Source organism: Triticum urartu, chromosome 1A, assembly GCF_056163025.1.
Source record: "Triticum urartu cultivar PI428250 chromosome 1A, HENAU_Tu73, whole genome shotgun sequence".
Lineage (NCBI taxonomy): Eukaryota > Viridiplantae > Streptophyta > Magnoliopsida > Poales > Poaceae > Triticum > Triticum urartu.
This window is the reverse complement of record NC_141873.1, coordinates 531,825,835-531,896,886: the sequence shown is the minus strand read 5'-3', so window position 1 is coordinate 531,896,886 and position 71,052 is coordinate 531,825,835. Positions and strand designations below refer to the sequence as shown.

At 45.5% G+C, this 71,052-nt stretch overlaps 4 protein-coding genes across 8 annotated transcripts; 2 read left to right on the top strand and 2 right to left on the bottom strand.

The window, feature by feature from the left end:
* Positions 1-26,664: 26,664 nt before the first annotated feature.
* Positions 26,665-27,880, bottom strand: LOC125537684 (xylanase inhibitor protein 1-like). Its single transcript, XM_048701013.2, has one exon. It carries the CDS (start codon positions 27,822-27,824, stop codon positions 26,922-26,924), a length of 903 nt encoding a protein of 300 aa, XP_048556970.1. The 5' UTR covers positions 27,825-27,880; the 3' UTR covers positions 26,665-26,921.
* A 6,238-nt stretch (positions 27,881-34,118) lies between these two features.
* On the top strand, positions 34,119-41,498 carry SS4 (starch synthase 4). 2 transcript variants are annotated; one of them, XM_048691048.2, is made up of 16 exons: positions 34,119-34,516; positions 34,641-34,755; positions 35,794-35,869; positions 35,972-36,899; positions 36,978-37,029; positions 37,759-37,881; positions 37,959-38,034; positions 38,114-38,298; positions 38,417-38,608; positions 38,701-38,769; positions 39,271-39,480; positions 39,824-39,949; positions 40,185-40,334; positions 40,592-40,653; positions 40,744-40,819; positions 40,918-41,498. In XM_048691048.2, the coding sequence occupies exons 1-16, from the start codon at positions 34,383-34,385 to the stop codon at positions 41,086-41,088; spliced, it is 2,745 nt and encodes a 914-aa protein (XP_048547005.2). In that variant the 5' UTR covers positions 34,119-34,382; the 3' UTR covers positions 41,089-41,498. The 2 variants fall into 2 exon arrangements, with proteins under 2 accessions (XP_048547005.2, XP_048547008.1); XM_048691051.2 differs by lacking the exons at positions 34,119-34,516; positions 34,641-34,755 and having other exon boundaries at positions 35,794-35,924; positions 36,004-36,899.
* Positions 41,499-48,844: 7,346 nt separating this feature from the next.
* On the bottom strand, positions 48,845-53,737 carry LOC125525987 (glycerophosphodiester phosphodiesterase GDPDL7-like). 4 transcript variants are annotated; one of them, XM_087528991.1, is made up of 11 exons: positions 53,392-53,736; positions 52,719-53,173; positions 52,428-52,550; positions 51,961-52,254; positions 51,545-51,672; positions 50,949-51,450; positions 50,729-50,794; positions 50,340-50,636; positions 50,110-50,249; positions 49,509-49,995; positions 48,845-49,388 (listed from the first exon to the last, which is right to left on the bottom strand). In XM_087528991.1, the coding sequence occupies exons 3-11, from the start codon at positions 52,525-52,527 to the stop codon at positions 49,117-49,119; spliced, it is 2,286 nt and encodes a 761-aa protein (XP_087385117.1). In that variant the 5' UTR covers positions 52,528-52,550; positions 52,719-53,173; positions 53,392-53,736; the 3' UTR covers positions 48,845-49,116. The 4 variants fall into 4 exon arrangements, with proteins under 4 accessions (XP_087385117.1, XP_048546973.2, XP_048546961.2 ...); XM_048691016.2 differs by having other exon boundaries at positions 52,724-53,737; XM_048691004.2 differs by having other exon boundaries at positions 52,719-53,736.
* Positions 53,738-60,048: 6,311 nt separating this feature from the next.
* Positions 60,049-60,981, top strand: LOC125537677 (protein RALF-like 22). Its single transcript, XM_087540134.1, has one exon. It carries the CDS (start codon positions 60,369-60,371, stop codon positions 60,726-60,728), a length of 360 nt encoding a protein of 119 aa, XP_087396260.1. The 5' UTR covers positions 60,049-60,368; the 3' UTR covers positions 60,729-60,981.
* The last annotated feature ends 10,071 nt before the right edge of the window (positions 60,982-71,052 follow it).

Below are 71,052 nucleotides of genomic sequence, written 5' to 3'. Positions count from 1 at the left end.
TCAGGCCATGTCGAATGGAACTGTACACGGTCGACTGCGGGCAGTCGATTTTTTTTGGTCGAACCAGTGGGGGCACGCTGAGTGCACCCACTGGGTGTAGTCCCCGAGACTACTATCGAATGTTTTTGATTCGGCTGTAGTCTTAGAAACGCCATCATTGTCTCTTGGTTACTCGGAAGCAACTTATCTTGGATGTCTGTCGACTGATTTTTTGCAGAAATCCTGCGAACTTGTGGCTCGCTACACTGAGTTGGAGAACAAACAGCTCCAGCTGAACCTTGACTTGAAGCTTGCTCAGGAGAACTTGCAGAAGGCGAGGGACGAAGCAAAAGGTATGGCTGGTGAGCTTTTGTCGACTGTCCTTTCTTTCTGGTCGTCCTCGATGTTGATCTCACTTGCTTTTTCGCAGACAAAATGGAGGAGGCTCTGAAGAAGAAGGATCAAGACCTTGCCGAAGAGCAGAAGGAGTCCCTAAACAAAACGAAGCTTGCTGAAGAAAAACTGGCTTCAGTCGGTACTCTTGAAAAGGAAAACTCCAGGCTGAAAACTGCTCTCGACGTGGCTAATCGAGAGGTCAGCCGTCTGAAGAATGGCAATATAGCTCTGAATGACAAGGCAAGTGAACTGGCGGGGAAGAGGAACGATCTGGAGGCTTATCTCGGTGGACTCGCCAAGAAGCTGTTCGTCATGCTCGAGGGTAATTACTCCGGCCCGACTGACTTGCAGTTACCAAACCTGCATAGAGCCACTGACTTATCCTTGAATAGTGTTTACAGAATTCTGCCAGAACTTCGAAGAGGAGACCAGTCGAGTGGAGACAGACTTGGACCCCATCAATTCTCCAGTGAAGGACGAGGCTGCTATGAACGTGCTCCGACTGGAATCTCGTGTTGCCGGCGTTGTTAACTATCTTGCTCGGTTGAAGGTTGTGATGTCGCGGATTGACACGTCGCTCTGGCCTAGGACGACGCTTCAGAATGACCTCGAGTCCCTGATGACTCGGCTGAATGAAGTCCCAGGTCGAGTGGCGGAATGGAAGAAATCTTCTGCTAGATGTGGCGCTGACGTCACTCTGTCTCTGGTCCGCGTCCACTGCAAGGAGGCACGAGAAGAAAAGTTGGCCGCCATCCAAGTTGCCAATAGCAGGAAGCACAACTTTCAAGACTTCATGGAGACTTTCATTGCTGCTGCCACTCGCATTGCAGACGGGATCGACTTGGATGAGTTCGTCGCCCCTTCCAGTCCTCCGCCTGAGGAATAAAAACTTTTATGCTTCACTTTAAATTTGCCTCGGAATGCCGAGTGGATTTTGTAACCATTAAACTCTGTCGAGCTGGAGGCTCGAGTACTTTGATCTGCGGTCTAGGACCTTTGGATCTTATCTGAACTTGATTTATCGTTGAATATCTTCATGAATTATCTGTCGAGTGGAACTTGTTCTTCACTCGAAATAACTTTGTATTTGTGGTGCAGCTCCAAAGGAGAAGGTAGCAGTCGATTTGCACCTCGTCATCCTTGCGTATTGGGATGTGTTCCGTACTTAGGCGAGCACTGGGCTGCAGCTAAGCCTCCGAGTGGAAGGTCTGCTCTCCACTCGGTAGGATTTTAAAAACTTAGGGGAGTACTGGACTGCAGCTAAGCCCCCGAGTGGGAGGTCTGCTCTCCACTCGGTAGGATTTTTTCAACTTAGGCGAGTACTGGACTGCAGCTAAGCCCCCGAGTGGGAGGTCTGCTCTCCACTCGGTAGGATTTTTTTCAAACTTAGGCGAGTACTGGACTGCAGCTAAGCCCCCGAGTGGGAGGTCTGCTCTCCCCTCGGTAGGATTTTTTCAAACTTAGGTGAGTACTAGACTGCAGCTAAGCCCCCGAGTGGGAGGTCTGCTCTCCACTCGGTAGGATTTTTTCAAACTTAGGCGAGTACTGGACTGCAGCTAAGCCCCCGAGTGGGAGGTCTGCTCACCACTCGGTAGGATTTTTTTCAAACTTAGGCGAGTACTGGACTGCAGCTAAGCCCCCGAGTGGGAGGTCTGCTCTCCACTCGGTAGGATTTTTTCAAACTTAGGCGAGTACTAGACTGCAGCTAAGCCCCTGAGTGGGAGGTCTGCTCTCCACTCGGTAGGATTTTTTCAAACTTAGGCGAGTACTGGACAGCAGCTAAGCCCCCGAGTGGGAGGTCTGCTCACCACTCAGTAGGATTTTTAAATACTTAGGCGAGCACTGGGCTACAGCTAAGCCTCCGAGTGGGAGGTCTGCTCTCCACTCGGTAGGATTTTTTCAAACTTAGGCGAGTACTGGACTACAGCTAAGCCCCCGAGTGGGAGGTCTGCTCACCACTCGGTAGGATTTTTAAACACTTAGGCGAGCACTGGGCTGCAGCTAAGCCTCCGAGTGGGAGGTTTGCTCTCCACTCGGTAGGATTTTTAAATACTTAGGCGAGCACTGGGCTGCAGCTAAGCCTCCGAGTGGGAGGTTTGCTCTCCACTCGGTAGGATTTTTAAACACTTAGGCGAGCACTGGGCTGCAGCTAAGCCTCCGAGTGGGAGTCTGGCTCACCACTCGGTAGGATTTTTGAACACTTAGGCGAGCACTGGGCTGCAGCTAAGCCTCCGAGTGGGAATCTGGCTCGGCACTCGGTAGGATTTTTAAACACTTAGGCGAGCACTCGGCTGCAGCTAAGCCTCCGAGTGGGAGTCTGGCTCACCACTCGGTAGGATTTTTAAACACTTAGGCGAGCACTGGGCTGCAGCTAAGCCTCCGAGTGGGAGTCTGGCTCACCACTCGGTAGGATTTTTTTTACAAACTTAGGCGAAACGGATTCGCAGCTAAGCCACCCACTGGGGGATTTCACACGCAAACAAAAGCGACAACAATTATAGGAAAATTTGTAACACTCTTGTCTTTGATAAATAGACTACAGAAGTTTTTCTTATTACATCTCATCCGAGTGAGAATTCAAGTGTAAAAGGGGCGGAGCAGTTCTGCATTCCAAGCTCGTGGCTCATCGATCTGGCGATCGACATTGTAAAGGTGATACGCTCCATTGTGGAGGACTCTGGTGACGATGAAGGGACCTTCCCAAGTAGGAGCGAGCTTGTGTGGTTTCTATTGATCCATTCGGAGGACCAAATCTCCTTCTTGGAAGGCTCGACTCTTCACATTTCTGGCATGGAATCAACGCAAGTCTTGCTGATAAATGGTCGATCGGATCATAGCCATTTCTCTTTCTTCTTCCAGGAGGTCGACTGCGTCTTGCCGGGCTTGTTCTGCTTCATCTTCGGTATAAAGCTCGACTCGGGGTGCATTGTGAAGTAGATCACTCGGCAGGACTGCTTCCGCTCCGTAAACCAGAAAGAACGGAGTTCTTCCAGTCGACCGATTCGGGGTGGTCCTCAATCCCCACAGAACTGACAGAAGCTCGTCGACCCAAGCGCCTGCTGCGTGCTTGAGATCACGCATCAGCCGAGGCTTTAGTCCTTTGAGAATCAGACCATTTGCCCTTTCTGCTTGTCCATTCGACTGGGGGTGGGCGACCGATGCGTAGTCAACTCGTGTGCCTTGAGAGGCGCAAAAAGCTCTGAACTTGTCTGAATCAAAGTTTGACCCATTGTCGGTGATGATGCTATGCGGGACTCCATATCTGAATGTTAACTCTCTGACGAAACTGGTAGCAGTGCAAGCATCAAGATTCTTGATAGGCTTAGCTTCAATCCATTTGGTAAACTTGTCGACTGCCACAAGCACATGTGTGAGACCACTCCTACCTGTTCTCAATGGGCCAACCATGTCCAGTCCCCAAACAGCGAAGGGCCAGACAAGTGGAATGGTCTTCAGGGCTGATGCAGGCTTGTGCGACATGTTGGAGTAGAACTGGCACCCTTCACACTTGTCGACTATCTCTTTTGCCATTTCATTCGCTCTTGGCCAGTAAAATCCCGCTCGGTATGCTTTAGCCACAATGGTCCAAGAGGACGCATGATGACCACAGGTCCCCGAGTGGATATCATCAAGGATTATCTGACCTTCTTCTGGTGTTATACACTTCTGACCGACTCCAGTCGCGCTTTCTCTATACAACTGTCCCTTTATGACTGTAAAGGCCTTGGATCGATGGACGATCTGTCGAGCCTCTTCTTCGTCCTCCGGGAGTTCCTTTCTCAGGATATACGTGATGTACGGTATCGTCCAGTCGGGGGTGATTGCCAAAACTTCCATGATTAGGTCGACCACTGACGGAATTTCAACTTCAGTCGGATCTGTGGCATTCTTTGGCTGAGGGCTTCATCTGTAAAAGGATCTTCTTGGACTGATGGCGAGTGGATGTGTTCCAAAAACACATTGTTGGGGATGGCTTCTCTCTTGGAGCCTATCTTTGCCAAATCATCAGCCGCTTGATTTTTCAGTCGGGGGATGTGATGAAGCTCTAACCCCTCGAATTTCTTCTCTAACTTTCTCACTGCATTGCAATAACCAGTCATAGCTGGACTTCTGACGTCCCACTCTTTCATCACCCGATTAACCACCAAATCTGAGTCGCCATAGACCATGAGGCGACGGATGCCGAGTGAAATGCCCATGCGCAACCCATACCAAAGTGCTTCATATTCTGCTTCGTTATTGGAGGAATCGAAGTGAATCTGGAGAACATATCTGAGCTTATCTCCTCGGGGGGAAACCAATACTACCCCAGCACCGGAACCATTCAGCATCTTAGATCCATCGAAGAACATGGTCCAGTGCTCCGAGTGAACTTGAGTCAGAAGTTGCTGTTCGATCCACTCGGCGACGAAATCTGCAATTGCTTGGGACTTGATAGCTTTCTTTGCCTCAAACTTGATATCTAGGGGAAGAAGTTCAATCGCCCATTTGGCCACTCGACCAGTTGCATCTCTGTTGTGCAAAATCTCTGATAGTGGAGCGTCGCTGACGACTGTAATGGAATGATCAAAGAAGTAATGTGCAACCTTCTTCGTGGTCATATAAATCCCATATACAAGCTTCTGGTAATGAGGATATCTTTGCTTTGAAGGAGTCAAAACTTCAGAAACATAATATACTGGGCGCTGAACTTTGAAGGCCTTTCCTTCTTCTTCCCGCTCGACCGTAAGTACTGTACTGACAACTTGTCCTATGGCTGCAATGTAAATCAGCAAAGGCTCCTTGCTGATTGGGGCAGCAAGCACCGCCTGGGTGGAGAGCAGAGCTTTGAGCTCTGTAAATGCTGCATCAACTTCTGGAGTCCACTCGAACTTGTCGGACTTCTTCATCAGTCGGTAAAGAGGCAATGCCTTTTCACCGAGGCGAGAGATGAATCGACTTAAAGCGGCCAAGCATCCTGTAAGCTTCTGGACGTCATGCACACGCACAGGACGTTTCATCCGGAGTATAGTACCAATTTTTTCAGGATTGACATCGATTCCCCGTTCGGAAACGAGAAAAACGAGTAACTTCCCACCTGGAACTCTGAATGTGCACTTTGATGGATTGAGCTTGATATCATACCTCCTGAGGTTGGCAAAGGTTTCAGCAAGGTCAGTCAGCAGGTCGGAACCCTTCCGTGACTTGACCACAATATCATCCATGTATGCCTCCACATTCCGACTGATTTGAGTGAGCAAACACTTCTGAATCATCCTCATGAACGTGGCTCCGGCATTCTTGAGGCCGAACGACATGGTGACATAACAGAAGCACCCGAATGGAGTGATGAAAGCTGTTTTGATCTCGTCGGGCCCGTATAGACGGATCTGATGGTACCTGGAATAGGCGTCTAGAAAAGACAAAAGCTCACATCCCGCAGTCGAGTCGACTATCTGGTCGATGCGGGGGAGAGGAAAATGATCTTTCGGGCAGGCCCGATTGATATGCTTGAAATCAATGCACATGCGAAGTGACTTGTCCTTCTTGGGGACCATGACAACATTGGCGAGCCACTCGGAGTGGTAAATTTCTCGGATGAACTCCGCTGCTAAGAGCCGAGCCACCTCCTCGCCAATGGCCTTCCTCTTCTGGACGGCGGACCGTCGAAGATGTTCTTTCACAGGTTTAAATTTTGGGCTGACTCGTAGACGGTGCTCAGCCAGCCCCCTGGGAACTCCAGGCATGTCAGCAGGCTTCCATGCGAAGATGTCCCAGTTCTCACGGAGGAACTGGATGAGCGCTTCTTCCTATTTGGAGTCGACCATCGTTGAGATGTGAGTCGGAGCAGCGTTTGGATCGGTCGGGTGAATGTGAACTGCCTTCGTTTCACCGGACGACTGAAAAGCTGATTCTGAAGCAGGCTTCTTAGCTCGTAGCAACTCACTCGGATCTGCAGTCTTCTGATACTCTTGCAGCTCGACCACTGCCATCTGAGCGTCAGCAATCTTTGAGCCTTTCTGAAAACACTCTTCTGCTTTCTTCCGATTGACTGTAACAGTGATCACACCTTTGGGACCAGGCATCTTCAATTTGAGATACACATAACATGGTCGAGGCATGAAGCATGCATAAGCTGGCCTGCCCAAAATAGCGTGATAAGCACTTTGGAAATCCACAACTTCGAATGTCAACTTTTCCTTGCGGTAATTCTTGGAATCACCGAAAACCACATCAAGAGCAATTTGGCCGAGTGACTCGGCTTTCTTCCTAGGAATGACTCCATGGAAACTCATGTTACTGGTACTGAGCCTGGACATCGGAATGCCCATCCCTTTCAATGTTTCTGCATACAGTATGTTCAAACCGCTGGCTCCATCCATCAGGACTTTGGTCAGTCGAGTGCCTTCGACAACTGGGTCGACCACCAGAGCTTGCCTCCCAGGGGTGGCAATGTGCGTAGGGTGATCAGACTGGTCGAATGTGATGGCAGTCTGGGACCACTTCAGATAATTGGGTGTTGCCAGAGGAACCATATTTACCTCACGGTTAATAACCTTCAGTCGACTTTTGCTCTCAACATCAGCAAAAATCATCAGGGTGGAATTGACCTGGGGGTACCCATCGTCACTATCTTCCTTGTCCTCAACTTTGTCCGACTCCTTTTCCTTATCTTTGGACTGCTTGCCCTGAAACTGCTGGATCAGAAGCCGACACTGTCGAGTGGTATGCTTTGGGTAAATGAGTTTACCCTCTTCATCTTTCTTGGTGTGGATGTGACACGGTAGATCCAAAACATCATTTCCATCTTGGTCTTTAACTTTCTTAGGGTTCCAAGGTCCTTTGGGTTTTCCCTTAAATTTTCCCTGGGTTACGGCCAGGGCCTCTCCAGGAGCGGCTGGCTCGGCTTTCTGCTTCTGTTTCCGACTGGAATTTCCTCCGGTTTCCTGGGCGACTGTTTTATGCTTGCCACTCCGGAGTCAATCCTCATATTCACCATTAGCGTATTTGGTGGCAATCTCCATCATCCGATTCAGAGACATCTCTCCGATTCGACCGAACTTCAGATTCAATTCTCTGTACTTAACGCCTTCTTTAAAGGCACAAACTGCTTGATCATCTGGTACGTTTTCAACTGTGTGATGCAATGTGATCCACCTCTGGATGTAATCCCTCAGAGTTTCATTCGGTTTCTGCATGCAAGACCGCAATTCCGTAAGGCCTGTAGGTCGCTTGCACGTTCCTTCAAATGTGGTGACAAACACTCGGGAGAGATCCTCCCAAGTGTAAATGCTGCTGGGTGCTAACTGATTCAGCCACGCTCTGGCCGAGCCTTCTAACATGAGAGGCAGGTGCTTCATGGCTACCTCATCATTCCCACCGCCAATCTGGACAGCCACTCGGTAATCTTCGAGCCAAGTATCGGGCTTGGACTCACCGGTGAACTTACTAACTCCAGTCGCCAACCTGAAGTTGGGAGGAATTACAGCGGCTCTGATGGCTCGACTGAAACACTCCGGCCCTGAAACATGTACTCTGCTACTGGTAGGCGCATCTCTGTCGTGGCCTTCTCGGTGAGCTCTATTCATGTCGACCAAACCTTGAACGAGAATGGATCTCGCATCAAAGCTTGGTTCCCTGGGGTCGACTGGAATTCTCCGCCCAACACTATGAGGGCGTCTGTTATCCTGCTGTAGAGGCACATATGATCCACTCCTCAGGGGAGGGGTTGGCACTCGACGTCGATCATCACGATCGAATCGGTGATCATACTGCTCATTCCTTCTGTACTGATCACGCCGGTCTCCACGTCCCTCATGCCTCGGAGGCGATCTTGGGCTGTGAGCCGACTGGACTGTATCCACTGCAACGGATCGACTGTGGATCCTGTTCCGCGACTGAGAAACAGCGGAATTTTGGTCTCCCGCTGCCCGGAGCAACGCTCTGATTTGCAACAAGCCTCTGCCAGCCTCTGACTGGGAGGGCTGCATCGACTCTGCTATACGGGCCGCAGCCGCCAAATTCTGAATCGGAGTACGATATACCTGTGGGGGCGGAAAGAGTTGACGTCGACTGGATTCTGGAGCCCGTTGACGCGCTCGCTCGTCGAGTATTTGCTGGAGATTCTCCAGTCGAGTGCGCTTGGCCAAGTTAGCCAAGCGCGCGTCCTCTAAGGCTCGGGCCTCGGGGGTTTCTCCAACGATAGGAGTGTGGAGTGCATCCATGTTCCGGCGGCGAGCTCCTCCCGCTGCAACGACGTGAGAGGCTCGGGGAGATACTCCTCGTGAGGACGCGACGGGTCGCCCCCATCCGCGCCTCCGTCAGCGCGGGGGAAACCGGGAGGACTGTGTGGCCCATCGATCACCAGAACCTCTGCAGCTGGGTCACTGTTGTCGCATTCGGATGCGGTCTCTGCGGAGCCAGTCGAACAGGCCGTAGAGGGATTCGTCAGGCTCGATTGTCGTGACTTGTGGGGTGGCCGACTGGCGGGCCACCGCATGCCTCACCCACCTCTGAAGCCTCGACCGACCAGAGCGCTTGCACCGGCGAGAAACAAGGCGGGGAGATGCCACAGGAGCCGGTCGATACTGGGTCGACGGCTGCCGCAGGAGGACACCACGGACGCATGCGCGAAAGTGCGTCGCCCCGCGGACGGGGAGCACGTCGACGTCGAGTGGAGCCTCCTGAAGCCAAGCGGAGTCGTCGGTGATGAACGTGAGCGCGCCGAGACGGATCTCGCGGCCCTCCACCAAAGCTCCGCCCGAAACCATGATCAAAGAGATCGGAAAAAATCGCAACTTCTCAAACTAGGCGCTAAGACTCCTAGCCCCACGGTGGGCGCCAACTGTCGTGGTTCTAACTCTGACAGTGATGTAGGGGGGTATGTATGGAGAGGCTAGATCTTAGCTATGGAGGAGTTGTAAGCACACGAGGATTACGAGTTCAGGCCCTTCTCGGAGGAAGTAACAGCCCTATGTCTCGGTGCCCGGAGGCGGTCGACTAAATTATGTGCGTACGAATAACAGGGGTGCGAACCCTTGATACTGAGGAGGGGGGTGGCTTATATAGAGTTCGCCAGGCCCCTCCAGCCCTCAGTAATGCAGGGTTTAAAGTACATTAAGACTGGGGGTTACTGGTAACGCCCCTAATAAAGTGCTATGATGACCATAAAAGCTACTTAATGACCGACCGTTTGCGTGCAGGGTGACTTTAGATCTCCTGGCAGTCGAGTGGTTGGATCTTGATCGAGTGATTGCTTCGTGGTCGAGTGTCTTGAATCCGTCAAGTGGGATACCTCCAAGTCGATTGAAAGGTGACTTCTTCTAGGGATGTCCTTGGGTAGGGTACTTAGGACAGGTCCATGCCCCTACCCTAGGTACATAGCTTCATCACCAGGTTCAGGGGCTACTGAGGGAGTCCTGGACTAAGGGGTCCTTGGGCGTCCGGCCTGTTGGCTATGGGCCGGACTGATGGGCTGTGAAGATACGAAGACCGAAGACTGTACCCATGTCTGGATAGGACTGTCCTTGGCGTGGAAGGCAAGCTTTGCGTCGAATATGTAGATTCCTTTCTTTGTAACCGACCTTATGTAACCCTATATCCTCCCGGTGTCTATATAAACTGGAGGACTTAGTCCGGATAGGGGTGATACATCTCCATCGTATCTATAATTTTCGATTGTTCCATGCCAATATTATTCAACTTTCATATACTTTTGGCAAGTTTTTATACTATTTTTGGGACTAATATATTGATCCAGTGCCCAGTGCCAGTTCCTGTTTGTTGCATGTTTTTTGTTTCGCAGAATATCCATATCAAACGGAGTCCAAATGGAATAAAAACTGACGGATATTTTTTTGGAATGTATATGATTTTTGGGAAGAAGAATCCACGGGAGACGATGCTCGAGGGGCCCACGAGGTAGGGGGCGCGTCCCAGGGTGTCAGGCGCGCCCCTGACCCTCGTGGCCACCCCGTAATGCGGTTGATGCCCTTCTTTCACCGCAATAAAGCTAATTGCCGGATAGAGATCGTGTCAAAATTTCAGCCCAATCGGAGTTACGGATCTTCGGGAATATAAGAAACGGTGAAAGGGAAGAATCTGAGAACGCAGAAACAGAGAGAGACAGAGAGACAGATCCAATCTCGGAGGGGATCTCGCCCCTCCCGTGCCATGGAGGCCATGGACCTGAGGGGAAACCCTTCTCCCATCTAGGGAGGAGGTCAAGGAAGAAGAAGAAGGAGGGGGCTCTCTCCCCCTCGCTTCCGGTGGCACCGGAGTGCCACCGGGGGCCATCATCATCACCGCGATCTACACCAACACCTCCGCCATCTTCACCAACATCTCCATTACCTTCCCCCCTCTATCTACAGCGGTCCACTCTCCCGCAACCCGCTGTACCCTCTACTTGAACATGGTGCTTTATGCTTCATATTATTATCCAATGATGTGTTGCCATCCTATGATGTCTGAGTAGATTTTCGTTGTCCTATCGGTGTTTGATGAATTGCTATGATTGCTTTAATTTGCTTGTGGTTATGTTGCTGTCCTTCGGTGCCCATCATATGATTACGCACGTGGATCACACCCTAGGGTTAGTTGTATGTTGATAGGACTATGTATTGGAGGGCAAGAGTGACAGAAGCTTCAACCTAGCATAGAAATTGATGCATACGGGATTGAAGGGGGACCAATATATCTTAATGCTATGGTTGGGTTTTACCTTAATGAACATTAGTTAGTTGCTGCGGATGCTTGCTAATAGTTCCAATCATAAGTGCATAGAATTCCAAGTCAGGGATGACATGCTAGCAGTGGCCTCTCCCACATAATACTTGCTATCGGTCTAGTAAAGTAGTTAATTGCTTAAGGGGCAATTTCGCAACTCCTACCACCACTTTTCCACACTCGCTATATTTACTTTATTGTTTCTTTACTTAAACAGCCCCTACTTTTTATTTATGTACTCTTTATTATCTTGCAAACCTATCCAACAACACCTACAAAGTACTTCTAGTTTCATACTTGTTCTAGGTAAAGCGAACGTCAAGCGTGCGTAGAGTTGTATCGGTGGTCGATAGAACTTGAGGGAATATTTGTTCTACCTTTAGCTCCTCGTTGGGTTCGACACTCTTACTTATCGAAAACTATTGTGATCCCCTACACTTGTGGGTTATCAAGACCTTTTTCTGGCGCCGTTGCCGGGGAGCAATAGCGTGGGGTGAACATTCTCATGTGTGCTTGTTTGCTTTATCACTAAGTAATTTTTATTTGCTATTCTTAGTTGTTTTCTATCTTCAGTTATGGGTAGGAAACACAAAATACCAAAAAAATTAGTTGTACCTACTGAACCAATGGTTGAAGAACCAATCAAAATCTATCACACTGCTGAAGCTTATTACTTGGATCATCTTCGATCCCTTTGTGCTCGTGCTGAAACCCCAACTAGCTTAGTTGAGGGCAAATCTTTAGATGAGCATGCTTGTTATGTGCGACACCGTATATCTGAAAAAGGGAAACTATTATGGAGTCAAATTCAATGTTTGCAATGCTATGCTTGGAATTTATGTGAAATATATGATTTTACTTGTTGTTCTGAAAACCCTAAGAAACACCTTCCCTATCAATGTGAGTTTAGTAATAATGGAATCGTATCTTCGTATGCTAAGGGTGTTTATAATTACTATGATGTTCAACAAATTGAAGAATTTGTTGCTTTTAAGGGTGCTTCTGAAATTGCTTCTTTGATTGAAAAGTATGATGATACTCTTCATAAATCTAAATTTTTTGCCATACTTGAATATTGTTATGAGAATTATGCTTCTAATGCTTATGTTAAACTATATAGTGAGGACTACTCCGCTGTCCAAGAAGAGAATAATATTTTGCAGGAGTCTATGGAAGAAGAAATTGATGAAACTGTGAGCTCATTGGATGAAAAAGATGAGGAGGAGAGCGAAGAACAAAAGGAGGAAGAGCGGATTGATCACCTGTGCCCACCTTCTAATGAGAGTAACTCTTCAACTCATACATTATTTAATTCCCCTTCGTGCTTACCGAAGGATGATTGCTAGGATGATTGTTATGATCCCATTGATTGTCTTGAAATATCCCTTTTTGATGATTTTTGCTATGCTTGTGGCCAAGATGCCAATATGAATGATGCTTATGGAGATGAACTTGCTATAGTTCCTTATGTTAAACATGAAATTGTTGCTATTGCACCCACGCATGATAGTCCTATTATCTTTTTGAATTCTCCCAATTATACTATATCAGAGAAGTTTGCACTTATTAAGGATTATATTGATGGGTTGCCTTTTACCGTTGCACATGATGATTTCGATAAATATAATATGCATGTGCTTTCTGCTCCTACTTGAAATTATTATGAGAGAGGAACTATATCTCCACCTCTCTATGTTTCCAACATGATAAAATTGCAAGAAACTGTTTATACTATGCATTGGCCTTTACTAGGTGTGCATGAATTGTTCTTTTATGACATGCCGATGCATAGGAAGAGAGTTAGACTTCATCATTGCTTGATATATGTTTCTTTGTGCTCAATACTAAATTACAAATCATTGTTAATTAAAATTGGCTTTGATATACCTTGGGATCCGGGTGTATTCACTACTTGAGCACTATATGCCTAGCTTAATGGCTTTAAAGAAAGCGCTGCTAGGGAGACAACCCAGAAGTTTTAGAGAGTCATTTATTTCTATTGAGTGCTTTCATATAGTTTAAAAACAACAAAAATAAAGAGGGGAACCCAAAACTTTTTCAAAGAGGAAAGCGAAAGTGAGAAAGACAAGCACTGTTGAAGTGGAGAGCTCCTTGAACTTTGTTCATGCTCACGGCAACTTTGTGAATCTTGATTACAGAACTCAACAAAAATAATTATCCCCTTGTACAATTCCATTGTATTATAAAAATAATGTGCCAAGGTTTGCCTTTAGGATGTTTACATTTGCTTGATGGTTTGTACGGTGCAGGACAGAAACTTTGGCTGTAGTGCGCGATTTTACATTTTTAGCTGGAATATCAAATAGTTATGATTCTTTCTGCACTGTCTTCCTATACAAATTTTTTATTTTGCCTAATTTTGGTAGAATTTTTAAAGTATCATAAGTATGGTGAATGTTCAAATTATTACAGACTGTTCTGTTTTAGACAGATTCTGTTTTTGATGCATAGTTTGCTTGTTTTGATGAAACTGTCAATTTATATCAGTGGATTAAGCCATGAAAAAGTTATACTACAGTAGACACAATGCAAAAACAAAATATGAATTGGTTTGCAACAGTACTTAGAGTAGTGATTTGCTTCATTATACTAACGGATCTTACCGAGTTTTCTGTTGAAGTTTTGTGTGGATGAAGTGTTCGATGATTGAGAAGGTTTCGATGTGAGAAGAAGGAAGAGAGGCAAGATCTCAAGCTTGGGGATGCCCGAGGCACCCCAAGTAAATATTCAAGGAGACTCAAGCGTCTAAGCTTGGGGATGCTGGGGAGGCATCCCCTCTTTCTTCAACAAGTATCGGTATGTTTTCGGATTTGTTTCGTTCATGCGATATGTGCAATCTTGGAGCGTCTTTGCTTTAGTTTTCATTTTTCTTTTTATGAACCATGTTGGTATGAGATAGTCCTTGGTTGATTTATAGAATTATCTTTGCACTTCACTTATATCTTTTGAGTATGGCTTTATAGAATGCTTCATGTGCTTCACTTATATCATTTGAAGCTTGGATTGCATGTTTCTCTTTACATAGACAACCGTCATTTGTAGAAAGATCTTTTGCTTCACTTATATTTGTTAGAGAGTGGGCATATCTTTTGTAGAAAGAATTAAACTCTCTTGCTTCACTTATATCTATTCAGAGAGATGACAGGAATTGGTCATTCACATGGTTAGTCATAAAATCCTACATAAAACTTGTAGATCACTGAATAGGATATGTTTGATTCCTTGCAATAGTTTTGCGATATAAAGATGGTGATATTAGAGTCATGATAGTGGGTAGTTGTGGATTGTAGAAATACTTGTGTTGAGGTTTGTGATTCCCGTAGCATGCACGTGTGGTGAACCGTTATGTAACGAAGTCGGAGCATGATTTATTTATTGATTGTCTTCCTTATGAGTGGCGGTCGGGGACGAGCGATGGTCTTTTCCTACCAATCTATCCCCCCTAGGAGCATAAGCGTAGTACTTTGTTTCGATGACTAATAGATTTTTGCAATAAGTATGTGAGTTCTTTATGACTAATGTTGAGTCCATGGATTATACGCACTCTCACCCTTCCACCATTGCTAGCCTCTCTAGTACCGTGCAACTTTCGTCGGTACCTTAAACCCACCATATACCTTCCTCAAAACAGCCACCATACCTACCTATCATGGCATTTCCATAGCCATTCTGAGATATATTGCCATGCAACTTTCATCATCATCATATACATGACTTGAGCATTCATTGTCATATTGCTTTGCATGATCGAAAGATAGCTAGCATGATGTTTTCATGGCTTGTCCGTTTTTTGATGTCATTGCTATGCTAGATCATTGCACATCCCGGTACACCGCCGGAGGCATTCATATAGAGTCATATCTTTGTTCTAGATATCGAGTTGTAAGTAAATAAAAGTGTGATGATCATCATTATTAGAGCATTGCCCCAGTGAGGAAAGGATGATGGAGACTATGATTCCCCCACAAGTCGGGATGAGACTCCGGACGAAAAAAAAGAGAAAGGCCAAAAAAAAGATAAGGCCCAAAAAAAGAAAACAAAAAAATGAGAGAAAAAGAGAGAAGGGGCAATGCTACTATCCTTTTTCCACACTTGTGCTTCAAAGTAGCACCATGTTCTTCATATAGAGAGTCTCTTGAGTTATCACTTTCATATACTAGTGGGAATTTTCATTATAGAACTTGGCTTGTATATTACGACGATGGGCTTCCTCAAACGCCCGAGGTCTTCATGAGCAAGCAAGTTGGATGCACACCCACTTAGTTTCCAGTTTGAGCTTTCATACACTTATAGCTCTAGTGCATCCGTTGCATGGCAATCCCTACTCACTCACATTGATATCTATTAATGGGCATCTCAATAGCCCGTTGATACGCCTAGTTGATGTGAGGCTATCTTCTCCTTTTTGTCTCCTCCACCATCATATTCTATTCCACCTATAGTGTTATGTCCATGGCTCACGCTGATGTATTGCGTGAAAGTTGAAAAGGTTTGAGAACGTCAAAAGTATGAAACAATTGCTTGGCTTGTCATCGGGGTTGTGCATGATGTGAATATTTTGTGTGGTGAAGATGGAGCATAGCCAGACTATATGATTTTGTAGGGATAACTTTCTTTGGCCTTGTTATTTTGAAAAGACATGATTGCTTTATTAGTGGGCTTGAAGTATTATTGTTTTTATGTCAAATGATAGACTATTGCTTTGAATCACTCGTGTCTTAATATTCATGCCATGATTAGACATATGATCAAGATTGTGCTAGGTAGCATTCCACATCAAAAATTATCTTTTTTATCATTTACCTACTCGAGGACGAGCAAGAATTAAGGGGAAACTCATTATCATAGCCATACACGCTAGACCTCTAGGGTTTAGCCATTACGATCTCAAGGTAGATCAACTCTTGTAACACTCATATTCATCAATATCAATCAAGCATGACGTAGGGTATTACCTCCATAGAGAGGGCCCGAACCTGGGTAAAACATCGTGTCACTTGTCTCATGTTACCACCGACCTTAGACGCACAGTTCGGGACCCCCTACCCGAGATCCGCCGGTTTTGACACCGACAACGATCACGCAAGATGTATCTAGGAGATGCATAACAACGAGAGGGGAGAGTGTGTCCATGTACCCTCGTAGACCGAAAGCGGAAGCGTTTAGTAACGCGGTTGATATAGTCGAACGTCTTTGCGATCCAACCGATCCAAGTACCGAACGTACAACACCTCCGTGTTTAGCACACGTTCAGCATGATGACGTCCCTCGAGCTCTTGATCCAGTTGAGTATGAGGGAGAGTTCCGTCAGCACGACGGCGTGGCGATGGTGATGATGATGTTACCGGTGCAGGGCTTCGCCTAAGCACTACGACAATATGATCGAGGTGTGTAACTATGGAGGGGGGCACCGCACATGGCTAAGAGATGGTGTGCCCCCTTCCCACGTATATAAAGGAGGGGGGAAGAGGAGGCCAGCCCAAGGGGGGGCGCACCATAGCCGGGAGTCCTACTTGGACTCCTGGTCCAAGTAGGATTCGGTCCCCCCTTTCCTATTCCAACTAGGAGAAGGAGGGAAGGAGGAAGAGGAGAGAAGGAAGGAGGGGGCGCCGCCCCCACCCCTTGTCCAATTCGGATTGGCAAGGGAGGCGCGCGCCACCTCCTGGCCGGCCCTCTCTCTTCTCCACTAAGGCCTATGGTGGCCCGTGGACCTCCGTGGGGGGGGGTCCGGTAACCCCCGGTACTCTGAAACTTATCCTGAACGACCCGAACCATTCCGGTGTCTGAATGTAACCTTCCAATAAATGAATCTTTACCTCTCGACCATTTCGAGACTCCTCTTCATCTCCTTGATCTCATCCGAGACTCCAAACAAACTTCGGTCATCAAATCACATAACTCATAACACAAATCGTCATCGAATGTTAAGCGTGCAGACCCTAAGGTTCGAAAATTATGTAGACATGACTGAGACACATCTCCAGTCAATAACCAATAGCGAAACATGGATGCTCATATTGTCTCTTACATATTCTACGAATATCTTTATCGGTCAAACCACACAACAACATAAATTGTTCCATTTGTCATCGTTATGTTACTTGCCCGAGATTCGATCGTCGGTATCATCATACCTAGTTCAATCTCGTTACCGGCAAGTCTCTTTACTCATTATGTAATGCATCATCCCATAACTAACTCATTAGTCACATTGCTTTCAAGGCTCATAGTGATGAGCATTACCGAGAGGGCCTAGAGATACCTCACCGATACATGGAGTAACAAATCCTAATCTCGACCTATGCCAACTCAACAAACACCATCGGAGACACCTGTAGAGCATCATTATAATCACCTAGTTACGTTGTGACGTTTGATACCACACAAGGTGTTCCTCTGGTATTCGGGAGTTGCATAATCTCATAGTCAGAGGAACATGTATAAGTCATGAAGAAAGGAATATCAATAAAACTAAATGACCATTATGCTAAGCTAACGAATGGGTCTTGTCCATCACATAATTCTCTAATGATGTGATCCCGTTCATCAAATGACAACACATGTCTATGGTCAGGAAACTTAACCATATTTGATTAACGAGCTAGTCAAGTAGAGGCATACTAGGGACACTCTGTTTGTCTATGTATTCACACATGTACTAAGTTTCCGGTTAATACAATTCTAGCATGAATAATAAAAATTTATCATGATATAAGGAAATATAAATAACAACTTTATTATTGCCTCTAGGGCATATTTCCCTCATAAAGTCTATCTGTCAATATTGTAGCAGCAGAACTCCAGCAATCCACAAAAACTGGGTGGAAACCACGTAGAAAGGCCGTGGATTTTATTTGCTCCAAATAATGTACCAGGTCATGTCATGATTTAACTTTTCACCTCTATTTTGTTCAGATACCTGAAAACATTGGCCTGTAACTTGAGATCCTGACATTGTGATGTAGTTTGGTCATGGTGGTCAGAGTACACAACTGTTTACATTATATTCCAAGAGTAGGCCTATAGTGTAGTTTGCACTTGCACCGACGAAGAAGCAACAACCAAATGATACGATGCTCAGTGTACTGAGATGGGTACTTTTCTCCTAACACTTTCGATGACCATAGAACTTTACTGAAACTGTGCATGCACTCCTACTAGAATGCTCCTACTAGAATCAAGCACAATTAAGAACGTAGTATACTGGAATCAAGCACAACCAATGTCTGTTTAAAAACAACAACAATCTCAATTGGAATTTCAATTTCAGTTCACTGTCTTCACTTTTCAATTTCCCTTCAGTACATGTTCATCCAATGTCCAATGTAATGTACGAGGAGGGTCAACAACAATTCAATTGTCTAGTGTAATGTAGGAGGAGGATCTACATCAAACTACTACATCTGATTTTTTTGCTCTAACGGAATTTGATCTGAGGCATAGCAATAGCTCTAACTGTCTTTTTTTTTGCAAGTTGTGGCTCTAAATGATCATTACTGAATTTTATGTATAATACCAATGGTTTAAACAACAAACTAATCACATCATTGAACATGATCAGGACCTTCTTCTTCCCGATGAACATGGAGCAGCAGAAGGAGCTTGAGCTTGAGGATGAGCTTGAGGTCCAGGCCCCCAGGAGCTCGAGGTGTTGGGGAATGCAGTAATTTCAAAAAAAATCCTGCGCACACGCAAGATCATGGTGATGCATAGCAACGAGAGGGGAGAGTATTGTCTACGTACCCTTGTAGACCGTAAGCGGAAGCGTTATGACAACGCGGTTGATGTAGTCGTACGTCTTCATGATCGACTGATCTAGTACCGAAGATACGACACCTCCGCGATCTGCACACGTTCGGCTTGGTGACATTCCGTGAACTCACGATCCAATAGAGCTTCGAGGGAGAGCTTCGTCAGCACGACGACATCATGACAGCGTGATGATGGTGATGATGTTGCTACCGGAATAGGGCTTCGCCTAAGCACCGCTACAATATTACTAAGGTGGATTATGGTGGAGGGGGGCACCGCACACGGCTAAAGATCAATGATCAACTTGTGTGTCTATGGGGTGCCCCCTCCCCCGTATATAAAGGAGTGGAGGAGGGGGAGGGGCTGGCCTCTCTAGGCGCGCCCCAAGGGAGTCCTACTCCCACTGGGAGTAGGATCCCCCCCTTCCCTTTGTTCGTTCTAGAAGAGAAGGAAGGAGGAAGAAGGAAGGAAAGGGGGGTCGGCCCCCCTCCCAATTCGTATTGGGCTTGGGGGCGTACCCCATCCCTTGCTCCTTTTCCATCTCTTCCACTAAGTCCCAATAAGGCCCATATACCTCCCGGGGGGTTCCGGTAACCTCTCGGTGCTCCGGTATACTCCCGATATCACCCGGAACCATTACGATGTCCAAACATATGCTTCCAATATATCAATCTTTACGTCTCGACCATTTCGAGATTCCTCGTCATGTCCGTGATCAAATCCGGGACTCTGAACTACCTTCGATACGTCAAAACACATAAACTCGTAATACCAATTGTCACCGAACGTTAAGCGTGCGGACCCTACGGGTTCGAGAACTATGTAGACATGACCAAGACATGTCTCCGGTCAATAACCAATAGCGGAACCTGGATTCTCATATTGGTTCCTACATATTCTACAAAGATCTTTATCAGTCAAACCGCATAACAGTATACGTTGTTCCCTTTGTCATCGGTATGTTACATGCCCGAGATTCGATCATCGGTATCTCAATACCTAGTTCAATCTCGTTACCGGCAAGTCTCTTTACTTGTTCCGTAATGATACATCTCATAAATAACTCATTAGCTACATTTCTTGCAAGGCTTATTGTGATGTACATTACCGGGAGGGCCCAGAGATACCTCTCTGACAATCGGAGTATGCGCCTAGGAGCATGCGCGTAGTGCTTGGTTTTTGATGACTTGTAGATTTTTGCAATAAGTATGTGAGTTCTTTATGACTAATGTTGAGTCCATGGATTATACGCACTCTCACCTTTCCATCATTGCTAGCCTCTTCGGTACTGTGCATTCCCCTTTCTCACATTGAGAGTTGGTGCAAACTTCGCCGGTGCATCCAAACCCCGTGATATGGTACGCTCTTTCACACATAAACCTCCTTATATCTTCCTTAAAACAACCACCATACCTACCTATTATGGCATTTCCATAGCTATTCCGAGATATATTTCCATGCAACTTTCCACCATCCCGTTTATCATGACACGTTCATCATTGTCATATTGTCTAGCATGATCATATAGTTGACATAGTATTTGTGGCAAAGCCACCGTTCATAATTCTTTCATACATGTCACTCTTGGTTCATTGCATATCCCGGTAAACCGCCGGAGGCATTCATATAGAGTCATACCTTGTTCTAGTATCGAGTTGTAATCATTGAGTTGTAAATAAATAGAAGTGTGATGATAATCATTTAATAGAGCATTGTCCCAATAAAAAAGAAAAGAGAAAGGGTAAAAAAAGGAAGGCCCAAAAAAAGAGAGAAATAAAAAGGGATAATGCTACTATCTTTTTTTCACACTTGTGCTTCAAAGTAGCACCATGATCTTCATGATAGAGAGTCTCTTGTTTTGTCACTTTCATATACTACTGAGAATTTTTCATTATAGAACTTGGCTTGTATATTCCAACAATGGGCCTCCTCAAGTGCCCTAGGTCTTCTTGAGCAAGCAAGTTGCATGCACACCCACTAGTTTCTTTTGTTGAGCTTTCATACATTTATAGCTCTAGTGCATCCATTGCATGGCAATCCCTACTCCTTGCATTAACATCAATCGATGAGCATCTCCATAGCTCATTGATTAGCCTCGTTGATGTGAGACTTTCTCCTTTTTGTCTTCTCCACACAAACCCCATCATTATACTCTATTCCACCCATAGTGCTATATCCATGGCTCACGCTCATGTATTGCGTGAAGGTTTATAAAGTTTGAGATTACTAAAGTATGAAACAATTGCTTGGCTTGTCATCGGGGTTGTGCATGATGAGAGCATTCTTGTGTGACGAAAATGGAGCATGACTAAACTATATGATTTTGTAGGGATGAACTTTCTTTGGCCATGTTATTTTGAGAAGACATAATTGCTTAGTTAGTATGCTTGAAGTATTATTATTTCTATGTCAATATTAAACTTTTATCTTGAATCTTTCGGATCTGAATATTCATGCCACAATTAAGAAGAATTACATTGAAATTATGCCTAGTAACATTCCACATCAAAAATTCTGTTTTTATCATTTACCTACTCGAGGACGAGCATAAATTAAGCTTGGGGATGCTTGATACGTCTCCAACGTATCTATAATTTTTGATTGCTCCATGCTATATTATCTTCTGTTTTGGACATTATTGGATATTATTTTTGGGACTAACCTATTAACCGGAGGCCCAGCCCAGAATTGCTGTTTTTTGCCTATTTCAGAGTTTTGCAGAAAAAGAATAACAAACGGAGTCCAAACGGGATGAAACCTTCGGGAACGTGACTTTCGGAACGAACATGATCCAGGAGACTTGGACCCTACGTCAAGCAACCAACAGGGAGGCCACGAGGTAGGGGGCGCGCCTACCCTCCCCCCCCCAGGCGCGCCCTCCACCCTCGTGGGCCCCCTGTTGCTCCACCGACGTACTTCTTCCTCCTATATATAGCTACGTACCCCCAAACGATCAAACACGGAGCCAAAACCCTAATTCCACTGCCGTAACTTTCTGTATCCACGAGATCCCATCTTGGGGCCTGTTCCAGAGCTCTGCGGAGGGGGCATCGATCACGGAGGGCTTCTACATCAACACCATGGCCCTTCCGATGAAGTGTGAGTAGTTTACCTCAGACCTTCGGGTCCATAGTTATTAGCTAGATGGCTTCTTCTTTCTTTTTGGATCTCAATACAAAGTTCTCCTCCTCTCTCGTGGAGATCTATTCGATGTAATCTTCTTTTGCGGTGTGTTTGTTGAGACCGATGAATTGTGGGTTTATGATCAAGTTTATCTATGAACAATATTTGAATCTTCTCTGAATTCTTTTATGTATGATTGGTTATCTTTGCAAGTCTCTTCGAATTATCAGTTTGGTTTGGCCTACTAGATTGATGTTTCTTGCAATTGGAGAAGTGCTTAGCTTTGGGTTCAATCTTGCGGTGTCCTTTCCCAGTGACAGTAGGGGCAGCAAGGCACGTATTGTATTGTTGTCATCGAGGATAACAAGATGGTTTTTTTATCATATTGCATGAATTTATCCCTCTACATCATGTCATCTTGCTTAAAGCGTTACTTTTTTCTCTTGAACTTAATACTCTCGATGCATGCTGGATAGCGGTCGATGTGTGGAGGAATAGTAGTAGATGCAGGCAGGAGTCGGTCTACTTGTCTCGGACGTGATGCCTATATACATGATCATACCTAGATATTCTCATAACTATGATCAATTCTGTCAATTGCTCAACAGTAATTTGTTCACCCATCGTAAAATACTTATGCTCTTGAGAGAAGCCACTAGTGAAACCTATGGCCCCTGGGTCTATCTTCCATCATATTAATCTTCCAACACTTAGTTATTTTCATTGCCTTTTATTTTACTTTGCATCTTTATCATAAAAATACCAAAAATATTATCTTATCATATCTATCAGATCTCACTCTCGTAAGTGACCGTGTAGGGATTGACAACCCCTTATCGCGTTGGTTGCGAGGATTTATTTGTTTTGTGCAGGTGCGAGGAACTCGCGCGTAGCCTCCTGCTGGATTGATACCTTGGTTCTCAAAAACTGAGGGAAATACTTACGCTACTTTGCTGCATCACCCTTTCCTCTTCAAGGGAAAACCAACGCAGTGCTCAAGAGATAGCACGGCACCTCCGCGTTCAGCACACGTTTAACTCGGTGACGTCCCGCGAACTCACGATCTAGTAGAGCTCGGGGAAGAGTTTCGTCAGCACGACGGCGTGGTGATGATGTTGATGAAGCTACCGCAGCAGGGCTTCGCATAAACACCGCTACAGTATGACCGAGGTGGATTATGGTGGAGGGGGACACCGCACATGGCTAGGAGAGATCTTTATGATCAACTTGTGTGTCTAGAAGTGCCCCCTGCCCCCGTATATAAAGGAGCAAGGGGGGAGAGGCGGCCGGCCAGGAGGAGGCGCGCCAGGGAGGAGTCCTACTCCCACCGGGAGTAGGACTTCCTCCTTTCCTAGTTGGAGTAGGAGAAGGGGGAAGGAGGAGGGAGAGAGGAAGGAAAGGGGGCGCCCCCCCCCCTCTCCATGTCCAATTCAGACTAGAGGGAGAGGGAGCGCGCGGCCTGCCCTGGCCGCCCCTCCTCTTTCCACTAAGGCCCATCTTGGCCCATTAAACCCCCGGGGGGTTCCGGTAACCCTCGGTACTCCGGTAAAATCCCGATTTCACCCGGAACACTTTCGATATATAAATATAGGCTTCCAATATATCAATCTTTATGTCTTGACCATTTCGAGACTCCTCGTCATGTCCGTGATCACATCCGGGACTCCGAACTTCCTTCGGTTCATCAAAACACGTAAACTCATAATATAACCGTCATCGAACTTTAAGCGTGCGGACCCTATGGGTTCGAGAACTATGTAGACATGACCGAGACATGTATCCGGTCAACAACCAATAGCGGAACCTGGATTCTCATATTGGTTCCTACATATTCTAGGAAGATCTTTATTCGTCAAACCGCGCAACACTATACATTGTTCTCTTTGTCATCAGTATGTTACTTGCCCGAGATTCGATCGTCGGTATCCAATACCTAGTTCAATCTCGTTACCGGCAAGTCTCTTTACTCGTTCCGTAATACATCACCCTGTAACTAACTCATTAGTTATCATGCTTGCAAGGCTTATAGTGATGTGTATTACCGAGAGGGCCCGGAGATACCTCTCCGACAATCGGAGTGACAAATCCTAATCTTGATCTATGCCAACTCAACAAGTACCATCGAAGACACCTGTAGAGCACCTTTATAATCACCCACTTACGTTGTGACGTTTGGTAGCACACAAAGTGTTCCTCTGGTATTCGGGAGTTGTATAATCTCATAGTCATAAGAACATGTATAAGTCATGAAGAAAGCAATAGCAGTAAACAAACGATCAAGTGCTAAGCTAACGGAATGGGTCAAGTCAATCACATCATTCTCCTAATGATGTGATCCCATTGATCAAATAACAACTCATGTCTATGATTAGGAAACTTAACCATCTTTGATCAATGAGCTAGTCAAGTAGAGGCATACTAGTGACACTATGTTTGTCTATGTATTTACACATGTATTATGTTTCTAGTTAATACAATTCTAGCATGAATAATAAACATTTATTATGAAATAAGGAAATAAATAATAACTTTATTATTGCCTCTAGGGCATATTTCCTTTAGATGGATAATTGGGAGTTCTTCGTGTCTGTGTTTTCAGTTTTCAGTTTTCACATACAGGTTTCGCTGGTTGGAGGTTGAAGACAACATTCTCGGTGGGCTTCAGAGATAGAAAAGGGCTGGGCCCAATGCTGGGTAGAGGCCTAGTTAGGAAACTTAATGTTTGGCTAAAGAAAACATGTTCTGTGGGTTTTTTAGCTTCACTGGTGCATCATTTGTACTATATTTTAAGACCTAACGACTTACGTATAAATACAATGCTATTTTTGACCGAAGAAATATTGATGTAGAAATATACCCTCAGTAACTTCTGTGTAAATATCATGATAATTTATATAAATTGTTCTGATAATTTACGTACAAACACCATGATAAATTTGACATAGAAAATTATTATTGAAAACAAACCCCGGTAACTCTATGCAAATAGCATGATAATAATACGCAATGTAGACATGATAACTTGCGCAAAAACACCGCGGTGATTTTGAACCAGGGAAAAAAGTTATTAGAAACATACCCCGCAGACGTAATAATTTTACCCGCAAACATCGTGGTAATTTTGACCCAAGGAAAAAAGTGGTTGAGAAACATAACCACGTTAACTTATGTGTAAATAAGATGATAATTTACGCTCCGCGGATTTGATAACATACATACAAACACCACAATAACTTTGACCCCAAGGGGTGTATTACAAATGTGCCACCTGTAATCTCTATGTAAATAATGTGGTAATATAAGCACCGCTTGACTGATAACTTATATACAAAACATGATGATAACTTTCTGACTCGGAAAACTTTTTGTTGAAAAACATATGCTCGCTAATTTATGTGTAAATAGTACGGTAATATATGTGTCACATACCCGATAATTTATGTACAAAACACCGCGGTTCCATTGACCAAACAGGAAAAAGTTGTTTAAGAACACATCCTTGGTAACTTATGTGAAAATAGCATGGTAATATACGAATAAGCACCACGGTAACATTTTTTGCGAAGGGCAAAAGTTGTTGAAAAACATACAATCGATAACTTGTGTGTAAGTGCTATGATAATATACAAACTGCAGATCTGATAACTTGGGTATAAACACCACGGTAACATTGACCAAAAGGGGGAAAGGTGGTTGAAAAACATACCCTTGGTAAATTGTGTGCAAATAACATGTTAATACACAAATCGAAAAACTGATAACTTATGTACAAACACCATGGTAATTTTTTCGGGGAAACACCACACTAATTTTTAACCTATGAGAAAAAATTATTGGAAAATTTACCCTAGTAACTTATGTGAAAATTGCATGATAATAGACGAAGTGAAACTTGATAACTGTATAAACATCGCGGTAATTTGAAACATGGGATATAGTATGTCAAAACTTCATGTTTTTTTGTCCTCTTTTTGTATGCTATCAGGCTTCTTCTGAAAATCATAACGTACACTCAAAACGTCGTGGTAACTTTCACGAAGGGGAAGGGGGTTGTTCAAACATCCCCCCCCCCTCCCCCCCGGCGGTGCGCACTTTAAATTTTGTGCAAAATTACGATGTTGCACATGTTTAAAGTTACTGTGATTTTCACACTATAGTTACCGACCTTCTCATGATATAGTTACCAGCTTTATCATGTCATTTTTTAACCAGGGGTGTTAATGTTTGAAGTTATCAGCATGCACATGCCATAGTTATCATGCTGCTCGGCCAAAGTTATCAAGCCTAAAATTAAGCTTTTGGTTGACATGGTAGAAATAAAAATGGTTCAAATTCCGTTGTTTGCATACTATGGACAACAACCTAAGATGGGTGAGTTGGTTATTAGTCATACTATGGACAACACTTTATTATTTCTTTTTCTTCCCACCTAAATTAACTAGCATAAAACCGGAAGAGAGAAAAAACCATTTTAAAAATAAAAATCGGGAGGAAAAAAATCGGTGGAAGCCTCCTAAGATCGAGCCGAGTTCAAACGCTCGAGCGGAACGAGGCCTTCTATATGTGTCAGTTATCTATAAAGATTGGTGGTGTGGTAGTTTTGCTATCCACCACACGTGTGCCAAATATAACGGTCCATATATATGTAAAGAAAGTGTAGGCGGTCCAAAGATCCACATAGAATCCATTTGAAACGACAAAGAAACAAAAGTGACTCAACAGTCAGCAGATAATCTATATACTCTCTCCGTCTCTCCGTACTATAATATAAGATATTTCTTTCTTTTCAAAAAACATGTTACGTTAGGAAACGGAGGGAGTACTTATTAATCCTGATCTACACAAAGATCTCACTTTGTTCCTGCACAACCCAGACAACTGCATACTTGTAAGATAAGCAAATTCACACGATGAGTAGTCCGTGAAGGAGGCTCAACTCAAGCCTATTGGATGGCGTAGGTGCTGTAGCCGGTTCGCTTGTCCTCATAGCGCTCCCAGATCACGACGCCGCCGTAGTTGGCCGCCTTCTGCACCACCGAGATAACAGCGTGGAGGTTCTTGGGGTGCACGTAGCCGACCTTCCGCTCCGAAGCCGGCAGGCCGAGGTAGATCTGCGCGTGCGGTTGCGCCGCCGTCCACCTGTCCCACTCCTGCTCCAAGTGAGCGGCGCAGTGGGGGTCGTCGTAGAACCTGACGAAGATCCGGTTGAAGAGCCCCGTGGCGAGCGCCCGCTCCACGCGCCTGTCCGGGTACCCGCACCGCGGCGTCGCCGACAGCTGCACCGGCGTCCTGGCACGGTAGCCCTTGTTGTAGTCCCATAGCCGCCTGGCCAGCTCGTCGTAGTTTTCGGGCCGCGCGCCGGCGGCACCGTCGATGAAGAAGTTGATGCCGTCGACGTAGGCGTCGCCGAACGGGCGGTGGACGCCCGCGCGCGTGCCGAGCATGTAGGCGTTCCAGAGGTAGTCGGCCACGTCCGCCGCGGACCTGCGCCTCGGCAGGGAGTACTGGCCGCCGAAGCCCCCGATGGAGAGGAATATGGACATGCCGTTGGACTGACACTGCTTGATGTCGGCGCCCACGGCGGAGACGTCGTAGCCGGAGAGGTCGAGGTGGTACCTGCCGTGGCCGAAGACGTCGAGGAAGGAGACGATGACGGTGGTGTAGGTGTACCTTCCGGTGTCGCAGGTCTCCCGGAGGGAGCCCTCGTCCTTGTTCCGGCCCCAGAACACGAAGACGTTGCCCGTCTTTCCCATGGCCGCGGCCGGGCCAGCGAGGAAGGCTGCGGCGTAGAGGAATGCGCTGAGAAAGACTGGGAGGGTGGCTGGCCGACGGCGAGCTAGCGCCATTGCTAGATGGATCTATATGACGAGTTCGATCTCTTGGTTGGTTGATTGCTTGCTCTGCCCGTTGGCGTGGAGAATTAGCTCAATCGAGCCTAATATATACTCCCTTCATTCCTAAATATTTGTTTTTTTTAATTTCAAATGATTACCATATACGAATGTATTTAGACATATTTTAAAGTATACATTCACTCATTTTGCTCCGAATGTAGTCACTTGTTAAAACCTCTATAAAGACAAATATTTAGAAACGGAGGAAGTATATAGGTATAGATCGTTGATCATGTAAAAGATCTGCATTCGAGTGGGAGGGAGATGTGGATTGAGGCAGCTAGCTAGCTAAACCGCGGGGAAGAACCCGAGGTTTTTCTTGTGTAAGGAGGTCTTGAGGCACCCAGAATGCGACTACTGTGAGCCGAGCCGAACAACGGCGAAGCTTAATTACCACTCGAGCTAGCTAGTGCTCGTTCTGACATGGTCGACAATAGGCACCGCAGAAAGCAAGTCGTCCGAACCTCAGCTGGATTTTGGTTGCATCCTATGTGCCGCGCGCAGTCGCTGACTCTGCTCGATGGATGAAAACATGGAGCCATGGAAGACATCTCGCGTCAAGACGTACGTACATACGAATATTTGGTGGGAGCCTCTCGCACAAAAAGCATATTTGGTGGGAGAAGGAAAAGAAGGAAGGAGAAAGGAAGCACGTAATCCAAATATGCCAAGGCCCAAGGATCTGGACATGAGGTGGAGGTTCAGCTCACATTTAGGGGTTGTTTGGATAGATGAAATATAGAGAATCGGTTCTATATAAAACAGAAAAACTGTTTAACAGACTAAAACCACGTTTGGCTCGTCTAACTAATCCACGGATATGCAAAACTGGATTCCTATAAACCTGGAATTTCAGGTTTATACAAAAACGACTATTAGTCATTTTTCTATAAACGCGTATATCTCTCTCGCTGATCCTTGTGGGCACGTTCATCAGTCAAAGAATTAGAATCTGCAGATGTGTCGGTGACCGGCGACAGCCTCGATGGGCTCTCACTAGTGTGCCACACCTCGACGCCGTCATCCTCTAGCCGCCGGCCGCCACCCGCCCGCTTCTTCTGCGCTGTCCGTCTTGTCATTACGTTCTGCAGCCGGCCGATAGAATTGATCCAGCCATCACTCTAGGCAGCAAGGTTCTACATCTGTGTGCGTGTTCACGGCCGTAATTTCGTGCGTCCAGCAGCAGGCGGATCGAATTGATCCAGCGCTTTCCTCAGTAGCTAGCTTCTACATGAACGTGTACACGGCTGTCCGGCGAGATCGATGAATCAACTCTCCTATATTTACATACCGGCAATGCTACACGTACAAACAATTTACAAACTTTTACAGATGAGTTTGTTTTTATTGGTCAACAAGTGAGCGGGACGACCCATCCCCCTGAAAATCAGGGGGGAGAGGTTTGTGATTGGTTGTTAGACGGAAAGAGTTTGTAAAAGCTTGTAAATCTTTGTATGTCTAGCATTTTTGATTTGCGTACCTCGACGGAATGTGACGGGAAAATAAGAAGCTCACCGCAGAATAGGAATGGTACTCTGAATCATTATCGAATAAGGAACTGACAAACACACTTTCCAAGCCAAACGTAGTCTTATACAAACTCATTCTTAACCAAAATGATAGTAAAACTGGTTTTGCTAAAAATCAGCTAAAAACTCGTTTTCTATAAACCAACGTCTAATATTTGCTATCCAAACAACCCCTTAAGCTGCCAAGTTAATGGTACTACATTCCCCTGTTCCGGCAAAAAGACAGCTGCTGGATAACGATATTTTTATTGCAGGAGTACGATTTTTACGTTAAAACTATATGGCGAACGGTTGCAGGGGTGAGATCCCAGCGAACACCCCCAAAGGCACCCGATCTAGATCCAATGGGTTGCATTTTACGAATTGCTATCGCATTTTCTCTATTTGGTTCGGAACTCTAGCCCCCGATTTATAGCTTATTTTTCAATATGTTTGGCTTGAATTTTGTATATGACAATTTGCGAAACCAGGAGTTACTTACAATGTGGTCATGTTAAGAGTTACTTTGTTATGTGGGTTGCATAGGTTGCTGGACACGGGCTCATACCACGTCTACTAGTGAGTGTAGTCGTGCAGATTTAATGTTGACCAACTCATCCTAGTCCTCGCTATTGATCAGAACATTTGCAACGATATCCTCCTCATGTGGGTTGTGAGGAGGTGACTAATGAAGTCTTTTAGGCAGCCCAACAAATGCCGCAAAGCCCATTACAAATTAGGGTTATGATCTAGGATCATCTTGGTCTTTGCAGGTGAGAGGATGTGATGTCTTATCCTCCATCCAGCCACAACTAACACAAGTGACGAAAACCAGGTTAGCCTCAATTGGAGAAGAAGAAAATAAAACCAAAAGAGAGGAAGATTGGATTAAGATCTTATAAGCAAGCAAAGCCGAAATGCTAGATCTACATAACATATTACATATTCTTTCCTTCCTCAACTAATCACCCCGACCCCTTGAATAGGGTGGGCCTGGGTAAGGCCTTTTTTTTCTTCCAACCAAATCAGGCCAGGTCAGCTAATTAGTAAGTTATGTAAGTATCTTTATGTAGGTGTAGCAAAGCTCGCAAGCAAAGGGAGCTCCTCCCCAAGGTTGGGACGGTTCAGATTCATCATCTTGTCTCTTTCAAGTTATGATTCCATCATCTTTGGTGAGACAGATTCAATCCCTAACTCTTGAGCATCAAATTTTATTGTGTTTATCCAATATCGTCAGATCTTGATGTATGAGAGCTTCTAGTACGTACTATCTAGAGAAGAAACTTGTTGTATCCCACCATTTAATTATACTGGAAGAAGATTTGGATGCTTTGGACCATGGCTTATCCCTCAACTTGGGGAGTTTTCATGTAAAAATTTGGTGTTCATCTCTACCGATTTTCTGCTACCATTCTTTGTATTTTCGCCTAGCACAAGACACTTGAGATGGATGTCTGATGTGCAGCGTTGCACTGACAAGACTTACATAAAGAATTTAAGTTTCATCCTAAGCTTTGTTTGGTAGAACTTACTCCATTTTGTCCCAAGTTTTGGATTCCGTGACTGAGCAACGACCCTTGGAGTTAGTTCATTAGTGGTGCTAAGATTACTTTGTTTTTGCTACAGTTTTAGTCTACAAGTGCGTAATTTCCAACAACATTGACTCACATTGAAAGAACAATCTGCATTAATCAAATTTGAGGTATGATCCCTGACATGTAACCCAGCCCCAATACTGGCAATGGTCTTCTTCTTCGGGATCTTTGTGGTGGTGGTGTTGCAGCAGGCAGCGACTTCGACGGCCGAAGGCCTAGCCTTGGGTATTAGGGTGAAGTCCCCCTAGCTGTTTTTGTGGCCGCGTCGAGACTGTGGCTTCCTTTTCTCCCCTTGATTGTCTTCCTGACGCGAGAAATTGCTATTGGATGGTTGTTTCTCCCTTGAATGTCTGCCTTGTGTATATTAGACCTTGGCCTTTTCTCCAAGGCGTTGGTCCAATTAGACCTTAATGCGACTACATCTTGACCACAAAATATAATATCAGGCCGGCTTCAACGATGAAGTGACAGCGACGACGCACATGTCTCGCGCTAGAAATGAGTTGATATGGCTCTATGAGAACCTAGTTGTATTTTCCTTGTTTTTTGAGATGTCTTCTACTGTTGAAACTTTATAACATAAATCCAAAGCCTTATTTGTAAAAAACACTCAAACTTCCACTTGCACGGTTGCACCCCAAGAACATGTCCAGTAGATGTCGTATTTTACATCATCAAATTATGGTTCGAGTAAAATATACATCATCTAAAAGTGCATTTTTATATCACCAAAAGGCTTCCAACTCCAAGAGATGATGTAAAATAGCTAGTGCTCCAATAGGGGATGTAAAATACATCAGCCGCACGAGAGCTGCTCTACAATTCTGCTGTCTCCGGCGACACCCGCGACAAAGCTAGTGCACATCGAGTAGCAGGCCGGCGACATTGGTGATGAAGATGAAGCAGTCGCCGCCGTGGTGGCCTTCGTCGTCTTCTTCGCCCGGGACGAAGCCGCGGCGGGGTCGCGCCGTGGTTTTGTCGTGGCTACCTTCTTCCTCGTCGATGGTTCCAGTTCGACAACGACAGCGGGACGAGGGGCTGCAAATATGTCGTGCATTTTGGGGGAGGCATGGCGGCGACGACGACGTCTGGACTGGCGGCAGATGTAGAGGCGACCATCACCGAAGCGGCTTTGGCGGCCGCAGGGTCGGAGGAGGAGTCCATGGGGACCGGCGGCAGTGGGTGATGACAAGAGGGTGGTCAGGCGCCACAGTTGCACGCGCGACTGCTCGGATTTTATTCGAGAGGCACAAGTGATGCAAATTTGCATCACCAAGTGTCCTATTTTACACTTAGAGCAAATCTGGAGTAATTTTTTTAATCAACATCATATGTTAAAGCACCGTTTTAGACCATCCATCATGATGTAAAAGGTTATTATTTATACATTATCTGTTGGAGATGTTGTGACTAGAATTCATTGACTACAACCTACCCCCAATGAGTAAAGTCTGATTTAAACCTTGAATTCATACTGCTCGGCGGAATCAAACCCTAACATTCAATCCCTGAAATCTACACCCTGTGGTGTATGATCTTGGCCTATCTCAACCCTAAACCCGCCTCGACTAGTTTGTCATGCTAGGAAAATAATGATCCCGGGCGGGATCACTCTCTACTCTCACTCACTGCATGGGTCCGTATGTCATATCCATCTTCTTTCCCATAATTTTTATCTCTCTCCGCAAGAGTGCGGTATTCGTTCAGAACAGTGAGGTGGGGCAGCGGAGCGATGGGGAGGTCCGGGCGTGTCTCGCAGGGAAGAAGGACGAGAGAAATGGATGCATGGGCGCTTGTCTTGTCTCCGTTCGCGCCGTCGACCTGGCGCCGGTGAGCGGCATGCATGCGTTAGGCCTGGCGGTGGCGAGCACCGGCGCAGAGCAGCTATCTAGAGCGAGCATTGGAGGGAGAAATAGAGGGAGAGGGGATGACTGGAGCTCCTCCATTAACGCGATATGGCGGAGAGTCGCTGGAATCCACAAGGGCGGTTGGAGCGAGGTCGGAGGCGAGGTGAGCTGCAGGAGAGTGCGCGCACACCAACTGTTCAACGGAATGTTGGTGGCTACGGGAGGAGCAAATGGCGAAGCTGGGGAGCTGGGGAGGAGGCAAGCGTGTGCCATAATTCTTTAGGACCAGGGACGGAACCGGTTCAAGCCAGGAGGAACTGCTGCGCGTGCCCGCGGAGATGCTCAGCAATGGTGGCTACAGCACGGCGTACAAGGTGGTGTCTCTTGCGTCCATGTATTCACACGCAAGCATGCACTGCAGATGCACTGACTGTCCATCCGGCTGATGGTGAGCTGCCGATGGCCCGATGCAATAATACAAGAGCCTTCTGCAGCATGTTTTTATGTACTCGTGTGTGTAGAACGGCTGCAACGATCGATTCTGCTACTCGAGGCATGTACTTGAAACGCCCAACCAAAACGTAGCCGTGGGAAGGACGCTTCGTCGTGGCAGTCTGGCAGAACATCCACAGCGACAACAAAGGCGACTGCAGCACAACGGCGGCAGCGTCATGCCCGTGAAAGCGAGACGGGATTCCCATGACGCCCAATCTCGCGCACGGGAAAACCAAAAGCAGGAACATACTGCTCGACGGGGCCGTTGAGGCTCGGCTCAAAAACTACGGGCTGACATAGCCAGCCACTTGTCGCTGGTGGCGAACTCAGGAGGGTACCGTGCGTCCGAGGCCGTTGTTCTCTGCGTCCGAGCAATGTGTGAGGAACAAGATTCTTATGGGCGCACGAAGACTGCTGTGGCGGCTATGGGTCGTTGTCGTGGCTGGTCGGTGGATGAAGATAAATATGACAGCCGGGACATAGATGTCAGCGAGAATAGCCTCTTATCCCGGTCGGGATCAATATTTCCCCGGTGCGTCAAACAGGTCAGGGGTCGAGTTTGACCGGAGTTGTGCCCATTTCAGGGATTAAGAGGCTATTAGGGTTCATTTTTGACAGGGTGTATGAGTTTAAGGTTTTTTTTAGACTTGACCCACCCTCAACACTGCTGGTGGCACCCTGTACCGACTTTTCTGTTGCGGCCGTGCTCACCGGCCTCTCTCCTCTCGAGCCGGCACGGGCGCACCCTGTACTAGTAGTACCAAACAAATCAAGCTCCACCGTCCGTTCCCTTCCCACACACTCCCCTCCGCTGGCCGCTTGCCCGACGAATGGCACCGTGCCACGCCCGGCTGCGCGGCGGGGCCCCAATTCGCACGGCCCTCCTCCTCCGCCTCCGCCCCCGCCTCGCCCGCGCGCGGAGCACGAGACACGCCACGCGCTGGCCCCCGGTCACCGCCACCGCCACCACTCTTCAGCCCCACTCCACTCCCCGCCGCTTTCCAGCCCGCCGCCCGCTTCAAGCTCCCCTCGCCCCACCAGTCGCCCTGCCTCTCCCTATTCCCCATGGCGTGCTCCGCGGCGGCGGGCGTCGAGGCGACCGCCCTCCTGTCCCCGCGCTGCCCCGCCCCTTCCCCGCCCGACGGCCGCTCCCGCCGCCGCCTCGCCCTCGCCTCCCGCACGCGCCACCGCAGCCTCAGGTTCGTCTCCAGCCCCCCTAATTCGGCCGCTTCGCTGGTCAGATGTATACATGCCGCTGCCATTCCTGGATTCTACGAATATGTCAAGGAGTCGGAATCTGACTTTTGTTGGCTGGCTTTCCAGGGCGGCCGCGCAGCGCCCTCACAAGAGCGCAACCGGCGCCGACCCCCTTTATAACAACAGGGCCAATGTGCGGAGCGACGAGGCGTCGGTTTCCGCTGAAAATGAACGGCAAAGGGTATGTGCATCATGCTTTCTACTAGCAATCTATATCTTTCCAAATTTTTTTGTCAGCACGCGGAGTGACGCGACAGTAGATGCCGATTCTTCTTTTCCACAAAGCAAATCTGGGGCTTGGCTGCCACTGAAAGGCAATAACTTGCTCATATGTATTTCCACCTTGTTTTAACATAGATGTATGAATTTAAATCAGTTTCTGAATCTACTAACTTGCATCTACTGGCTTCCAAGTAAATTTCGCTCGTAATTCAAGATGGCCAAGAAAATCTAATTTTAAGCTATATTGCCAGCTAATCATGGGTCGTATAATGTTCTATTCATACGAGTAAAAACAATCTTTTTTGCTGTCGTAAGGTATTTCCCCTCAAATACTTCCTCATATCTGTGTATTTGTTTGGCGTTCCATAATTAGTGCTGTATTCCGTATTGCAACACATTAATTGGGATGTGGAGGCCGTTAAAGTAGAGTTGGGACACTACTATTGTATTTGCTCTATATAAACTGATGTATGAGTTCAACCGATGCCCTTGTAAAAATGTAAATAACATTGAAAATGTTATATGCTTATTTTAATATGTCTTTTCAATACAGCAAAAGTAAATCCTGTAAGTGTAGCAATTACTTGTGAATCATTGGTTACAAGTTACAACTGTTCATCATGAGATAGTTCTATTGTGTTTTCGTGTAGGTCCAGCAATTTACCTGTTAGATCTATCAGGCTGAGAGGTTACTTGGTGTGAACATTTTAAAAAGATCTTAAATTCTGTTTTTGTTAAACTGAAGCGAAATGCATCATCATTTTATTACTTCAATAATCAATAGTTATTAGATAAAGGTGCAAAGTTGGCATTGACATCTATATTTTAAACCAAATGGCAGCCAAGCCCTATTTCATTGAGAAATACAGCATACAACAGTTAAACAAAGTTAACATTCGATCAATTTTACCCTGAAATATAATCACTTTTAAATTTGCTCATATTAGTTACTGTTGTTACTTTTAAGAATTTCTAGGTTTTGTGATTTTCCCCACAGAAATACAATGATGGAGATGGCATATCAAACCTTAAGCTGGAAGATTTGGTAGGAATGATACAGAACACCGAGAAGAGTAGGGGATTCCTTCCTTTTGAATATCCATACAGTTTCCTAAAATGCATAGAGTTGTAAGTATGCACATAACAACCACTGAATTGCAAATTGATTTTTTTAGATATACTTCTTTTGAATCAAGCTCGTCTTCAGGCAATGGAACATGCTGATAAAGTTCTTAAAGAAAAGGAGGCCTTGCAGAGAAAGATAAACATTTTAGAGACGAGGTTGTCAGAAACAGATGAACAACATAAGCTTTCAAGTGAAGGGAATTTCAGTGACTCTCCACTAGCATTGGAGCTTGGTATTCTAAAGGAAGAGAACATTCTACTGAAGGAGGACATAGAATTTTTCAAAACAAAGCTTATAGAGGTTGCCGAGATAGAGGAGGGTATATTCAAATTGGAGAAAGAGCGTGCTCTTTTAGATGCTTCCCTTAGGGAGCTGGAGTCTAGGTTTATAGCCGCCCAAGCAGATACGATGAAACTTGGTCCTAGGGATGCCTGGTGGGAGAAAGTAGAAAAATTGGAAGACTTGCTTGAGACCACAGCAAACCAAGTAGAGCATGCTGCTGTGATATTGGACCACAATCATGATCTGCAGGATAGGCTTGACAAATTAGAGGCCTCACTGCAAGCAGCAAATATTTCAAAGTTCTCTTGTTCTCTTGTTGATCTTTTGCAGCAAAAAGTCAAATTGGTAGAAGAACGCTTCCAAGCATGTAATTGTGAAATGCATTCTCAGATTGAACTGTATGAGCACTCAACAGTGGAATTTCACGATACTCTTAGCAAACTAATAGAGGAAAGTGAGAAAAGATCACTGGAGAATTTTACAGGAAACATGCCTTCGGAACTATGGAGCAAAATTTCCCTTTTAACTGATGGATGGTTACTGGAGAAGAAAATATCTTACAATGACGCAAGTATGTTGCGAGAAATGGTTCAGAAAAGGGACAGTCGTCTTCGGGAAGCATACTTGTCATACAGAGGTACCGAAAACAGGGAAGTTATGGACAACTTACTTAAGATGGCATTACCAGGAACTAGGTACACTTTCTCCTTTGCTAAATGAGAAAACATGTTTATAGAAGTTAGTTAGTCTGTAATCTTTATTGATTAATGCAGTTCTGGTTTGCACATTGCCCACATAGCAGCAGAGATGGCTCCTGTCGCGAAGGTGAGTTTTAGTATTAATACAGCCTTTCATGCGTGCATTTAAAATCTTCTATTTGATATTTGGATAATTCACTGCCTAGTATGACTACTATCTAGGGACGCTTAGAGAGAACATTGTTTTAAGCACTAATATTCTGTAAATTAACAAAGTATTAAGTTTTCCAGTGTTTCACATAAATTCGAGCCTATCCACATATCTTACAAGTAACAATAAAGCACTATTTTAAATATATGGTTCTCCTCAGTTGTGTTCAGGTCATGATGATCCAAGGGCTAATTCAAACCGAGGTAAAACTGACAATGTTGAATGTGTGCTATCATTCTTTTTTTGTGAATGGATGTAGCTTTTTACTGTTAAAAAACTGTATGGATGCCCTTTTTTAGCTTATAAATTTTGATTGTGCAGCCATGAAATAGTAAATAAAACTCTGGCTGTACCAAAGGTGGTGAAATATCGACTTTCATGTCTCAACAAAGTTACTATCTGCAAAAAAGAAAGTCTAAAGGCTGCAGATATTTGTCTGTTGATCATGTGCATAGTGCATACAAGTTGTAGATCAATCTCCCCCAACTGCTTTACATTTTAATCTGTTTCTTGAGAAATTTATTGAACTACTGATGCTGATGCTGATGCAATGACTAATTCTTATGGAATCTGATTTTTGTCCATTCTGATCATTTTGAATCCTATTAGTCATCTTTTATATTTCTTATATGCATGCTTGTTTAGGTTGGTGGCCTGGCAGATGTGATATCTGGTCTCGGGAAGGCACTTCAGAAAAAAGGCCATCTAGTAGAGATCATTCTTCCCAAATACGACTGCATGCAGGTTGACCAAGTTAGCAATCTAAGGGTATGTCATAATGCTGCTTATCTATGTTTTGGTATGATCTTCTGTTAGGGTAAGATTGATATCATGTGATTGTGCAGGTTTTAGATGTTCTTGTGCAGTCCTACTTCGAAGGAAATATGTTCAACAACAAAATTTGGACTGGGACTGTTGAAGGTTACAAGCAACCCTTAGTTGTATCACTGTATAAAATTTATTTAAATCTGCATTAATCTAATTAAATTAGCATATGCAGGCCTACCCGTCTACTTTATTGAGCCACAGCATCCAGCGATGTTCTTTTCGAGGGCTCAGTACTATGGAGAGCATGATGACTTCAAACGTTTTTCGTACTTCAGCCGTGCGGCACTAGAATTACTTTATCAATCTGGGAAGAAAGTTGATATAATCCACTGCCATGACTGGCAAACTGCATTTGTTGTAAGCGTCAAAGATCATTTCACAGCATTGACTCATTGCCTACTTGACATTGATCTATTTTCTTGGTTGATTTACATAGTTGATTGTACTAAGTTACCCTTTGACATTTAACCTCCAGGCACCTCTTTATTGGGATGTATATGCAAATCTAGGCTTCAACTCAGCTAGAATTTGCTTCACCTGTCATAATTTTGAATATCAAGGAACTGCTCCAGCTCGTGATTTAGCATGGTGTGGCCTTGATGTTGAGCACCTAGACAGACCAGACAGGATGCGGGACAATTCGCATGGAAGAATAAATGCTGTTAAGGTATCAATTATGGCAAACTTTAGCAATATGTTTTGGAACTCAAACTCATAGCTATGGTATCAATTATGCAATTGTTTATTCATATTATTCAGGGAGCAGTTGTGTATTCAAACATCGTGACAACTGTCTCGCCAACGTATGCACTAGAGGTTCGCTCAGAGGTAATATTTCTTACGATTTGTATGTGATGTAGACTTTTTTTGGCTACTTTTTAATCGTCCTTCATGGTCTCACCAGTAGCCTTCAACTTATAAGATTCATCTGCAAAAATAGATAATTTCTAAGCATGTTGCTCAAAATGGCTAATTTTTGGAGGCAACCATTTCTGGAAGAGGATAGCAAGAAATCGCACAAGCTCTGGGAAACAAACACGCATATTGCTGTACCTTTGTTTGATCAGTAGTGCCAGACATATTCATGTTTCTACATGGACTGGACACTAAAGAGATGCTACAAAAAGCTTGGATACTTGAGAATACCCTAAATCAAGATATAGTGGCATGCATATCCGTACAGGGCTCTAATGGTCCTAGTGTTTCTAGTTACCATTAGTTTAACTTGTCTTAATCTTCCTCTCAACTGCAATTTCATTTTAGTAGTTTCAATTTGCATGTAAAGCGTTTCCATTTCTTGTGTGCTGATAATGCTCTTATGGTTCCCAGGGTGGGCGTGGACTCCAAGATACACTTAAAGTACATTCCAGGAAATTTCTTGGGATACTTAATGGAATCGACACAGATACATGGAACCCTTCCACAGATAGGTATCTGAAGGTCCAGTATAATGCTAAGGATCTCCAGGGAAAGGCAGCCAATAAAGCAGCCCTCAGAGAGCAACTAAACCTGGCTTCTGCATATCCTTCACAACCACTGGTACGATTGTCGATGCTGTTAAGCTCAGTTCTCAATTACTGGTAAACTGGATATATAAAGGTTCACCCTGTGCTTGAATTTGAACATTTTCCATCTCTTTATTCTCATCAATTTTCTTCGTGGAGTAGTCTGTTAGCTATATGGTTCTATCGTTTGTCATCACATTTATCGGGGCATGGCCCATGTAGTCTGAAATGAATTACAGCAGTTCCGTTTTTCGATTGTTTTCTTCAGTTAGCTAATATCATTTTCTGATCCCCTGCTGTGTGTATTCACCTCCTTCCATTTGTCTTGGAACTTGATATTGAATGTTAAACTAAATAACTGAAATTTTCTCAAGCAGGTTGGTTGCATTACCAGGCTAGTTGCTCAGAAGGGTGTACATCTTATCAGGCATGCAATCTACAAAACAGCTGAATTAGGAGGACAGTTTGTCCTTCTGGGTTCAAGTCCAGTACCAGAAATTCAGGTGCGTTTATGCCATGCAGTTTATGTCATAGTATATATCTGTGCAGATATTTTGATCAGACATGAATCTCCAAAGTAACAGAAGAAAACCACACTTCAGTACCTCATGAACAGTTTATTTATCACCGAAGGAACATGAGTCTGGAATGGTGTATTTTTTGTCTGTTTTATATTAAGCACCTTTTTTTGCCCATTTCTGGAACGGTGAACATACTTGCTTCTTGTTTTGTTTGCAGAGGGAGTTTGAAGGTATTGCAGACCATTTTCAGAACAACAACAATATCCGGCTGATTTTGAAGTATGATGATGCGCTGTCTCATTGCATATATGCTGCGTCTGACATGTTCATTGTTCCCTCTATATTTGAGCCATGTGGCCTCACTCAGGTGTGTGGCTTCTTCCCATACTTGATGATAAATGCATATCACCTAGTTTATACTAGGTACACATGTAGTAAGCTGACATCGTTTAGTATGACGCGTAATTTGTATCACTTGCTGAAATATATGCTTCAGTTGCCGTGATCATCTGGCACTTTCCTAGAAGTAATTAAACAAGTGCGAGTCTGGCCTCCTTTGCTTCTATCATCAATTTGATGTGTGGCCTTCTGACGCGCAATTTTGACATGCTTTCTTATGCGCAGATGATAGCCATGAGATATGGTTCTGTGCCGATTGTTCGGAAAACTGGTGGGCTGAATGACAGGTAAACAGTGAACCAACCGAGTGTTCCTCCAAACATACTCGTCACACCCAATCAAAGTAAGAAGTGTAATGGCATGCTTTGTGGTTTCAGTGTCTTTGACTTCGACGACGAAACAATACCCATGGAGGTGCGGAACGGCTTTACATTTGTCAAGGCCGACGAACAGGTAGGTCCTGTTTGCGCGCACAGCCCGGGAAGGGAAAAACCCTAGTCGATGGTTTCTGGCGGGCACAACACGACTCATCTGGACGTTCATTTTGCCAGGGCCTAAGCAGCGCGATGGAGAGGGCGTTCAACTGCTACACGAGGAAGCCCGAGGTCTGGAAACAGCTTGTGCAGAAAGACATGACGATCGATTTCAGCTGGGACACCTCGGCTTCGCAGTACGAGGACATCTACCAGAAGGCGGTGGCTCGAGCGAGGGCGGTGGCGTGAGCGCGCACACACACACGGTAGTTGGTTCCCTGATGCCCCCGTGCCCTCTCTCCCTGGCCCTGCCCTCATGATGCAAACGGCACTAGACGAAATCGAGGGATCATGGAAACAGAATCATATAGGAAGCTCCATGCTCTCGGCGCACATTTCTGGTAAGGGCGTGTCGGTGTATCACTGGTTATATGCGCAGTTTCTTGAAGGCAGAACACGAGCTAAAAATAGAGTAGCCACCGTGAGCCGTCAAGATCGTAGTACGTGCACTGTTGTTGGCATAATATTGGTGTAAATTGTAGGCTGTATAGTTTCCTGTGGGGTTGCAACGGAGCAGTATACGTGCAGTGCAGGTTGCAGAGTCGTATGTATTATGCAGAGATCTTATGGTCCGTGAGATGGGAGGTGCAAGAATTTCAGACGCCTGGACCGTAACCATCTTTCAGAAAAATACGTTGATTTTCTTTTTTTCTTTGAAAAAAAAGATATTAAAAAAATCCTTGAAAACGTTACAGCATTTTCGGGCCATTAACTCGCCACTATTCCACTGTTTTTTTTTTCAAATAAGTTTTTTTTTGAGAAATTTCAAATAAGTTGTAACGACATTGCGCGCAGGCGTCTTACAAAGTGCAGATGGAGCCAGTGGCTGGGCTCCTTCCCATCGGCCCGTTAAGCGGAGAGGCTCAAGGCTCTAGCGAAAGCTTAGAGGCTGCTTGGTTCTTTCGGGAGCCATTATTTAACGAGCGCTCCTTTGGAAGCCTCGCGGCAATCAGCGTTATTTAGCGCGTTCTCAGCCATTCATTACGTGTTGCGTTTTGGGTGCTTTTTTCGGAATTTTTTTCGCACGCGTTTTCGGCTAATTAAATGGTTTTTTGGGTTTTTTTCGACATTTTGGTTTTCCACTGGCCCTCCTTAGCTTTTCGACAAGTTCGGGAGCCACCAGTTAACGAATGCTTCTTCGAGAGCCTCGCAACGATTAGCGCCACTTGACGCGCTCTCAGCCATTTGCCACGTGTTGTGCTTTGGGTGCTCCCTTCGAATTTTGTTTTTTTATTTTTCCGCACGCGTTTTCGGCTATTTAAACAGTTTTTTTGGGGTTTTGCAACGCTTTTGGTTTTCCACTGGTCCTCCTTAACTTTTCGACAAAAAAATATTTGAAAAAATATATTTTTGCGTGAAAAAACGCATTTTTTCGCTTCACGAGAGTCACGGCCGTGCCTCTCGGAAAAGAAAAAAAACGTGTTTTCTGTTTTTTTTTTCTTTCGCGAGGGTCATGGTTTTGCTTCTGCGAGAGGCACGGGTGTGCTTTCGCGAGAGTCACGGCCGTGCATCTTGGAAACGAAAAAAAACATGTTTTCTGTTTTTTTTCCTTTCGCGAGTGTCACGGTTTTGCTTCTGCGAGAGGCACGGGTGTGTTTTCGCGAGAGTCATGGTCATGCCTCTCGGAAACGAAAAATACGTGTTTTCTTTTTTTTTCCTTTCGCGAGAGGCATGATTGTGCTTTCGCGAGTCACGGCTGTGCCTCCCAGAAACGAAAAAAAAACGCGTTTTCTATTTTTTTTCCTTTCGCGAAAGTCATGGTTTTGTTTCCGCGAGAGGCACAGGTGTGCTTTCGCGAGAGTTATGGCCGTGCCTCTTCGGAAACGAAAAAAAACGCGTTTTCTTTTTTTTCATTTCTGTGAGTCACGGTTTTGCTTCCACGAGAGGCACGGTTGTGATTTCGTGAGAGGCACGGACGTGCCTCTTTCAGAAAGGGAAAAAACCCGTGCTTCCGTTTTGGTTTTTTCGTCCGGTTTTTTTCTCTGGTTTTTTCGTAAAAAAAAAAGTTCATCAAAATCTATCAACATGAAATCTAGTTTTGAAGATCTTGATGCGAGGAATCCAGCAATAAAAGCGGTTTGAGATTTAGATCCACAGTATAAGAGATAAAACATTTTAAATAAACGGATCTATGAAAAAAAAAAACTTCCAGGTTGCGACAAATGACGCTCACAACCTAAAAAATTGAAGTGATCTTTGCAATGAGTAGTCCTCAACTAATAATTTCGAGTTCTTGCAGATGCTCCCCCTGCCAAATCATAGGTGCGGATGGCGCGTCAAAAAATAGGCAAAGGAATCGGCCTCCATGTTCCTACCAACTATTTGACGCAAAAGAAGAGGAGGAAGCCCTGGCGTGCTGGCGCATCAATATTTTGGCTCTGATGCGCCCATCACCAGCCTGGTCAACGACCGATTTTTTGATAAGGCAGGGCACGGCTCCAAATCAAACAGCTCCTTAGACAGTCACGTTCTCAACAAGACCTCTCTGGCGACTTTTTGGTTGTCGACATTAAAAAATCGATCCAGTCGCATTCTTAAGAACCTATTTTCCATTGACTCGGACCGAAATTGACGCTGGCGGACCTAACCCGAACCCGATGCGCTGGGGGGCGCTCGGAGGCGCAGGGCGAATCGTTTTTGACGCGAAACAACCACGGGCCCTCCTTGTCAGCGACTTGTCTCTCTTCTCACCGCTTCGTCGTCCTCATCGCCTCGTTTCCCGTGGCGAATCAATGCCAAAGCTCCCGCGTGTTGCCGTGCCGGTCATTCTCCTCCATTGATGCCTCACGGGCGACGCAGTGACCGGACGACGCGCGTCCCCTCGCCCGCCACGCGTACGCGTGGCGCCTCCGCCTATATAAGCCGATCCCAGCGTGCCGGTGACACGCACAGAGTCTCCACCGCCGCAGCGCCATTTCTCCCCCTTTCCTCCCTCTCCTCTCGGCGTCTCCAGTTCAAAGCATGGCCGAGCGTTTCCCGGGCGACGGTGCGGCGGCGAACGGCTTCGGCCGCCGCCACCTTCACGAGGACGAAACTCGGCTCCTCTTCGAGGCCGAGTACCCGGCCCTGCCGGACATGCGGGTGCCCGGGTCATGGAGGATCAGCGCCGGCGGGTCCCGGTGCCACCACCGTCCACCGGGACGGCGCGGCGTGCGGAGATCGCGCGTATCCGCGCCTCTCTGCTGCGGGCCGCGAGGGAAGGTCCATGGTACGTCCCCGACAACCCGCTCTAGGGTCCCTACTTCCGCCGCCGCCACGCCGAGCAGTTCGAGGCCACCAACGGCGTCGTGCCCTCTGAAAGGCTCAACTCCGAAGGTCGGTGCCAATGGTGGGGCATGCCCGACCGCACGCTGGAGGACGTCCTCGAGTACATCGAGGGCGGCAACACGCCGAGGCTGGAGTACCCCGCTCCCCCGTCCATCTCTCGCCGGCGTGGGAGCTCGTGGACGCCAAGGCGCATTGACCCGGTGGCGTCCTCTTCCTCGTCCGGCCGCTCATCCAACTCTCCCTGCCTCCGCCCCGTCAAGCCGGAGCCCCAGGACACGCCTGTCAGCGCGCGCACCTGCAGCTCCAGCGTCCGCATTGACGACTCCGCCCCCGCCTCTGTCCGCCTCGTCCTCGTCAGGCCGAAGCCGGAGCCCGGCCTCCCCGCGGAGTACGAGGAGATAGCCCGGTGCGGCTTCTCCGACGAAGACGCCCTATGATGGGCGCGGGACGACTACCTCCGCGACGAGATGGTTCGGCAGCACCGGGCTTTGGAGGAGATAGCCGCCCGCAAACGTGGGCGCGAGGACAAGCACGGCGTCGTGATCCTCGACAACGACGACGACGATGACGCCCCCGGACCGTCCAACACGCCGCGCAAACCGGGGAAGGGTTGCAGCAGGGACGGCGGCCGCGGAGGAGGCGACGACGACGGTGGCGGCGACTACACACGGTTCTACCGCCTCCTCGGCATGTAGAACTGTAAGGGCGGCGAGGGAGACGGCGAGGAGCAGCCTAGTAGCGTTTTTTTTAATATTTTAAATATGTACGAACTCGCCGAAGTTTAGTTGAATTTACGCCGTGTTTGTGCCGGAATTAAAATTTTTTAAAAAAACATGGGTACCGTGACTGAGAGGCATCACACCCCCAGCACATGGTGCGCTGGTGCGTCTCCTGGGAGGCCAACGGCTGAAGATGCTCATAGTCTTCAAGGGAGTGATGATGGCGCTTGAGGGTGTTTTCTCTCTTTGTAGGCATTGTCGAAGAGTGATTCCTTCTTGTTGGGTTGTGTCCCGCTCGGAACTGAGGATGTCATGACGGCTTTTTTATGTGGCCGGACTCTTCCTCAAGGTTTGTCAGGATAGTTGTGTGTAGCTTTTGGCGGATGGTCTTCAACAGGGTCGATGTTTTTTTTTTTCTGAGAAAGGAAAATATACCTGCTATATTAACCAGGTTCTGGTACATCCGTAGGCCGTAGCAAGAGCAGAAATAACACACTCTTGGTGGGTGTCCCAGCCAGGTTTTACACTATTTATTCAGGCGATCGACCTTCTTTAGCTAAGTTATATGAGCGGCAGTATTAGCAGTGCGATCGACGAGCAAATCTCACTGAGCAATCCTGAAACAGATTCATATATAGACTCCTTTAGCGCTTGTAAAAGATGTCCTTGAGCCAAGTAATCCTCCTTCTCCGATCCTCACTAAGCTTCCGAACCACTTTCTTACAATCCATCTCCACAATGATATGCGACAATGTAACACCCCAGATGTAATTTATCATATTTGTACTCCGATTCTTGCCATTTCCGGCTTTAAGTTATGAGATTCGTGGTTGGGTTCTTGTCTTTGTTTTGCATTTTGTTCATGTCATGCATTTCATATCATGCCATCATGTGCATCTCATTTGCATACGTGTTTGTCTCATGCACCCGAGCATTTTCCCCGTTGTTCATTTTGCAATCCGACACTCTTATGTCCTCCGGCACCCCTTTTTGTCTCTTTTCGTGTGCGGGTGTTAAACATTCTCAGAATGGACTGAGATTGCCAAGCGGCCTTGGTACACCACCGGTAGACCGTCTGTCAAATTTCATGCCATTTGGAGTCCGTTTGATGCTCCAACGGTTAACCGGGGAACCGTAAAGACCTCGTGTGTGTTGCAGCCCAACACCCCTCTAAAGTGGCCCAATAACCCATCCAAACCTATCCCATGCCCTCCGCCGTCGGATCACGATCGCGTGGGCGAAAACTGCACCTCATTTGGACACTCCTACCACCTCCTACCTATAAATATGTGATCCTCTCCGTTTTTCTCGCGCAGATGAAACCCTAGCGAAACTCTCTCCGCGCCGCCGGACACGGCCGGACGAAACCGCACCCGCACCACTCCTGCGCTGCCACGCGTCCACCGCCGCCTTCCGTGCCGCCGGCCCGCCCGGGCCCATCGCCGGCCACCGCAGACCCGCTGCGTCCGCCGCCCGGCCCCCGCTCTCCTCCGCCTGCGCCCGCGCGCCCCGCGCCTCCCCGCCGCCGGCGCCGCCCTTCACCGCCTCCGCCGGGCACCGCCCGCCCTCGCCGGTCCGAGCCGGAGCTTGCCTCCGTCCCGCACTAAGCTCGGCGGATCCCACGCCCGACCGCGCCTGCCGCCCCCGCGCGCCTCCGTCGACCGACCTCGCGGGCGTCCAAGTTCGGCGACCACGACCTCGCCGGCGAGCTGTTCTCCGACTCCGGCCGCCGCGTCCCACATCTCCGACGAGATCCGATCCGGCCACCTCAGTTCGCGTGAAAACCCTAGATCTTGTGGGGTATTCATGTATTCATGTTGCTACAGAGAGATCAATGCTTTGTTTGAGTATCTTCAGTAAAGGGTCTTCGATCCACGTTTGCCAGTTCAAATCCACGTTGGTCGCACCTTGTGCATGTAACCATATTGGACGCCAAAAATTCAGAATTTTTTGAATTTTATTTATTTATTTTTCGAATTTACTATTCATCGGACAGATATTTTTGTTCTTTTTGTCACGAGCTCCTCGAGTGTCGAAAGACCACGAAAATTTGGTCGCACCTTGCGCATGTAAGCATATTGGAACAAAAAAAATCAGATTTTTTTGAAGTTTTTTTTAAACTCGGATTTACTGTTCATAGGGCGGTTTTGTGGCGATCAAACCCGGTCAACGGGGTCAAAATCTGGTTTAGGACAAAACTTGTCCGGTTTTGAGACCCGAGGGACCAAGTCTGTACTTTTTGGTAACTTGAGGGGCCAAAAACATATTTTTCTCTTAAATAAACACCGAAGAGCTTTGTTTTTTTTTTTTTGTCTTTCTGATGAATTCTTGCAAAGAGCTGAGGATTGATAGTGACAACATTATTACATATGATTAAGGTATAGCACTAAGTTGTCCCTATGATTTGTATATCTGCAATCTGGTGAATGAGTCCTCACATTATTTTTGTACCAGGTCGAGATTAATCATTGTAGTAGTTATTACGGCATCATCACATTCAGCAGCGTGAGCAAAATCTTGCATTATCTTGCTCAGATTTTTCTTATTGAGCTGGACAAGACCAAATAGACAGTAGTCAGTTCAGTTTCTTATTTTCCGAAACTTAATTCTATTTGGTAGATATCTATAGCTCATCTATAAGTACATGTCGATATTATGGTGATATCAATACATGGAAATTTTTGAAAAGAACACAATGTTATGATCTTTGACAAAATAGAATTTTGCCGACAGGGAGTTTGAGGCTATCATTGATGAGGTATCCTGGAGAGTTGCAAGCTGCTTGTCTTGTTTCGAATCATGTTCCTGTTGTTTTCTCCCTGCTGAGTGTATTATGTGGGTAGTGTAATCATCATGGTCTCTGAGGCTATGTATAGACTTGAAGCACTGTTTTCTTGAAAATTGACCCTGTAAATTCCTGTTTTCCTATAACTGATCTTTCAAAATCCCCCTTGTATTTTAATGAAGTTTGGCATCAGGCTCTTTGAGATAACTCATTAGTTGCTACTGATGGTTAATCTCATCCATGTGCCAAACAAAACTAAGGCCTTCTTTGGTTCATAGGGTAGGAAAATCGTAGGAATAGAAAAGTCATAGAAAATGAGATGACATGTATCTCAAATCCTATGAGTAGGAATAGGAACGGAGATGCTCTTTGATTCACATCATAGGATTTTTTCATTGAGTCTAGGCTAATGTTTATTTTCCTATGCATGTGGAGGATAGGAAGAATTCCTCCATAGGAATAGGATTCCATTTCTACAAATCAAAGGGCTCTAAAGGAATTTTTTCTATAGAAATCCTATCCTATGAAATTTCTACAAGATTCCTCTAAACCAAAGGAGGCCTAAAAAAGAAACTGAAATGGGTGACACCTACCTGGCACCATAGAGCTTCCGCTCAGGAGGCGCATCAACGGTGCGCCCCAACCACTAGTATCAAATAATGCCCTTTCAATCTCATCATCAGAGAAGTCCTTGATAGCAGGTTGTTCATCTCATTGAAACGGATGCATCAATATTCTGGAGCATCTCTTGAACTTGATCACAACCATCAGAAGTATAGAGGTTACAATAGAAGACCAGTGCCAACTCTCGCATTTCATCATCTGTCAAACAAACACCGCCATCATCTTTCCATAAGCACCGGACCGTATTCTTTCACCATCGGTGTGATGCTCTGTTTTGGAAGAATGTTGACGACTACAACGTTTGCTGACGCCATCTTCCTCCTTGGAGGCGTTTTTGAAAGATTTTGCTCACTACTCCCCGGTCGGCTTTCCTCATAAAAATCGGTCCACTTCGTATTTATTTGTATTTTGTCCATCTATCTATATGAAACCAGCATTTATTTGCATTTTCTCCATCTATCTATATGAAATCGGCATCGGCAGAACGCCTACATTGGATCATAACAAAAAAATTGCCCACTTTAAAAGCAAACTACCTTGGATCATAACAAAAAAAAATGCCCACTTTAAAAGCAAACTTGTTCGAATACTCAGTACACGATGTTGTTCTAGTGCCACGTAACTAGGTAACTAACGCATTAATTCCAGTATGTAATGCACAACGAACTTAGCAAAACTCGCAAAGAGTGGGGTGGGGTATTTGCAACAAGATGATGTCCGTCTTAGCATTTCTTCACCCGTCGGCAGCACACACCTTCTATGAGAGCACCCATGTCAAGTTTAGGACTTGAACCCGGATGGGCTGGTTCCACCACAAGGAACCTAGTCATCTAGGCTAGCCATATTGATGTTGTACTCAGGTTTCCCCGTCGGCGTCTCCTTGGGCCCCAGGCGGCAGCGGAAGGTCCGGAACATGGGGTCGTTGGGGCACACCGGCAGCTGCTGTTGCAGGATGTCCTGGGGCTGGAGCACCGGCGCCGGAGGGGGCGCCGGAGGGACCGAGCCAGTGGCAGCCAGCTGGAGCAAGCCGCCGGGTGTGGCGGGGTCGATCATGTAGGGAAGGTCCTTTCTTTCGTAGTTGGCGCATGGGCTCCCTGAAATCCATCCGCCAAAGAGATCAAGTCAGACTATATATTTCATTGTGCGTCAGGAAGAAGAAGATTTAACCAAAGCGTCCATGGTGTCCATCAAGCAAAGCAGATACTGCTACTTACTGAAGTATGCAGCTGCAGTGGCAGGGAACTCGGTCACGATCCCGTCGGCGCCCACCGACAACGTGTCCGTGGCGATCTCCACCAAGGGGTCGGCCCAGTAGTCGAACGCGAGGTTCATGAACTCATTCTTGAGGACGCCGACATACACGTGCAAATTGCCGGCATGCAGCCTGTCGACCAAGGAATTGGTGAACCCCTCCAGGAAGAAGCCGTTGACCCGCGCGGCAGAGCTGCGCCTGAGCTTCACCGCGTTTGCAAACTCTAATATCTCATCCACCGAAGGCTTGGAGGCGTCGCTTATGTCGAACTCGATCGTCAGCACCCGCTGGAACTTGGGGAACGTCTTGAACGCCGCAAGCACCGGGGCGTCCTCTGACTGTATGAGCACGCGCTGCTTACAGGTCTCCTTGTCGTACCCGGACTTGACAAGCGCTTTGGAGACCGCATCCACCACGTCAAGGCTTCTGGCTATAAGGTACGTAGCATGCTGCACTCGGTAGGTACAAGACCTCTCTTGATCAGTTGGACAGAATAACAACATAGGTAACAGGAGCGAGCAAATGAATCATGTCAAAAGTAGGATGCTATATATGCTGTCTACCTCTATGCCAATCAGTATACCAGTGATGTTGCTGGCTTTTGCAAAATCAAGGAACTCAGCCAGTGTCATAAATTTGCCAGCGTTCTTCGCCGCAGGATTTCTCTCCAGGCGTGCGTCTGCGAATGGACCGACAAGGTTGGCTGCTCCGGTGAACAAAAAACATGTGACATCAATGTTAGTGTATGCAAATCTTTGGCAGAACAAAATAAGGAGTATGTCTTGCTTCGCACGTTTTAAGGTTTGGATCTCGCTCCATAAGAGATCAAACGAGAAAATGCCCGACTTGTTCTGTATCTCATTGACAGTTGTCATTTTTTCCAAGAAAGTTGTGGCTGCTGTCGTGCTGCTGTTGAGATCTGTAGAGCCCAGGCAGAAGGCGACCCCGTCTTTCGACATCCGGACCCAGCAATCTATTATGTCCGCGCCATCTTTCACCGCTTGTTGGTAGGCAAGGTCCGTGCTGTCTGAGAAGACGCCACTCGCACCATTGTGGGTTATGATCAGTGGCCTGACGTTTGCTTCTACTCCTGCTTGAGTGGAGGGATCAGTATATTGTGTTACAAGATGGTGATAAGTTAGCAAAGCAACACCATGGATCAGGAGAAGATTGCCAGATTACCTGGAGGAGCTCCATCTTTAGCAATAGGAAAAACGAATGCATTGCCCTTGGTATGTGCCATGCACACTGCAATTAAAGGATCCTCATGAAGATGTTGTCAACAGGAATCAAAAACGAAGAGCTAAATTGTACGGGTACGTTCCTATCATGTATAAAGTAACATTTCAAAATTTTCATCAACATCCATTTCAGTTATAGCTTCTTCCATTTCAGTTCTTACCTATGGCTCCTGATGCGGTAGGTGGATTGTCTGTTAAAACGCCGTCGACCGAGAAGTCTGAATTGTCTATGAACTGCAAGATTTCCGCGCTGGGATCATAGCTGTAGTTGTAACTCATACAGGGATCATCATTGGCAAATCCAGATGCGTACACTTCCAGCCCTAGGGCATGTGCATCTTTGACCAAACTGGTAGACGGCTCCAAGTACATATCCTTATTCTGTGGCCAAATAAATTGCTTGGGAACAAGAATCCCCGATGCAAAGGCCTTGATAGATTTCAGGTCTTTCAGAAGTTCTCCATATGTTCTCTTTGTCGTAGGCTCAACAAGGTCTTCACGGAGAAACCGGAAAATCAACTTTATATCACTTCTGACCTTTCCACTGAGACTTTTTAAGAATGCAAATTCTGGTGAGGAGACGCGAGTGACAGGAAATTCTTTTGGTAGTCCCAATATGTAATCTTCGCCACTTAATCCGTGCTCCAGAAAAAACGAGTTGTACTAAAGAAAATATGAACTTCTATTAGATAGAGAACATGGTACAGTACAAAGAGATCCTTGGTGAATCTTTGAATGTTAGTGAAACCACATCTACCTCTATGTTGACCCAAATTACATGAAGCTCGCCTTTTTGAGCCAAGACGCTTTGAACCACATTGTCAAGCGACAACAGTTCCTGTGTTCTGTCAAATGTATTTGAGCGAGACAAAACATTCTGAACCACTGAGGGATAATCAAACCACGTGACAAGTCAATACTTTGCAACAGGAAAAAAGAAGAAGAATTAAAAACAGAACCTAAATGGAAAATCAGAAATGATTTCAAAGGATCAACCATTTGGAAGAAAAAAACTTTCAAGGATCCATTTGAACCTTATTCACTCCAAATATGGAAAAATATATGTGTTTTTACCACGTTTGCAATTGCTAACTTCATCATGGAGCATGGATAAAGTACTTTGATTTTACGGTTACGATTTTCAAGATAACCAAGATTATTTTTTCTGCTTACATAGGACACTATGTAGCTCCTCTGATTTGAAATCCAGAGAAAACCATCCTTGAACATCTCGTCCATTCACTTGATAAGTCGAGCCCCTGTCAGCGAACTTCTCAGCAATATTTGACGAATTGTCAAGTCTCAAGCTGCCATGGCAGAAGCCCACACCGTCGCTAGAGAATTGCAGGTCGCAGAACAGAACCACCTCACACAAGCTACTTCCCATTGCCATGCTGTATGCAAGCTGGCTTGACTCAGGCACTACCCCAGACAAACCCCCACGAGCAATGACTAGAGGACGACGACCTGTAGGACAGTACTAGAAAGATTAGCAGCACGGCAGACAAACCATAATGTAGGCTGAAAGAACATACTTTCTAGCTCACATTCTTCTATACAAAATACGCGCTTTTCCTTTGTCGCATGCTAAACAAAAAAAATATCCCAATTCATAACTCAGCAATGGGCTAGATGCTTACCACTCAGAGTCAGCCATCCCGGTACTGGAGGATCCGAAGCAGCCTTGGTTCCATGAAGAAGTAAGAGGATCAAGAAAACGAGAGGATATGTTGCTCCCATTCGGGTTAGAGACGAGCACCCTGCTGCATCACACAAATTTCACAACAGATGCAACATACGTAAGTACCATGCGTTCACGAGAGATGCAAGATAGACAAATCTGTGTCTCTTCACGAATCAATTCAGACAATAATCGCGGAGGCGCAAGCAAAACAGTTGCAGAATTAAGGGAAAGGATGACAGCATCTCACCAGACCTTGTGGGGAAATTCAGGCTTCAAATGTGCTAGCGCGACGGAGTGGGTTTGGGGAAAGGGATCTAGCACCCACAAAACTAGAGGAACTAAATTGTGGATAGGCGGCAGGCAAGGCATGCATGCAAGGTCTCTAAATCAGACTGTGGAGAGGAGGCAAAGGAGGAGGCAGAAGACGAGGCGAAAGGCTTCTAAAAATAGGGGCCTCCCGGGCGATGGACAGGGTTTTGACATGGCATGGATGATCGTCTCTCACTCACTTGTATGGCGAGTCTCTGCTCCACCTCAACAGCCAGAAAAACCTCCCCTTTTATATAAAAATGTAAAAGGGAAAGAAACAGAGAGATGGTTTTCTTTTCGTGCCATTGCTGGAGTCAGAGCAACTCCATCCAAGGACCTTAGACTAGATATCCTGGACGTGTTCGGTGCCTTCTCGCCGCTCCCTTGCTGAACCTACATGCATATGTTCAGAATTCAGATAGATTAAATGGGACGGGACACAATGTATATATGATGAAAATTACACGATGCAGAGGTTGGTTTAAGAAATCTAGCAAAATTTACAGAAATAACTGGTCATGAGAACATAAAAGGCCAGCATTGGATCTGAGGCTTTGACCTCTGTATGCTTTCTCCCATTTCCCCAATTAGAGACGGCCGCGAAATCTCACCACGAACGGAACGGACTACGGAGGCTGTGCCCGGGAGACGGGTCGAGCACGACGGAGGGGAGGAATAACGACGAGGACATAGGGTTTTCTCCGACGGGAGTAATGGATGGACGGGGAGGCGGCGGCGCTACGGAGCCCTGCATGCCCTAGGCGCCGAGAGGAGGAGCGCGGGGAGACGGCGGCCCTCGCCATCCGCCGCGTGCCGGTGGGAGCGGCGGGGATGGGTGGTGGAAGTGGCGGGAGTTAGAGGGAGAAGACGGCACGGCGACATTGGATTCCGGCCGCCGGCAGACGGGACGAAGGCGAGGCGGCTGCTGAGCGGCGGAGCGTGCATCGAGTACAGTGAAAACCAGCCGGGTTAATATTATTTTTAAAATGATGAAAACCGATGGATTTCCTGAACCGGAGATCCACATATACAATGAAAATCCGAATTGACAAATGAGAGTAAACTATATGATAAAAAATTCATATTATATTTATCTAATATATGAAGTATATATTTTTTTTGACCCGAATATATGAAGTATATATTTGAAATGGAGGGAGAAGCCGCGTTTTCCACTCCTCCCGTCGGAGAGGGCGTGGATCCTTGCTTCCTCTCATCGCCAGGCAGCGTGGGGAGGTGGGGATCACGTTCTTCTCATCCCATCGTGTAGATAAGGTTAGCTTAGTCCCCATCGGCGTTAATTGGAAGGGATCGACGTAATCCGCCACCTCCTCTTCACATTGGTGTTGCTTCGGGGCGGTGCTGGGATGAGAGTGGCATGCCCTCCCGTCAATCTGCGGATCCGGCGGTTTGTGTGCTCCTGGGATGGTCGACGTCTTGGTGGTGACACCGTGCTCCAGTTCTAGGCCCTCTCAGGCGGTTTGGTGGTTGCTCTGGTCTACAATTCGTCGATGGCAGCAGCGGATCGGGCGCACCCGGTGAAGCTCGATTTTGCTCCTCATGGATCCCACAGTCTGTGTTCTCTGACTTCTTTGGATATTTGTGCGATATCGACTTCCACAACTTCAGCTCATGCTCGGTCACGCTGGTCCCTCGAGACCGTAGCACGGAGATTTCCAATCCGCGTTTACAAACAAAGTTTGGCCAGCCGAGGCTCGGGAGCAGCAATGGTGGCAGCGGCGGTGCACTTGTGGCTCGTGATGGAACTTCAAGCTGATGTGCGTCTCAGGGACATCCTTGTAATTTTTTTTCTTTGTGTGAGGTGCTTTGTGTTGATATTTATCCTCTATAACAAATCTGATGGCTTATTTTTGAAAAAAAAGGAGGAAGCATTTTGTTTGCAAGTACGGGCGGATAACGAGCATGTTTGGCTCCTTAAGGTTTAGAGGCTCGCTAGCCTAACGAGATAAAATTTAAGCTCAGTTTGGATCGTTACATCCGCAAAAAAAAGAAATTTAGATCGTTAAAAAGCTCATGAGTGCTTGCAAACGCTAGTTACCGCTTCTCGTACGTCTAATACTGTAACATCCCAAATTTGCAATTTGGAATGTTATACACTAGATCATCATGCATATCATGTTTTCTTGCATTTTGGTTGATCCTAGAAATTTCACGCAACTCAAGGACCTTCGGAGAGAGTTGGGGATTTTGTTATTTTCATATTTGAGAGTTTTCTCGAATTTGAAAAGAGGATCATTTGAATTATTTATTTCATCTTCAAAATTTTTTCCGATAACAAAACAATAAGAGAGGGAATAATATGACTTTCCCAAATTTAGGAAAAATGAAGATTTAATAAATAGATCAATTTTGGTTTTGCCGGAGTTTTGTTTGCGTTTTATTTGGATAGGAAAAAATGCGCGTTTTCAAAAATTGCATTCTAGGTCCGGAGTAAAGTTCATTTTGTTCGACTCATTTTTAGGAGTCGGGGAAAATTTACTTTAGAATTTTTGAAGCCCGTTTAGATTTTCTTTCCTGTGTTTTTCTGCGCGCGAAACCGTTAAAAAAAAGACTCCAGCAGGCCAGCCGGGCCAAAGGCCCAGCCAGCCGGCCACCGCCCCGGCCTCCCTGCGCGCCGTGCGCCAGGCAAGGCAGGCGCCAGCCGCCGCCGCCTCTTGCTCTAGCCGAGTCCGGCTAGGGTTAGCCCCTCCCCTTTCCTTTGTTTCGTTTTCCTTTTTCCTTTCTTTTTCTTGTCTCCTACCCCAAGTTTTCTCCTCCCCTCCCCAATATAAATACCCCAACCCCCCCCCCTCTAAACCCATCAAATCAAGCCCCAAGCCGCGCCCTACACCGCCACCGCGCCACCCCACACCCGCGCCGCCGCACCTTGCCCACGCCGCCGCCGCCGCCCTACGCCACGCCGCCGGAGCCCCTCGCCGGAGACCTCGCCGGAGGTTGCCCCGCGTCTCTTTTCCTCGGATCATTTTCTTCTAATCGTTCCGATTCTTTTCTTCTCTTCTGATTCGTTTTCTAGATCGGTTTTTCGTTTCGGTTTTCTTCTCCGAAACCCTAGATCGGATTCGTTTTCTTTTCCGATTTAGTTGCCTTTGGACCGTTCGTCCTAACGAACGTGATCACCGGATTCTTCTAGGTTAATGAACGTCCGTTCGTTTAACCGTTCTTCTTTTCTTCTCGTCGGATTTATTCCGCGATCGCGATCTCAGATCCGATTTTCGTTCTAGTCTTTCTTCTCACTCGTTTATCGGAATCAGGTGATTCAAACGCCTGGAGTTTCGTTTCGAAACCGCCATTCCGTCTAATCAACTTAAACAAGCTTTTGCCCCGGTAAAATTTGACCTAGTTTCAACTTGCTAGAACCGAGTTGTTTTCTTCCGCCGTTTGTTTTTCGTTTCTTTGTTCGGTTCGTTCTTTCTTTGCAACCGGAGTTCTTAAGTTGAACTTTCTGGTTCGATCTCTTGTTCGAGTTTTACCTGTGCATTAGATGAGTACTTATTGTGTGCTTGTTGTTTGTCTGCGATAGATCACCCGGATTGCGCCGCTTGTTACTTCGAAACCCTAGGTCTCGCGGATCATCAGCAAGGCAAGTAACACTTTGATCATACCTTTTCTACAACCCATGTTTTATTGCATTAGATCAATCCTCTCACATTGCATGATTAGGATCTAATTAAACTGTGGGATGGGAAGTAGATGAGGTAGTACCTATTACCTGTTTATTATGAAACCTTTGGGAGTTACTTCTACGTTTGCTTATTATGCCATGCTATGCTAGTAGACGTGGATTGGGTGAGTGATATCCATGACAGATGTGAGTTGATAATTTTAATGGTTTATCTAAGGTGGCAACTTAAACACACATCTGGGTGGATTGAGGCACCTGATGTCTATCAGGACTTGCCTGTTTTTTTTTTGGACCGCCACCCAGGCTCAAAGGGATCATAAGATCTTTCATGCTAGAAACTTTCCTGTGCAGCCACAAGCCATTATGGGCTCTGGCATAGTTGACTAAGTTGTGCGAACTCTTACGGGGTGGACTAGCAGATGTAGGGGTTGTAGGTGGTACGGTCTACCCCACATGTAAGGTGCTAGCGCTTTTGAAAGACTGTGTCTCGGTCATCCGTCTTCTCAAACACCATGTAGTGCGAGAAACCAAATGGAGGCGATCGAGTCTTGTGGAGAAAAGTGCGCAAACCTCTGCAGAGTGTATAAACTAATCATGATTAGCCGTGTCCCCGGTTATGGACAACTTGAGTATCTAGTACTTGAATATCATGTGAATCTCAACATGTTACTTCTAATTAATGTTGTTGGGTTTTAATTGTTCACTTAATTGGGATTGAGAATGCTGTCAACCATTCTCAATGTTTAACAACCACCATGATAGTTAAATAAATTTATTCCTTTGCAGTAGGGAAAAATTGGCTTTACGCAAAACTGTAACCATAGAGCTTTCCACCAGCCATATATGCATATAGTATAGCTGTTTCATTCCATTACTCTCTATGTGTTACATTGCCAGCATATTCCATGTGCTGACCCGTTTTCGGGCTGCAACTTCTCATGTTGCAGACTTTTCAGACGACGAGTAAGGTGCTTTTAGGTTGTGGTTCTATACTCAGTGATGCCGTTGGAGTTGATGGACCCATTTATCTTCCGAGTCTTCCGCTGTTATCGACACTAGATGGCCTTAAGCCATGTGTATTGTAATAAGTTCTCTTTGAGACAACGATGTAATAAGTGTGTGATTGCCACTCTGCTATAAATCCTTCGATGTACTGTGTGGTGTCAGCATTACTGATCCAGGGATGACACCTGAGCACAGAGCGCTTGATTCATTCGGGTCGGGTCGCGACAAACACTATAGCGTCATTGTGCCATGAGTGTGTTTCATGATGACAACTCTTTTTTCCTTTTTTGCAGGGTTTCATGATGACAACTCGCCTAATCAACTTTGCCACTATTCAACTCCGAGACATACCAACAGAAGATTTGTGTTCTGTGATGCGGGCAAAGCCAATTGTGATTAAAAGGTCTACACCCGAGCTAGTGAAATACTCCCTTCGTCTTAAAATAAGTGTCTCGAATTTAGTACAATTATATTAAATCCGATCTAGAAAAATATGTTGAGAAGGGGAGAGTACAAATGAGTTTAAGGAGCTACTCATGAGCTCGATTGATAGGAACTTTAGCTAAGCTAAGAACAAATACGGACTTGATAAGCAGAAACGAGACGACACATGTTTGTAAACATATACGTGCAACAACTCGTTACTTATTTTCAAGGGGGGCCCCGGGCTTCGAGTTCCTTATCAAGCACATGCAAGCTGATGGGATGAACGTAAATTTCAGCGACCGACAACAGTAAAAAGGAGCTCAAAACCAAACCAATATACTATATCATCACATTTATCTACTGCACTGCACTTAGTGTATGCACCACTCTATTGATCTTTGCAACAATATTGGATGCGTGTACTCTACTTCCTACCGTAATTAATCTCCAGAGGTAGGTATGATCCCCTTTTCAGGTCTGGTGTGTTCTGCTTTGAATTTGCTGCAGCCTCTAGCTCTGCTATACATATGGGCTCTTGAATTTTGTGGTAGATGAACTAGCTACTAGCCAGATGACCTTGCTAGTACTGTAGATGTAGCAGCAGAGGTGATCAAGTACGATTTTCTTATTTGTCTCCTGTTTCACCCGATCTGGGGACTGGGGTACTATCTTTAATGCTGTGCCTCACGCTTAGTGGTAGCTTGAACAAAGGTATTTTTGCATGATTTGAAGTTCATCCCAAAAGGCCTCCTCAAAACCCCTTCTTGTATTGGGACATTCAGACTTAATTTCAAGACAATATGAATGCATATTTTCTCAGTGTTTCCTAGCTAGGATTGAGGGATATTTGGTGAAAAGTCTCACTGGCCTGGCTCGGATAATGGGATTTCATCTTTAACCCTTTCTTTCATTGCACTCTGGAGATTTGCCCTCTCCAATCTAAGTGACCTGTACTTGGGACCTGAACAGAGCCTCTTCCCCAAGAAAAGTCTAGAGTACCCTTGCCTCGTCTCCGATGGCCTTAGGACCATGGCGGCGCGGTGGATCTCGGTCCTTGTCGGCGGGAGGGCTTTGTTTTCAGTTGTTTTTTCGCGTTTTGTTGGGGTTTGTGTCCTGCTTAGGAAGACGAGACGGCGGCGGCTCCCTGAAGATGGAATAAGGTTCTCCCCGCCTAGTCCCCGTTCCGATGGTGTGTTTAGTATCATCGGTGGGCGTGTGGAGATGCGTCTCCGGCGGATCTGTCCTTGGTGGATTTGCTCGGATCTGCTCGTAGTTCGTCTACATTCATGTGTTTTCAGGTTGGATCCTTCTGATCTACGCTACTCTTCATCGGCGGCGGTTGTTGTGCTGCTGCGCTGGTCCTATGGGGTCTTAGCACGATGACTTCCCGACTATTTACTACAACAAGTTTTGCCCGACTCCGACTAGGGAGGGGCGATGACGGCAGCGCGCCTTCGACTCGCTTCAGTGCTTGTAGTCGTCGCTAGGTGTTCTACGAATCTGGATGTAATTTTTATTATTTTTGGTATTCATTGCACTGCCATGATTGAAGATGAATAGATTGGAAGTTTTTTCGCAAAAAAATAATAATCTAAGTGACCTATCTTCGCACCCATACCCCCTATAAACCTCTATTGGAGTCCCTTTTCGGCTTTGATATAAGTGACGATGTGCTATGCTCGTTTGTGAGAGGTGAGTGTGGTCAGTTGCGACCCTTTGCCGCTGTGCTCAATTCATAGTGGCCATGTGACCCCCGCCCCCCGCACCCCCCTCCCACCCCACCCCCAGGGTCGGTGATAAGTACAATCTGTTTGGTAACCTTTTGGGTAGAAGGCGAGTGGAGTTTGTGGAGGGATTAGGCGTGAGAAATAGATTTTTACTCTTTTTGCCACATGATAGGAATTATTCCGCAATGGAGCCGTGCCGACGAATTAAGAAGGACCCCATTGGAAGACATTGGTGCGAGTTGGCTCCCTCACTCTTATACCTTTTCCACTTAAACTTCCATTCCATCTGACTCCAAACCCCACAAACCAACATTTCGAAAAGGAAAGAATGAGCCCATTTTGGTCTTTCCTAATAATGCCGGGCCAAGGTGACAGATGTAAATGATCAAGGAGCGAGGGGAAGAAATCACTGCTCATAAGAAAGGGCAAACGGAACATGCACGCGTTCTACATCAGTGTGTTTGTGGCTTGTTCATCTTTGTATGCAAGATCTCGTGGACTCCGGCCGGCCGGCTGACTAGCGACTAGCGAGCGAGGGTGCCAGACAGACCATGCGCGCCCGGGACGCCATTGATTGACTCACTCGAGATCTCTTCTTGCCAGCGCACCCCGCCGGCCGGCCTCCATAAATCCCTGTCTCGATCTCCAGTGGCATCGACGTACGTCACCATTCCCCTCGCCTCTTCCTCCCGCTGAATCCATCCAAGCCCTTCACTGAGCCGCGCACCTTCTTCCCTCTTACTAGTTCCTTCTGCATCCAGCTTTCAGCTCATCCGTCCATCCATCCATGGCGCCTCGCCCTGCAGCAGCAACCGGCATCGCCATGACCACCGTTGTAGCGCTGCTCGTGGTCGTCGTCGTGGCCTGCCAGCTGCCGTGCGTCGCCGGCGGCGGCGTGACGACGGTCCAGGCCTTCGACGGGACGACGACGCTGGGCCTGCAGGGGCAGTACGCGGCGGACGAGCAGGAACTGGTCGGCAGGAAGCCGAGCGCCAGGTACATCAGCTACGCGGCGCTGCGGGCCGACGCGATCCCGTGCGACAAGCGCGGGCAGTCCTACTACACCAACTGCGGGCCGATGCAGCAGGCCAACCCCTACACGCGCGGCTGCTCCGCCATCACGCGCTGCGCCCGCAACATGAACTGATCCGTCCACCCGTCGGCCGTCGACATGGGTATGCATTGTGGTAGATCGATCGACCGATCGGTGTGGGTGTGGTGCGGACGGACGCACGCGCGTACGTGAGCGTCTGATCTCGAGCATGCATGATTAGTACGTAGCAGCACGTACAGTAATTATGCAGCCTCCATTATGTTTGGTCAGCATTATGAACTGCATGTCTGTGTAGTGAAAATGTAAGTCTGTGTGGTGGTTAATCAGCTGATTTTATGTTTGGTCACTTGAGTCTAGCACCAGCCATTATGCAGCCTCCACTTTTTTAACCGGACGAGTTAATTTGGTCTCTACTTTCAGTCAAAGCAGTGCAACCGAACAATAGTAGTGTACCAACTGTTCGCACGCATGCAGCTTCAGTAAGATAGAAGACGGATAGACCAGGAAAGAAATATCAAATCTGAAGTTTTTTTTTTTGGAAAACAGGAAAACTGAAAATGTAAAGAAATCTGTCAGAAGAACTTCTTTGGGGAAGTTACCAAAAGGGTGCAAATTAATTAAAACACTGTATTCCTATGTTCTAAAAATACGAAACAAAATCACACACACACACACACACACACACATTATGAAAAAAAAACTAAGGATTCTAGGAAAAGCGTAATAAAATAAGCTATGAACATTCACGTTTTATGTATTTTTTCCCGTGTAACTTATTTGTAGCTTTACCTAATTTCCATTTAAAAATATCTATAATTTACCCTTTTTGAACAAGTTCTAGTTACAATCAAGTTCATTTTCAATACTTTTATTCCAAGTTATAATTATATACCATGAATTTTAACGGAATTTGTTTGTTTCAATAATTAATTACTTTGAGTTTCCCTTTTTTTTCGTGTAATCTATTTTTCCTAAATTTATGGGGTTCTCCTTCTCTGTGGTGAGTAGGTTACCATATGTCAATGCCATCTTGCGTATGGCCATGATCCAATATTGTCTGATGTTGAAAGTTTATGAAATCCTTCCTCGCAAAAAATTTAATTATAAAATCAAAAGATATTTGGTGTTGGAGTCACGGACCAAAATCTGGTTTACAAAAAGATAAAAAAATGCCAGAGAATTGCAGCACAATTGTAAACCCAGGCCACAGGATGAAACATGGCTTGAAGGCTAAGAAGACGACTAAAACCATGCCATTGTTGTGGTGGTAAAAGCGTAATAAAACAGAACAATACAACTCATACGCTCTCTTTTATAGAATCCATGAATTCCGTAACTCAAGACATTTTGTGTAAAAAATACAAACAAATTCATGGCATTTCAGACCTTTCTAATTGAATAGGCCGTCCATTTCGTGTAAAAAATACAAAGAAATTCGTGACATTTCACCCGACCTCCCACCACCACTGTCTGCCTCCCACGACCCACGATCATCACCACGCCTCCTCCTCCCCCGCACGGGCATATCGCACTCCGAGTCCCTCTCGCCTGCTCCACCGCCGCAATGGAAACAACACACCCGCTCCATATGGCGGTGGACTTCATGGTGTCCAAGATGGACAACCTGATGAACTAGGCATGGCGGAGCTCGATCAGGCCCATGCCATTCGGCCTCGCCTGCTGCATGGCGGAGACAATGCACACCAGTGCCTCACGCTATGTCTTCGGCCACTTTGGCTCGCCTTCTGGATTCATGGCGACAACAGTTATATTGAAATTGCATATATAGTAATGACTGTTCATGGCAATTTCTCAAGATTTCTTGATTAAGATACCCTAATAATCGAGTCATGATAAAACAAATTTGCGGCCTTGTGTTACTTTTGATGTGGTAATGAGTCTTTTTACTGAAAAAACATTTTGTACACTTGAAATTTTATTTTGACTATATCTGACCAATAATACCTAGTTAGATGTGGGTAATATCCAGATGTAGCTAACATTTGGAGCATCATCTATTCTCCACAGGGTTTATGATCAAAATGCCAGAGGTTCGGTGGGTGATCTCGATGGGCAGCTGCACCATCGGCGGTGGATACTACCATTCCTCATACTGTCATGCATGGGAGACTGGATCATTCCCATAGGTGCGACCAGATCATTCCCGTGGGCATCTACGCTAACCGCTAAAGCTCTATTGTATGGTGTTCTCTAGTTGCAGTCTTGCAGAATAAGATCAACAAGCGCATGGATTTCCTTCACTGGTTGGAGAAGTGAATCAATGCCTCAAACCCTGGGTTCATGCTTGCTGAGTATCTCTGGGATCTGTTGTGTTTTTCCTTTTCTTTTGTTCTTTCTTTTCTATTTGGTGAAATAAGTGAAGCACATGCTTCCTGGTCAGCAAACACGCCGTCGTAATTGGTAAGTAGGTGTGTGTTGGCTATTAGGTGCCTACCTTGCTTAATTTACAGGCCATGAACATGCTACGTACTGGTGGTTGAATAGTTGATGCTTATGGTGTACCCCAATTTGTACTCGTATTTTGTATTTGTACTGCACAAGTGATAAAAAAAAAATTGTAGTCTATGCAATTGTGATGATGTATACAATGTTATTGGAGTTTGCGACCGCTAACTGAGAGTTGTGAGTGTTGAATTTTTCGATCTTTGCTTCTGAAACTGCTTTGAAAACTACTTGAGGAGTATCAATGAAGTCTCGCAGTGACTACTTGGGGAGTATGAATGAAGCGACACAGAGGAATATTAAAACTACTTGAGAATCAATGAAGCGTCACAGAGGAGTATCAGGGAAGTGCTATACAAGTAGTCACTGGCATATGTATTGGGTGAGGTAACCCTATAGTATAGCAGGTCACATGTTTAGCATCCAGTACTGATTTACTCGGATGCTCATGCTATAAGAGGATGCTGCCGTGTTTCCCTTCTTGTCAGGTGTCACTCCCCATGCCCATAAAAAAGAAGAGACAATAGTTAGCCGAAATATAGGATAAAGACCAAGATATGAGAGATAGCCTAAGTTCAGAGTCTCGACCATAGGAATTAGAGGAATCAGAAACACCTGCATATTGTATTAGTTGTATATGTTGAGACGCAAGTGCCAATGTCCAATACTATGGCGGCTCATAAGTACGAATCGTTTGGATGAAACTTGTCGTTCAGAATCAGTGGCGGATCTAGGGGTTGGGTGGTGGGGGCCTTGGCCCCCACAAAAAAATGCAGATTCACTTTTACTAGTGCATATGTATATACATTATTATAGTTTTTGTGCTGTTTAATCCTCATTGCCCATACTCTTGCCCCCACTATGGTAAAATTCTAGATCCGCCACTGTTCAGAATGACCTGATGGCTTCAGAGATTGGGAATGTGAGACCTAGGGTAATTTAGGCACCTAAATGCAGCATAGATGCTTACTTTTGATATCCCAAAATAATGTATTTTCACAATTTTTTTCGTGCAAAGCTGTCAGCAAAAGTGAACAAAATATTACGAGGATATTGGCAGGTCTAATGATTCAGGTTTTGTGAATTTTCTGCCCATTGTGGTAGTGTAAAACTAAGCATCATGCTTTTATATCAGTGACGTAACAAAAATTTACCAGTTCTACACTACCACGATGGACAAAAAATTCACAAGTCTATTACACCACACACTCCGAATGATAGAAACCTAAGGTAGAATTATGAGAGAATATTTCTTGTGTGTAGATAATGATTTACACTCTGTAGAAGTGCATGCTCTAACCAGTGTAACCAGAAAACCGATCCGATAGAAGAGGCCGGATCTTGAACTCAAGACCTCTTGGCTCTGGTATCAGATAGAAGTGCATGCATACTCTACCCAATGCAACCAAAATACCGATCTGATGAAAAAGACTAGGCGATATATTTATACTTCAACACACTCTAGCCTTGAAAAATCATTTTACATATGGAATTTATTCCGACTACATCTGAGTGATAGTATCTATTTAAATGTGGATAACATCTAGATGCAAATAACATGATGAGCTTCATCTACTCTCAGTAGGTTTTATGACCAGATGTTAAAGCCTTGCAGTGGGTGATCTCAATGGGAAGGTGCACTAATGGCAGTGGATACTACCACTAGTCATACTCCCTCGTGTGTGGGTGCGATCGCATCGTTCAGATGGATATCTACGTCCCTGGGTGCCCTCCAACCGATGAAGCTCTACTGTATGCTATTCTGCAGCTGCAGAAGATCAACATGTGCATGTATTTTCTTCACTGGTAGGAGAAGTTAATCAGCATGCACTCTGATCCCGAGGTTCTTGTCTGTAGAATATCTATGGGGTCGTGTGTTCTTTCTTTCTTTCTTTTCTGTTTGGTGAAATAAGTGAAGCATGGGCTTCCTGGTCAGCAAACATGTTGGGTAATTGGTAAGTAGGTGTGTGTTGGGTGCCTACGTCCTACCTTGCTTAATTTACAGACCCTGAACATGCTATACTAGTGGTTGGACAATCGATGCTTATGGTGTGCCCCATTTTGTACTCTTATTGTATATTTGTATTGAACATGTGATGGAACTGATATGCATTCTGTGCAATTGATATGTTGTACACTGTTGGAGTTGTACGGCCATTAAGTGGGAGTTGTGATTGTTGGGCTCTTCGATCGTTACTCCAAGACTGCTTTTGAAACTACTCGGGGATCAATGAAGAGCCACATAGAAATATTGGTAGTACTTAAGTATCAATGAACTGCCATGGAGAAATATTAAATGGACTAGACCTGTGCTACTAACACTAGTAGAAAAGGGGGCAACGGTCCAGGCTGGGTCAGCCCATTAGTCCCGGTTCAGTCCAGAACCGAGACCAATGGGGGCATTGGACCCGGTTCGTGAGCCCAGGAGGCCGGCCGGACCACGTGGGCCATTGGTCCCGGTTCGTCTGGACCTTTTGGTCCCGGTTGGTGGGACGAACCGGGACCAATGGGCCTCGCTCCTGGCCCACCACCATTGGTCCCGGTTGGTGGCTTGAACCGGGACCAAAGGCTCCCCTTTAGTCCCGGTTCATGCCACCAACTGGGACCAATGAGGTGCCTATATATACCCCCTCATGTAAGAGCAGAGCACACTGCTCTGTTTTTTTTTTGGCCAAGGGGGAGAGGGCTTGGTGGTACTCTAGCTCACCTCCTATGCACACAAGGTGTTTGATGGAATGCCCGAGCCAGACTACTTAAGCATTCTCCTCTCCAAGCTCGACCTCCAAGCTCTATTTTCCTCAATATTTGTCTAGGTTTAGCGGTTCGTCACGCCCCGTCCCCGTCTTCACCGCCGTCGATCACCCGCGCCGAGCTCATCGCCGGCACCACCGTGGTGAGCATCTTGTTCTTATCTTCTTTCTGAAAGGAAAAAATATTCTTACTTGTATGTTTACATAGATACTTGTATTATTTTCTTATTTTTCTTATTGCATCTTATATAGTGCGATGGTTTTGGTATCCGCCCCCGTCGGCCCTCGTCCTGTCTATGATTCGGATGTGGTATATATATTATCTTTATAACTATTGGTTCATTTATTGTTTATGAAAATTATGCCGACCAACGTGACATAGATTTTATTTATGTAGGATGTATGTGAATCGGAAATTCCAACCGACCCTATTGTCGAGAGGTTAAATTTAGTTGAAGAAGAAAACAATTTGTTGAAGGAAAAAATAAAAAAATTGAGGAGGAGAAGATGATATTGGAGTTGCATGTTGCGGATGTCGTCGATGATCACAAGATCAAGATGGATGCAATGCGCTTGAAGATTAGAAAGATTAGAAAATATGCCATTCATACCGAGGCTTGGTATCATTATGCCGTTGGATCAATTGTTACCTTGGTTGCGATTATGATTGCATTTGTTTTCGCATTGAAATGTTTTACATAGTTTCAATGTATGGTTTAATTAATTAGATGCTCTGGAGAGCTATATGTTATTAGATGAGAACTATATATGTACTTTGATTTTAATGTGATGATGAACTTTTATTAATTTGGACACTTAATTATATATAATGCACGCAGATTAACCAGCAATGGATGTACGGTGACAGACACACCTCCGAGTACATTAAGGACGTGCATGAGTTTCTCGATGCGGCTGAGGCAAACAAGCAGAATGGTTTGATGTGTTGTTCATGCACTGAATGTGGGAATACGAGGTCTTACTCTAACCGGAAAATCCTTCACTCCCACCTGCTTTACAAGGGTTTCATGCCACACTATAATGTTTGGACGAGGCACGGAGAAATAGGGGTTATGATGGAAGACGACGAAGAAGAAGATTACGATGGCAACTATGTGCCCCCTGAATACGGTGATGCTGCAACGGGGGGAGCTGGTGAAGATCAAGAGGAACCAGACGATGTGCCCAATGATGCTGCAATGGGTGAAGCTGCTGAAGATCAAGAGGAACCAGACGATGTGCCCAATGATGATGATCTCCGCTGAGTCATTGTCGATGCAAGGACGCAATGCGAAAGTCAAAAGGAGAAGCTGAAGTTCGATCGCATGTTAGAGGACCACAAAAAAGGGTTGTACCCCAATTGCGAAGATGGCAACACAAAGCTCGGTACCGTACTGGAATTGCTGCAGTGGAAGGCAGATAATGCTGTGGCTGACAAAGGATTTGAGAAGCTACTGAAAATATTGAAGAAGAAGCTTCCAAAGGATAACGAATTGCCCGACAATACATACGCAGCAAAGAAGGCCGTATGCCCTCTAGGATTGGAGGTGGAGAAGATACATGCATGCCCTAATGACTGCATCCTCTACCGCGGTGCAAACAAGGATCTGAACGCATGCCCGGTATGCGGTGCATTGCGGTATAAGATCAGACGAGATGACCCTGGTGCTGTTGACGGCGAGCCCCCCAGGAAGAGGGTTCCTGCGAAGTTGATGTGGTATGCTCCTATAATACCACAGTTGAAACGTCTGTTTAGAAACGAAGAGCATGCCAAGTTGATGTGATGGCACAGTGAGGACTGTAAGAAAGACGGGAAGTTGAGAGCACCCGCTGATGGGTCGCAGTGGAGAAAAATCGAGAGAAAGTACTGGGATGAGTTTGCAAAGGACCCAAGGAACGTATGGTTTGCTTTAAGCGCGGATGGCATTAATCCTTTCGGGGAGCAGAGCAGCAATCACAACACCTAGCCCATGACTCTATGTATGTATAACCTTCCTCCTTGGATGTGCATGAAGCGGAAGTTCATTATGATGCCAGTTCTCATCCAAGGCCCTAAGCAACCTGGCAATGACATTGATGTGTACCTAAGGCCATTAGTTGAAGAACTTTTACAGCTGTGGAATGAAAACGGTGTACGTACGTGGGATGAGCACAGACATGAGGAATTTAACCTAAAGGCGTTGCTGTTCGTGACCATCAATGATTGACCCGCTCTCAGTAACCTTTCAGGACAGACAAACAAAGGATACCACGCATGCACGCACTGTTTAGATGACACTGAAAGTATATACCTGGACAAATGCAGGAAGAATATGTACCTGGGCCATCGTCGATTTCTTTCGACCAACCATCAATGTCGAAAGAAAGGTAAGCATTTTAAAGGCGAGGCAGATCACCAGAAGAAGCCCGCCATGCGTACCGGTGATCACGTACTTGCTATGGTCAATGATTTACACGTAATCTTTGAAAAGGGTCCCGACAGACTAGCTGTTCCGAATGATGCTGAGGGACACGCACCCATGTGGAAGAAGAAATCTATATTTTGGGACCTACCCTACTAGAAACACCTAGAGGTCCGCTCTTCAATCGACGTGATGCACGTGACGAAGAACCTTTGCGTGAACCTGCTAGGCTTCTTGGGCGTGTATGGGAAGACAAAAGATACACCTGAGACACGGGAGGACCTGCAACGTTTGCACGAAAAAGACGGCATGCCTCCGAAGCAGTATAAATGTCCTGCCAGCTATGCTCTTATGAAAGAAGAGAAAGAAATCTTCTTTGAATGCCTGCTCAGTATGAAGGTCACGACTGGCTTCTCTTCGAATATAAAGGGAATAATAAATATGCCAGAGAAAAAGTTTCAGAACCTAAAGTCTCATGACTGCCACGTGATTATGACGCAACTACTTCCGGTTGCATTGAGGGGGCTTCTACCGGAAAACGTCCGATTAGCCATTGTGAAGCTATGTGCATTCCTCAATGCAATCTCTCAGAAGGTGATCGATCTAGAAATCGTACCAAGGCTAAGGAGTGATGTGGCGCAATGTCTTGTCAGTTTCGAGCTGGTGTTCCCACCATCCTTCTTCAATATCATGACACACGTCCTAGTTCATCTAGTCGACGAGATTGTCATCCTGGGGCCCGTATTTCTACACAATATGTTCCCCTTTGAGAGGTTCATGGGAGTCCTAAAGAAATATGTCCGCAACCGCGCTAGGCCAGAAGGAAGCATCTCCATGGGCCATCAAACAGAGGATGTCATCGGGTTTTGTGTTGACTTCATTCCTGACCTTAAGAAGATAGGTCTCCCTAAATCGCGTATGAGGGGAGACTGACTGGAAAAGGCACTCTTGGAAGTGACTTAATAATATGCAGCGACGGATATTTTTGGTCTCAAGCACACTACACAGTTCTACAGAACTCTACCTTGGTGACCCCGTATGTCGATGAACACAAGAACAGTCTGCGCTCCAAACACCCGGAGCAGTGCGACGACTGGATTACATGTGAACACATCAGGACTTTCAGCAGTTGGTTGGAAACATGTCTCAGAGGTGACAACACTGTTTGTGATGAGCTGTACTTGTTGTCCAGGGAACCATCTTTGACTGTATTGACTTACAAAGGATACGAGATAAATGAGAATACATTTTACACGATCGCCCAAGATCAAAAGAGCACCAACCAAAATAGCGGTGTCCGCTTTGATGCAGCAACCGAGAGCGGAAAGGACACATATTATGGTTACATAGTGGACATATGGGAACTTGACTACGGACATGATTTTAAGGTCCCTTTGTTTAAGTGCAAATGGGTCAATCTGTCAGGAGGCGGGGTACAGGTAGACCCACAGTACGGAATGACAACAGTGGATCTGAAAAATCTTGGGTACACTGACGAACCGTTCGTCCTAGCCAATGATGTGGCACAGGTTATCTATGTGAAGGACATGTCTACCAAACCGAGAAAAAGAAAAGATAAGGAAGCGAATACATCATACGATGAGCCAAAGCGCCACATAGTTTTTCCAGGAAAAAGGGACATCCTGGGAGTGGAGGGCAAGACAGACATGTCTGAAGATTATGAAAAGTTTCATGAAATTCCTCCCTTCAATGTCAAGGCTGACCCAAGCATCCTGATAAACGATAAAAATTATCCATGGTTACGGCGCAATAAGAAAATGACACAAGCGAAGAAAAAGTAAATACTTTCTCCCGCAACTATTATGATGATACTATGCCAACTTTGTAACACACGAGTATGCTATGCCAACTTTTTCAGAGTTCATTTGAAAACTATGAATTTAGGTCGAATTTTCTCTATAGGTGCATCTATGTTCATTTTTTTAGTAAAGGTAATCACAAACTTGTGATTCACACAAATTTCAAAGAATTCAAATTTTAACTATTCAAATTTGAAAACTAATGGCACTAACAGAAAGTTTATAATTTTTCTAAAATTAAAAGCAAAAAGAATTAAAAAATAAAGCAAAAACAAAACAAAATAAATAATACACAAAACAAAACAAAAAAACTAAAAAAAAATAAAAATAGCAACATAAGTATTTTGTTGTAAGTAGAAACAAAATAAAATAAATAAAGCAACAAAGAAAGCAAAAAAAACTAAAAAATGTTTTCAAATTTGAAAACTAATGGCACTAACAGAAAGTTTATAATTTTTCTAAAACTAAAAGCAAAAAGAATTAAAAAATAAAGAAAAAACAAAAGAAAATAAATAATGCAGAAAACAAAACAAAAAAACTGGAAAAAAAGGCACTAAAAGCAAAAAAACTAAAAAATTGTTTTCAAATTTGAAAACTAATGGCACTAACAGAAAGTTTATAGTTTTTGTGACCTAAAAGAAAAAAGAAATCACTAAAAAACAATAAGTATTTTTTTTAAGTAGAAATGAAAAAATAAATAGCAAAAAAGAAAAACATGCCTATAATATTTGTTATGACTAATTAAAATTACCAAATTGAGTTTAATGATAAAACATAGTAATATTAAATAGCAGGAAAAAGAATGACTCAAAAATAAATTTTTATAGTAAAGTTATTCATGAACTAGTGATTCACACAAATTTTAAAAAATTCAAATTTAAACTATTCAAATTTTAAAACTAATGGCACTAATAGAAAGTTTATAATTTTTGTGACCTAAAAGAAAAAAATCACTAAAAAACTATAAGTATTTAGTTCTAAG

Excerpts from the sequence above, each read along its gene's own strand:
- LOC125537684 (XM_048701013.2), bottom strand. The coding sequence starts at position 27,824 with ATGGCGCTAGCTCGCCGTCGGCCAGCCACCCTCCCAGTCTTTCTCAGC.
- SS4 (XM_048691048.2), top strand. The coding sequence starts at position 34,383 with ATGGCGTGCTCCGCGGCGGCGGGCGTCGAGGCGACCGCCCTCCTGTCC. Across the intron at positions 37,882-37,958 it reads ACCAAGTTAGCAATCTAAGG|GTTTTAGATGTTCTTGTGCA; the intron begins GTATGTCATAAT and ends GTGATTGTGCAG. Across the intron at positions 39,481-39,823 it reads CATATCCTTCACAACCACTG|GTTGGTTGCATTACCAGGCT; the intron begins GTACGATTGTCG and ends TTTCTCAAGCAG.
- LOC125525987 (XM_048691016.2), bottom strand. The coding sequence starts at position 52,527 with ATGGGAGCAACATATCCTCTCGTTTTCTTGATCCTCTTACTTCTTCAT. Across the intron at positions 50,795-50,948 it reads TACCGCATCAGGAGCCATAG|TGTGCATGGCACATACCAAG; the intron begins GTAAGAACTGAA and ends CTTTAATTGCAG. Across the intron at positions 50,250-50,339 it reads CGAGATCCAAACCTTAAAAC|CCAACCTTGTCGGTCCATTC; the intron begins GTGCGAAGCAAG and ends TCACCGGAGCAG.
- LOC125537677 (XM_087540134.1), top strand. The coding sequence starts at position 60,369 with ATGGCGCCTCGCCCTGCAGCAGCAACCGGCATCGCCATGACCACCGTT.